Source organism: Anguilla anguilla, chromosome 17, assembly GCF_013347855.1.
Source record: "Anguilla anguilla isolate fAngAng1 chromosome 17, fAngAng1.pri, whole genome shotgun sequence".
In the NCBI taxonomy this organism is placed as follows: Eukaryota; Metazoa; Chordata; class Actinopteri; order Anguilliformes; family Anguillidae; genus Anguilla; species Anguilla anguilla.
The window spans coordinates 27632970-27702969 of record NC_049217.1 but is presented as its reverse complement, the minus strand read 5'-3'; the positions used below and the strand labels follow the sequence as shown (position 1 = coordinate 27702969).

General features: G+C 50.1%; 3 protein-coding genes and 1 long non-coding RNA gene across 9 annotated transcripts in view; 3 read left to right on the top strand and 1 right to left on the bottom strand.

The window, feature by feature from the left end:
• LOC118216071 (phospholipid phosphatase-related protein type 5-like) overlaps positions 1–10327 on the bottom strand; it is a 29523-nt gene extending 19196 nt beyond the window's left edge. For 3 of the 5 annotated variants that reach the window (XM_035397086.1, XM_035397087.1, XM_035397084.1), the window contains exons 1-2: positions 10010–10327; positions 6740–6842 (exon numbers count right to left, since the gene is read on the bottom strand). In XM_035397086.1, coding sequence (XP_035252977.1) covers positions 6740–6805 — 66 coding nt within the window. In that variant the 5' untranslated portion in view covers positions 6806–6842; positions 10010–10327. The other 2 variants (XM_035397085.1, XM_035397089.1) reach the window with 2 other exon arrangements.
• Positions 10328–14644: 4317 nt separating this feature from the next.
• LOC118216055 (paralemmin-1-like) lies at positions 14645–35595 on the top strand. Of its 2 annotated transcripts, none has more exons than XM_035397067.1 (8): positions 14645–14731; positions 26300–26351; positions 26614–26694; positions 31293–31414; positions 32020–32161; positions 32461–32488; positions 32570–32632; positions 33002–35595. In XM_035397067.1, the coding sequence occupies exons 2-8, from the start codon at positions 26307–26309 to the stop codon at positions 34468–34470; spliced, it is 1950 nt and encodes a 649-aa protein (XP_035252958.1). In that variant the 5' UTR covers positions 14645–14731; positions 26300–26306; the 3' UTR covers positions 34471–35595. The 2 variants fall into 2 exon arrangements, with proteins under 2 accessions (XP_035252958.1, XP_035252957.1); XM_035397066.1 differs by lacking the exon at positions 14645–14731 and adding an exon at positions 14738–15117.
• Positions 35596–44295: 8700 nt separating this feature from the next.
• LOC118217207 lies at positions 44296–52122 on the top strand. Its single transcript, XR_004763138.1, has 2 exons — positions 44296–44666; positions 51928–52122. It is a non-coding gene; the product is annotated as an uncharacterized LOC118217207 (long non-coding RNA).
• A 157-nt stretch (positions 52123–52279) lies between these two features.
• Positions 52280–56951, top strand: nfil3-2 (nuclear factor, interleukin 3 regulated, member 2). Its single transcript, XM_035399039.1, has one exon. The coding sequence runs from the start codon at positions 52694–52696 to the stop codon at positions 54500–54502; it is 1809 nt and encodes a 602-aa protein (XP_035254930.1). The 5' UTR covers positions 52280–52693; the 3' UTR covers positions 54503–56951.
• Positions 56952–70000: the final 13049 nt, after the last annotated feature.

The window sequence follows — 70000 nt, the reverse complement described above, 5'->3', positions numbered from 1 at the left end:
AAGGCAAGAGTTCCAAAACAATTCCAAAACGACAGTAAATAAAATGTGTTTGGGAACAAAAAGGCGCTTTGCGTGGTTAGGAAATTTAAAAGATAACGAAAAGTCACCGGGAGCACAAAATACAGGTGTACACATACTCTCCTTTTGAGCAGGAGCAGACGTCTCCCCAATCATGTCTAAAGTGCTAATTTGTCTTTTTGGAGCTCTGTCACATAAAGGAGGGCATTGCATGCATCACACTGTGGGTGTTTGTGTTATGGCTGCCAGGTGCCATTATGCCATTTTCAGGTGAATTTTTTCACCCCGAACCCTTAATTTGCCGACCCCGCTCATCTGCCACACGGGCACCTCATGCCCGCTCATGGGACCGAGAACGCTGGCACGCTGCCACCACTCAACAGCGCCCACAACAGAGGGCCTGGCACCTCCTCCGTGTTTTACTCACAGTGTGTGTATGTGTGTGTGTGTGTGTGTGCACGTGTGCATGTTTGTGTGTGCGTGTATGTGTGTGTTTGTATGCACGTGTATGTGTGCGTGCACGTGTGTGTGTGTGTGTGTGTGTGTGTGCCTGTGTTTTGGGGTGAAAGTAAGATGGTCAATATATTTTGCAGAAATAAAAATAAAACATAGACATTGCATCAATTAATTGCTGTCTTGCGTATCTGTACAAAATGAACGTGATGGCAAAATACGTGTTTCCAGATGCAGTCCAGTGTTCTGTCTGCTAGCCCTTCAACACTACGAGCAAGAGCAGAAGAGAGGAGCGTGGTCATCTGGGCTGCCATTCGTTTAGAATTCAGAGCACACAAACGAGCGTTGTCACGGCAACGGAACGGTGTTTCCCTGTGTTCTGGAAATGCAGGGATTGAGCAACACGACTGAACAGCTTAAATGCCACAGCTGACAGTTCACCGTATTACACACAACATTACACGGTTAGCCGTCAAGTTCCTTAGATTAACAAACAAAATGAATTGCCACAAGTATTGGTCACTAATGCACCCCTGAGCCATATATTTTTGTGTCATTTAGGGATAGAACTTGAGCTCTGTGTGTGTGTGTGTCTGTGTGTTGTATTCCAGTAAAGACCGGACTGAGCATCATTGCAGGCTGTGTTTAAAACAAAGGCAGATGGCCAAGTCTCCACAGTGTCCTCTGCTTCCACGCAAAGCTCGTGCTGTTTCCTTTTGCATAGCTAAATATCCCCATGAAGGAGAAAACACGACAGCAGCTCATTAGCACCTATCCAGCAATACAGCTGGCACTGCCACACCTGCAAAGAGGGACATGGACAAGCCTCCTGCCATCTTGCGCAGGGACAAGACCCCCACCATCTTACACAGGGACAAGCCTCCCGCCATCTTACGCAGGGGACACACATCCTGTCATCTTACGCAGGGACAAGCCTCCCGCCATCTTACGCAGGGGACACACATCCTGTCATCTTACGCAGGGACAAGCCTCCCGCCATCTTACGCAGGGGACACACATCCTGTCATCTTACACAGGGACAAGCCTCCCGCCATCTTACGCAGGGACACACATCCTGTCATCTTACACAGGGACAAGCCTCCCGCCATCTTACGCAGGGGACACACATCCTGTCATCTTACACAGGGACAAGCCTCCCGCCATCTTACGCAGGGACACACATCCTGTCATCTTACACATGGACAAGCCTCCTGTCATCTTATGCAGGGACACACATCCTGTCATCTTACACAGGGACAAGCCTCCCGCCATCTTACGCAGGGGACACACATCCTGTCATCTTACACAGGGACAAGCCTCCCGCCATCTTACGCAGGGACACACATCCTGTCATCTTACACATGGACAAGCCTCCTGTCATCTTATACAGGGGCAAGACCCAATAACTTAAAAAAATTACTCATAATTATGAGGTGTACTTTGTTAGGGCTGGAGTGAAAACCTACAGGATGGTAAATCTCCAGGAGCAGGGCTGGGCAGCCCTGCTCTAAACATTCTGAACTGTTTTGTGAGAGGCCAGCCGGTAGGTGGCAGCTCTTGACATTCCTGTTCCTCCTGTTCCGCTTCTGGGAAAGACGAGCCTCCGTGGGCACGAGGCGCTCCGGTGCGAAAGAAAGCACTTCCTGTTCCTGCAGCGCAGCAAAGCGGCTTCGTTCTGTCAGCGCAGCCTGGGGTGTGGGCTGCCTTTACCACCCGCGACAATGACAAACAGCGCCCCCTACAGCCTGAGTCACACCGCCACATTCTCGCCATCTACTGCGTCAGCGCCGGAGTTCATGGGAAATTGCAGGAAATTGCTCACCATGGCAACCCTCCTGGAGCCTCACTGAACAGGCACCAATACAGACGCGATGGAATTAGTATAACTCTGGTATCCATTTTTGGTTAAGGAAAATTTTATGGCAACAAACGTCTTAAGTTTGCTGTTCACCTTCAAAGAGAAAGGGCACGCTGTCAAATTCAAACACGCGGCTGCCTAGCAACACAAAGTCCGTTCAGCCGTTTAACATCAGTCCATGTACTGACCTATTTTCTGTTATTTCAGTTTTTTTTTGTCTCTTAGCAGGTTTCCGTTATTCCCATTTTTGACCTCTCTCCTCTTCCTCAGTATCATCCCATTGCTTCTTTTCCATCCATCTGTCTCCCTTTCTTCTCTCCACCTCTCCACCACTCTCACCCTCCTTCTCCCTCCAAACACCCTCCACCCGACCCCCAGATTTGCTGACTGCCTTTCCTCCAGTCATTTGACTGAATATTGCATGACGGTCCCTATAGCTGCATTCTGAGCCCACGCCAGGATAATGGGTTGGTAAATTCACATTTGTGTACATGCTATTTTTGCATGATTACCTTAATCTAGCTCTTACTCCACCCCCAGCACCCCTACTCCACCCCCAGGGCCACCCCTCCAGCATCCCAACACCACCCCCACCACCTGCAGTGCCCTCCCGCTACACCACAGGCAGGATCCCCCCCCCCCTTACACACCCCCTCCAGCATCCCAACACCACCTCCAGCGCCCCCCCACACTACACCACCTGCAGTGCCCTCCCTCTACACCACCCCCAGCGCCCCACCCCCACTACACCACCTGCAGTGCCCTCCCGCTACACCACTCCCAGCGCCCGCCCCCCCCCACTACACCACCTGCAGTGCCCTCCCGCTACACCACCCCCAGCGCCCCCCCTCTCCAAAAAGCAGTTTTGTGTTTTTCAGACGCTGGGGGCCCAGGAGTACTTCAGCCACATTCGTCCCATTAGTGTTCCTGCTGCTGCCCAGTCTGGGTCCATAAGCCATGCTCCACTGAGCACGGCCGACATGACAGGAGACCAGGGAGGAGAGGAGGAGAGGGAGGAGGGAGGCAGGACGGGAAGAGAGAGGGAGGAGAGGAGAGGAGGGGAGGGAGGAGGGAGGCAGGACGGGAAGAGAGAGGGAGGAGAGGAGAGGAGGGGAGGGAAGAGGGGAAGGGAGAGGGAGGAGAGGAGAGGAGGAGAGGGAGGAGGGAGGCAGGAGGGGAAGAGAGAGGGAGGAGAGGAGCGAAGAGGAGGGAAGGGAAGAGAGGAAGGGAGAGGGAGGAGGGCAGGGAGGAGGAGAGGGAGGAGCGAGGAAGGGAAAGGAGAGGGAGGAGGAGAGGCTGGAGATCAAAGGCCAGGGAACAGGTGCAGATGGTGAAGGTGGAGGAGGTAAAACTCCACATTAATACCAGCTCCTTCAGTGAGAAAAGTGAAAAAGCGGACAGCATGTGCTTTCACATAACGCCCTGACTGTGGGATTGTGTGTGTGTGTGTGTGTGTGCATGCATTTGAGAGTGTGAGTGTGTGTATTATTAATAATAATAATAATGTTGGAGTCCTCTCAAGTAACAGTGACAAAGGATTCTGGTTTCTTTCTCTTTTTTGACCCTTTTAACTCATATATCCACTGTACCTGAATACATCGTGAAATAATATGGTGTAGCGCATCACTCCGGAGCTGGTGACTGAATTGTGTAAGTGAACAGAACACTAAAATTTGCATTTAAATTTGCAAAGTGCAACAGCAACATCTGCTGGTAATTATGTCATATTATAATGCAAGGGTAACCAGCGCAAAAAACTTCAACGGCGCCCTCTTGTGGGGTACACATGATTCCCATCAAAAGACTAAAGGCTCAAACTGTAACAGTCTAGGATGGCACTTGTTTAAAATGAAGACTACCTTCAGGCACTTAAAAGAATTAGAATATCCCACATAATACTGTAACAGTCATCATTGTCAGTGCATCTCATATACATTGTGCTTAACAGACATAAATACAAACAAATGGCCACTTATTCAAAAACAAAGTATAAATAAAATAAACAGATTATTTATAATAATTGTACAAAATATATATTCGCTACCTCACTAGTGTGAGTGGTATAAAGAATATGGAGAATGCATGGTATTCTCCATACCCCAAGATAATATTCATCTCCTTAATATTCAATATGTACGGTACAGCAGTGTTTCCCAACCACTTTCCTTCCGCGGCACACTTTCCAAATTTACAGAATATCACGGCACACCACTCTCAAAAGCATAAAAAATAAACACCATTAAAATTTTTTTAAAGGATTTTTCACACGGCACACCTGACCTCGCCTGACGGCACACCGGTTGGGAAACGCTGTGGTACAGTATGCGCGGTATTCTCAAACGTTATTGTACGTTTCCTGTTGGCCCACACAGTTGGTGTTTGCGCGATGAAGGATACTTTAGACGTTCACAGAAGTGAAGGCCAGACAGCTTTATGATGGCTAGGGGGCATTCGTGGAGGTGTAATGCAACAAAAAAATACATAAATACACTTCAGGTAATTCCAAAGCAGCTTGAACACGACTATTTCCAGTTTTCAGCGGCTGCGCATATAAACACAGTCATTTTGTAGCATTTATTCACATACATATTCAAGTATAAATATCTGTTTTTTTATATCACGCAAGTATGTTCTTTCCTTGAGAACAGTGGTCTCAGGTTACATGCGCCATGGGAATGAATGCTAACCCAAAATAAAAATAAACATCATTTTTTGGAGAATAATTGGGTAAAATACACACGTACAGCCTCTGAAGGTTTACTGTTGCAGCAAGCAGGCAGGTTGTCAGAAACTGTCTGTAAAAAATCTAACATATCTGCCATTGCACAGGAAAACCGCCTCAGCCACTCAACACCGGAACTGTGATATTATCAAAAAACCCAGAAAGCTGTGTAAATGGTAAAATGTAAATGGACTGCATTTATATAGCGCTTTTATCCAAAGCGCTTTACAATTGATGCCTCTCATTCGCCAGAGCAGTTGGGGGTTAGGGGTTAGGTGTCTTGCTCAAGGACACTTCGACATGCCCAGGGCGGGGTTTGAACCAGCAACCCTCCGACTGCCAGACAATCGGTCTTACCTCCTGAGCTATGTCGCCCTTTAAGTGTGTGTCCCTTTAAGAGGAAATGCTTCACTGTTTCTCGAGGGCCGTACTGCACCTCCGTGTGGAGGAGAGCCATTACAAACAGCGACATAATTCCTCACATTCGAGGGGCGATCTGAGGATGGTGGCTGGCCATAATTGCACTGCTTTTAAAAAAAAGCAGAGTCAGCAAAAGACTGCCGTGTCTCTCCGTATCCATAGAAACCACGGAGATGATCCAGGGCGTGTGTTTTAGGAGGGGGGGTTTTAGGAGGGCGTGTGTTTTAGGAGGGTGTGTGTTTTAGGAGGGTGTGTGTTTTAGGAGGGGGGGTTTTAGGAGGGCGTGTGTTTTAGGAGGGTGTGTGTTTTAGGAGGGCGTGTGTTCTAGGAGGACGTGTGTTTTAGGAGGGGGGGTTTTAGGAGGACGTGTGTTTTAGGAGGGGGGGTTTTAGGAGGACGTGTGTTTTAGGAGGGTGTGTGTTTTAGGAGGGCGTGTGTTCTAGGAGGACGTGTGTTTTAGGAGGGCGAGTTTTAGGAGGACGTGTGTTTTAGGAGGGGGGGTTTTAGGAGGACGTGTGTTTTACGAGCGGGTGTGTGGAGGTAGCACAGTCTGTCTAAGGAATGGGAGCGAACACAGCACAGTCTGGGCAGTCTTATTGGGGGGATTAATGATCACCGGGGTGCTCTTTAATCATTGGCACCTCCTCTGGGATTTTTGGAGAGGCGTGGGAACGCAAGGGAGCACCGTGGAGAGGAGGGCCTGTGGCAGAAGACTTTGACCAAAAGACGGACTTCCCATGGCAAAATAATTATTTCACTGTCAACAGACTGCAGAAGGCGCTATGGAGCAGTCGGCACGGTAACAACCTAAACGATATGAAAGCAGAATACGGCAGCAATCATGCTGGGGGATCCCCAGGAATAGTTCTGAAGAACAAGGAGGGGCCATTCTACCTCGTACATGCTGTACAGTGAGAGACTAGGTCCAGTTCACATTTCCTGTTTAGGAGCTCTTTGCTTCCTTGCTTGCCACTATATATATACATATATATATATATATATATATATATATATATATATATACACTCACCGGCCACTACATTAGGTACAGCTCTTACGCAAAATCCGCCGCTGATTCGAGAGCGTAGAGAGCCGCCCCGCGGTTCCCCTCCGAAACAGGCGTCACCAGCCTGCTTCTTCACACACCAGAGCTAGACTAGAGCTAAGCTCTCTCAGAGCGGACTCTGAGAAAGACCTTTCATAGAGGGCTTTAACATGCAGCCCACAGGAACTCACCTCCACGAACAGGAAGCAGGACAGGAACTCACCTCCACAAACAGGAAGCAGGGAACGATGCTGCTGCTGCTCTTCACTCCGACCTTTTCGTCCGCCATTTTTCGCGTTCTGCGTTCCTTCGGCTCTTCTTCACTCCTAAAACGCACAGAACCCGGAGAGAACGACAGCTCAGACACAGGCTGATGCTGAAACACAGAGAACCCGATCTGTAAACACATAGAACCCCAGCTCATCACATGACTGTTCAGAAATCAGCCCAGATAATGACTGTTCTGAAATACACAGAGGAACAGCCCAGAGAAGGACTGTTCTGAAATTCACAGAACAGCCCAGAGAATGACTGTTCTGAAATTCACAGAACAGCCCAGGGAATGACTGTTCTGAAATACACAGAAGAACAGCCCAGAGAATGACTGTTTTGAAACACATAGAAGAACAGCCCAGAGGATGACTGTGTTGTGAACCACGGCTAAGAGGATCACCTGGTCCTTCAGCAAACACAGCTACACCCCCAAGTAAAATCGTGTTGCCAGGACTTCCCTGAACAGCATGTACTGTAGGACAGCTCAGAGAAAGACTGAGCTGCCTGGGGACCAAATGCAGCCCAGACTGGGGAAAACAACACAGCAGAGAAATAGTGAAAGTCGTCCTAATCCGGAAGTGCGCAGCTTTGTAAACAAAACTCCCGTTATGAGACTGGCGAGGTTCCTTCCCACGTGGGTCGGACAGGTCGGCAAAACAAACCGGATTCCAGAGCCCCTTGCGACACCGGAGCTACGGAGGAGGCGGAAATCTCACTGTCGCCACGGGAACCACCGCTCAATCCAGGAATCCTCCAATCAATTATAAATCCCGCCCCCACAGTCACGGGCCTCCGTCGAGGAGGAGGCGTCTGTTTTCCGATGCGTCGGTGGAACGGTGCCGCTTTCCGGATTGGTCCAGCTGGCCTTTTGGAAAGCTTTCACCCGTCTTCCCAACACGGTCAGAAAGAGGAGCACGGAGAGGGTGATGAATAAGCCATGGAACTCGCCATTCAGCATCCCAGAAAGACGGGGGTGAGGGAGTGGTGCTGGGGGGGGGGGGGGGTGATAGGGCCCTTTTTTATTTTTTGCTGAGGCCAGTCTGAGGGTGTGTGTGTGTGTGTACGCGCGCACGGACGCACGCACGCGCTCTCTCTCTCCTTCTCTCTCTCTCTGACTCGCGAGGCCTCACATCAGCTTGCGAGAGTCCAGCCAGAGAGAGTGCAAGAGGCGTCATTACAAAAATCAACTGTCCCACAAGGGCCGTCCCACTAAGACCGCTGAGGGAGAGGAGAGAAGGAACGAGCCAGGCAACTGCGTCAAGTAAGCTAAGAGAGAGGTGTGGGACTATCAGCCGGGGGGACTATCGGGCACAGGACTGTCAGGGGAGACTATCGAGTGGGGGACTATCGAGGAGGACTATCGGGGATGGGACTATCAGGGGGGACTATCGAGGAGGACTATCAGGGTGGGGACTATCGGGGATGAGACTATGGGGGGACTATCAGACGGGGGACTATCGGGCTGGACTATCACAAGGGGGACTATTGGGGGGGACTATCGGGCACAGGACTACCAGGGGAGACTATCGAGCGGGGGACTATCAAGGAGGACTATCGGGGATGGGACTATCGGGGGGACTATCGGGGATGGGACTATGGGGGGACTGTCAGACGGAGGACTATCGGGGTGGGGACTATCAGGGATGAGACTATGGGGGGACTATCGGGCTGGACTATCAGACGGGGGACTATTGGGGGGGGACTATCGGGGGGGGGACACTATCAGGGGGGACTATCAGGCTGACATAACCACATATTTTTCAGTTCAGTTTATTATTACCACTTACACACATAACTATGCAGAGGAAACTGCATCTGAAACCTTCTCACGGTCAGTGGTAATAATAACAATGTGTGTCATGTTTCTCCTGGAGACAAACTACTCTTCATTGCGTCTTTCAGTGAAAAGCGCAATAAAAATAAAATGCACTGTTGTTGTTTTTAAAGGCTGAAACAATCATTTGTCGATTTATGCCCTTGCTTTTATGGACGAAACGTGGGAAGAAGAGAGGGAGAGGGAGTCTGGCTGTGTTGAGACCTGGCTGAAGGTTCTCCAGGGCAAATCAGCAGGAAAGAGAAAGAGGGATAAGGCCAGGGAGAAAGTGAAGGATAAGGATGGATAGAGGAAGGGATAATGTAGAGATAATGCGAAAAAGGAAAACTGAAAAGACCTGAATCTTCACAACCCCCACTGTACTGCATCCCCACCCCCTGACCGCATCCCCACACCACATCCCAACCCCCACTCCCACACCACATCCCCACCCTAACTCGCACCCCACCCCACTCCCACATCCACATCCACACCCACTCCCACTCCCACCCCCACACCGCATCCCCATCCCGACCACACCCCACTCCCACTCCCACTCCCACTCCCACATCCACACCCCACTCCCACTCCCACCCCCACCCCCACACCGCATCCCCATCCCGATCATACCCCACTCCCACTCCACAGTAAAAAATGATGCACAAAGCTGGCATGTGTCCACAGCCTGGCCCCTGTAGAGCCCCAGGGCAGTGCACTAATTGGACAGAGAGATCTGGATCACTGGAGTCCACACAGGGCTATTTTTACAGCACGTGTACCGCCACACAGTGGAGCTCCGTCTGACACGGACATGCCCTTTACCCTCACCGCACACCCCAAGAAAACCACCCCCTCAGAGCACACTCACGCCCAGTCACCCCCCCCAGACACACCCCCCCCCCCCCAGAGCATACACACACCCCCACAGCACATACACACCATGCAGCACACACACCCCCCCACAGCACACACATCCCCAGAGCACACACACCCCCAGACACACACCCCAGAGCACAGTCACCCCTAGAGCACACACTCAGAGCGCACACACCCCCAGACACACCTCCTCAGAGCATACACACACACCCTCACACACCAAACTCCCTCACCCAGCACCCCCTCACACACCAAACCCCCTCACCCAGCACCCCTAAACCCACACACCCAAAACCCCCTCTACCAACCCGCCTCACCCTCACACACCAAACCCCCTCTACCAACCCCCCCACACACACCAAACCCCCTGTACCAGCCCCCCCCCCCCCCCCCACACACAGAGAAGCCCGCTCCACCAGCACCCCCGTCAGCCTCACACACAGAGAAGCCCCCCCCCCCCCCCCCCTCCGCACGTTAGCCAGGTTTCTGCTGAACCGAGCCGAACCGGACCGAGCGCTGCACGCCTCTTACCTCAGACCGCTGCGCTGCCGTGGGCTCGGACGCTCAGACCGCTACAGGAGAGCCATGCCGCGCGGCGGGAAGCGTCGACGGGGAGACGGCGGCCGTGCCTTCTGCTGGCGCCGCGAACGGATCTGTGGCGTTGAGTTAGCGCCGCGAACGGGTCTGTGGCGGGGTCCCTCCCTCAGCGGCCGCTGTTCACGCTCCGCTCCTCCGGCTCTGCTCCCTCTCTCTCTCTCTCTCTCTCTCTCTCTGTCTCTCTTCCTCTGTCTCACTGTCTCTCTCTCCCTCTGTCTCACTGTCTCTCTCTCTCTTCCTCTGTCTCACTGTCTCTCTCTCCCTCTGTCTCACTGTCTCTCTCTCCCTCTGTCTCACTGTCTCTCTCTCTCTCACTCTCTCTCTCCCTCTGTTTCAGTCACAGCGATCCTCCTTTTCCCTCCTTTATTTCTTTTTGCCTGCTCCACAGCTCCAGCCCACAGAGCCTGTGTGTGGACACACACACACTCGAATCGCCGCGCGACAAAATAAATAAACATAAATCTCCTTTCCGTCTTCCCTCCTCCTGCTCTCTTCGCCGTGGCAACGTACTGAGCGCGCTCTCTCTCTCTCTCTCCCTAATATCCCCCCCTTGGCGGTGCGCAAATCGCTAGATGCAGCTAATTAATTAAGTGGCGGAAATTTCTGTCTTCAGTGATGCTTTCCAGTACAGCTGTGGAGGAGACGGAACGAGAGGGAGGGAGGGAGCCAGAGAGAGAGAGAGAGAGAGAGAGAGAGAGGGAGTGCGTGGTTGTCAGAGAAGAAGAGAGCAGCGCATTTGTATTGGAAGCGTGCCTTTTTTTTTTTTTTTTTTTCCCTGCTCCCCTCGGCGAATGGGGTGAGCGCGTGAGGCCGAGCGGACGCTAACGCTAGCCCGTGAGCTCAGGTGGGTTTGAGCACGCGGGGCTCCTGCTGGGAATGTAATGACACACACACAAAAAAACAAACAAAAACAAAACAAAAAAAACTGACTGCGTGCCCGTCAGCTCGGGTCAACCCACGCGAAGCCAGCCCCTGTGATCGACGCGCCGAGGTGTGTGTGTGTACGGCAGGCGTTGCCGTAAACGGTGCCAAAACTGTGGATTTTAATACACGCCACCCAAACTACGGATATAAATATACTGTATGTACACCAAAATACTTGCACTTGTTTGCTTGCATGATTGCATGCATTGTCTTGCTTGCAATTTGAGCTAGTTGGCATTTCTTTTCAAAAGAAAGATGCACTGACTTATTTGGTGAGGACTTGATAATAACAATAAAAAAAAGGATCACGTTAATTATGTAGTGCTTTGCTTACATGGCACCCCAAGTGCTCACCAAAATGAAAATGTGGAAAAGAAGAGACTGTAGCAGAAATAACACCATAGAAATAACAACCTACTGCACAAGCGTGAACAACATTCCAGTGAAGACGTTTGTGGCACAGCATGTAAGTCAATTCATAATTTACTAACAATGTCACAACATTATATAACATATATAATTCATTTCTGTTATTTCCCTCGCAATCCAGAACATGATTTGCAGTACTGTGTCAACCCAAGTAGTGACGAACCCAGACAAGTGGTCCAATCCTAATACAGTAAAGGTGTGTTTTAGTTATTTACCTTAATGAGCCCAGGAATAAGCCACCGGAGATGTGTCATCTCTCTTTCTCAAGGGAGACCCGACCTTGTGACATCTGCATAAACGAGCGCACGTAACACAGAGAAATAAAAACAGAATTAACACTACAAGGCAAAAAATAATAATAATAATAATAATGAAACCATCATTCTCAAAGCCGTTAATATGTGTAGTCCATAAAATTGCCTGTACGAGCCATATGTAGGGTAGGGGTCTTTTTAAGAGCTGCTCGCCCGGGGCATCGGAGCGTGGGGTGGGGGGTTGGGGGGCTGGGGGGCTGGGGGGCTGGGGGGCCATATCTTTATTTTCTGCGTTTATCTCCTGACATCCCCTCCCCCTGTAATTCATTATTAACACTGGGACATTACGGAGAGCCAGCTGACAGCTCTGCGCCCCCACAGTGACCCACATAAGAGTCCGATATAAAACGAACGGCGTGCTTATCAGGACCCGAGGAAGCACAGTAAGAGCATTTCTGTACAGACCACGACTACTAATAACAATAATAACAATACTACAACTACTACTGATAATAATAACAACAATACTACAACTACTATTGATTATCATAATAACAACAATACTACAACTACTAATAAACAAATAATAACACCAATACTACTACCACTACTATTGGTAATAATAATAATAATAATAATACATTAGTTGTACTTTCTATATTTATATTTATTTATAACACATACTCGCCCTCGCATGTGCACACGCACGCACACACACGCAGGCACACACACACACACGCGCACGCACACACACACAGGCACACACACTCACACAGGCACACACTCGCTCAGTTTCCACACCTTAAAGAGAAATTGACCTGAGAATGTTCTCTCCTGTATCAGTAGAGCAAACGTTTCCCCAGCCCTGCGGTTGTGAAATGCAGCGGGGAGCTCAGGATTGGCTGATTACTGTGCTGCTACGCTACGGTTTAGAGGGTCACTGGGCTCCGCTCTCAGGGGTCCTGTGTCTTTAGTGCTTTGCCTTCATCTGATATCTACAGACATACAGATCGGGCTGGGTGCTACAGACATACAGACAGGGTCAGGTGCTACAGACATACAGACAGGGCCAGGTGCTACAGACATACAGGCAAGGTCAGGTGCTACAGACATATAGACAGGGTCGGGTGCTACAGACATATAGACAGGGTCGGGTGCTACAGACATACAGACAGGGTCAGGTGCTACAGACATACAGACAGGGCCGGGTGCTACAGACATACAGACAGGGTCGGGTGCTACAGACATACAGACAGGGCTGGGTACTACAGACATACAGACAAGGTAGGGTGCTACAGACATACAGAGAGGGTCAGGTGCTACAGACATACAGACAGGGTCAGGTGCTACAGACATACAGACAGGGTCAGGTGCTACAGACATACAGACAGGGCCGGGTGCTACATACATACAGACAGGGCCGGGTGCTACATACATACAGAGAGGGTCAGGTGCTACAGACATACAGACAGGGTCAGGTGCTACAGACATACAGACAGGGTCAGGTCCTACAGACATACAGACAGGGTCAGGTACTACAGACATATTGACAGGGTCGGGTGCTACAGACATACAGACAGGGTCGGGTGCTACAGACATACAGACAGGGTCAGGTCCTACAGACATACAGACAGGGTCAGGTGCTACAGACATACAAAGAGGGCTGGGTGCTACAGACATACAGACAGGGTCAGGTGCTACTGACATACAGACAGGGTTGGGTGCTACAGACATACAGACAGGGCTGGGAGCTACTGACATACAGACAGGGTCAGGTGCTACAGACAGACATACAGACAGGGCCAGGTGCTACAGACATACAGACAGGGTTGGGTGCTACAGACATACAGACAGGGTCAGGTGCTATAGACAGAGAGACAGAGAGGGCTGGGGGGTGGAGGGTGGCAGGGGGGGACGCTTTTGTACTGGCGACATGATTTTGTGGTTGCCATGGAAACCGGGCCTCCTTACTGCACACAGAGTCGGAGATAAGATGTTACTGATAAGCACGTTAATGTAAAGACACACACGTGCACTCACAAGGCCACACATGACAAGAGCAGTGCTATTGCAGGTCAACCGATGTAGAGAGAGAGAGAGAGAGAGAGACGCACCTGTCCCATTCTCTTATTTCCCCACGTACCATTTAGTACTATTGCTGAACGTGGTCCTTGTTCCAAATCTCCTGGGCCTACAGAGCATGACACGATTCATTTAGCTCACAGCATACGAGCTGGGTCACTGAGAGCACAGCGGAATGAAAAACAAACCCTGAAGTCTTAAGCTATGCTACTCAAATGCAAATTTATGCAATGCAATACTAATTACATTAATGAAAACATACTATTTCAGACAGTAACAGGCTAGCATTCTCAATGGTCATTTCTAAGCCTGCATGGATGCCTGCTACCCTGCCAAATCTGTTTGGGGGCAGAGTTAGTGAGGGTAGAGGGTAGTTTGAGGGTAGTGGGTAGAGGTTGGTTTAAATTAAAGTTTCACACTTTCCTTTGTGGTAGCCTATATTTAAACGATATAGTACTTTTTAATTGGCTTTAATATTTTCATATTGGGTATATTACACACCTTTTTTCCCCCAGAAAAACACAATCAACCAACCACAGAAAGCCAACAGGCTTAATTCCCACTTCACTCGATGAAATACAATCCGAAATGGTTAATATTTTATTATCCCACACTAGGATTCAAATGTCAACGTTCGGCGTTAGTTTTTATTCCCTTACTTTTTCATTCTTAGGCTGGAAAGTTGGTTTCACTGTATTTGTTGTATTTCAATAACTCGCTAAGGCAAACTTCATACTCTGATATAGCCTGTTCGTAGGATGCACGTTAGAGCAATTTAGAACAATTCTTTCAGAATGAGTTCCGGCGCAGTTAGTTTGTACATTTTATCTGCTTCTTTCGGTGATTGCTGACAGCCGTTTAACCCGAGAAAATCGGGTTGGTTGATTTGACAGGAAGCAAAACCGCTATTTCGGAAAATACAAACCATAAGGGGGTTTGGCCTCTTAACACAGGGAACTCGAGTCAGGTAGGGAGACTGCTCTCAGTTCAGACTGCTTTTTTGTTTGTTAACTGTTTACATACGCAGGCTTTTGACGGGAAATGGATTTTCATAGACTTTTCCCACAGTAACATAGGCTGTTTTCTGTTGAAAGAAGTAACTTTCTTTTTAAGCTATGTTCGTTTGTAAAATACAACGGGGTTTTCAGGATAGTTTGGCTTGGACTCTCCACTCTGACGAACAACAGAACTGAAATTTACGCTGGTTTTTTATTCTGCCCAATACATTTATGAGTTTGGGAAAATATTGAGCAGGTCATAATTCGTGGGAGTGTACCGTTGTCGAACGCGTGCAGGTAACCCTCGATTCGTTTACTTTCTTTTCGACCTCGAGTTGGACTTTCGTCACGCCAGGTAAGGGTTACTTCTTTTTAAAGAAAACACGTTGTTAAAGTCTGATTCCTGTTGCGATTTAGGTTTCCTCTAAGATATTTCCTTTCAATCGTGTGGACGACAATAGGCTACTTGGTCCATGAATTTGCCAATTCTCTTGAGCCACTGCCAACTCTTTATTCGTGGTCTCACTGTCTGGTACGCGCGCGCAACCTCTGGTCTCTCACCTCATATATGTACTTGTAACGGTATTACATAAAACCGTTGGCGCTGTTATGTCACGCAGTGGCCAAAAGCATATGAATTGGACTGAAGTTAATACAATAGGTTAAATTGTATAGGATTTTTTAGTTAGTGGCGGCCAACAATTTAATCTGCGCTCCAATAAATATGAACTGCAGCAGCCTAATGATTAGTAGTTTCAGGTAAACTTGACGAATGTGAAGACAAGCAGGAAGCCTCGATGACTCTTTTCAGAGATTAAGTTTATGACGTTTTTGAACAGTTGCTCGGTGGCTTGTGAAACAAAAGTTTATGCAAGGGTTGGTTTAAAGGCTGAATATTGGTGCGAACACTTATTATCATTTCACACTCCATGATCACTTTGTGTGAGAAAAAAAACAATGTGTGTGAACTGGAGTTGACTGATTACAGTGTGGGTGTACTTTAAAAGATTTAGGAGAAACTGGCATCAGAAAACACTATGCACGTCATTTCTCAGCAGCGAAACAAGTAGGCTAATCAAAGAAAGTATCAAGTTGAGTAAATTGGTCTTTTGCACGTAGGTTGCTGCCGGGCCAGCTTAAAAATGATTTAAATGTCTTATTCAGAAACAAAAATTAGGTTTAGGATTCTCTACATGGGTACAAGAAACCAAATGTCTCCCGTTGGTAACTACTGCAACATTCCCAACACACTGCCCCTCACACCCCTGCTGCGTTATGCTCTGGAGGGAAGAGACTGTAAACCCCTCTTGCACAATTATCTTTGCACGCGGTCAGTGGCAAACGCATATAAGCGAGGACGGGGTTTCAGGCGAGAAATATGCAGTTCGTTCGCCGTGTGACTGACAACGAGGTCATGCGACGCAACACAGTCTGTCACATTGCAGAACGGACATCATCCCCCTTGCTCTTGTACGTTCAAAAAATAGATCTCGAGCCAGCAAAAGAGGCGGCCGTGTCTGCATGAGTTCCCTGTCGGCGATATGCGAAGCGGCCTCAGCTGTCCGTGCGCAGAGCCGCAAAATGGCACGCTTTAACACGCTGGCCGGGTTACGAGCTGCCGACTTCAGCCTGGGGCACGCGATACACGCGATACTTCCTTAGAGACACCCACACACTATTAAGGGAAGACCTGGGATGTCTGTGTTTGTGTGTGTGTGTGTGTGCGCGCGCGCATGTTAGCATATGTTTGCGTGTGTGCATGCGTGTGCGTTTGTGTGTTTTGGGTGAGGGGGTGAGCATGGGAGGGGTGTTGCCAAGAGATATCTGGGCGGCTTTTAACAGCTCCCCTGCAGTTCTTTTCAAATATAAAAGACCCCACCTCTCCACCCACACGACGCACGCCATGCACACACGCACACACACACAGAAGCACGCACACACACACTTTCAAAGGATGATTTCTTGTACAGTTTGCGAATTACAATTTGGTATTAAGCGGACGCTCTTATCCAGTAATGCTGTAGCAAGAGTGAACATTAACACTGGCAGGGACACTTAGCATGCACACACACACACACACACAGGGACGCTGAGTGCACACACACACACACACACACAAGGACGCTAAGCAGTGTGATAGTAATTCCCCCTGGAGCTGCAGTCTCCTTTGTGTGCCCCTGGACAGAGAGAGGGAGTTTCCTGCAGGAGGCTGAACCACACAGATCTGAAGCAGGAGTGCAGATGAGCTGTAAATCAAGCTTATCTGGGCTCCTATTCATAAAGCATCTCAGCATAGAGCTGCTGATCTCAGATAAGGCTTCATGTGTTCATATGCTAACCTTACCCATGATGAGCTAAAATGCCAAACTGATCTTTGATCAGCACTTCTACTCTGATGTACTTTATGAATATGGGCCCAGGGCTGATTTTATTGAGGGTTCATCCAGGGTGTATAAACAGGTCTGCTTTGGGGCAGCAGGTGTGCCATGCCCATTTGTGAGCTGTCTATCGGTCTGTTTGTTTGAGGCCAGATGTTCGTGTGGAGGTGTAACCTCCTTTGCCGCCTCTTCATGCACCATTTACAGTTGGACTCATGCAGTTAGATTGTGGGCATCTAAGTGACCAGCGGGGTCACTGGTGTGAGAGAACAGGGCGTTACCCCAAGGGAGATCCCTTCCTGACCAGTTGAAGCAAATGCCAATCAGCTTCTGGTTTGCTGGTTGCAGTCGGCATGGAAACGGACAGGAATTAATACCAGACCGTGGGGCACATCCACACGCTAGAATGGCGCCTTAACGAGATGAGCCACCCAGGAGCCTCAGGTGCTGTTTTTTTTAACCCTTGATGCAGAGTCAGTTCCACGGAATGTTTCTTCAAAGCTCAGTGTTCTAGAACTCGAGAATTGTTTTCAGTTGCCAGCAGTGATTGTTACAGCATAAGCATTAGAATGTTCAGTCTGAATGTTCGGTTTCGATCATTCCCATCGCATGTGTGTTGATCTCACACCTTAAGGCTTAAGGGGTTGAGGAAACTCACTGCTTGCAAATGCACCCATTTGACCGTAAATGATGTTACTGACACTACAGCACGGCGCTTTGCGACAGAGGCCCTGGTTCTACTGCTCTCCAGTGACCTGTGCAGCGCAGTGAACTACCCGCTCATGTGCTAACGTATGCCCTCCAGGCCCTAAGGCCTCCCCCTGTCACCTCAGGGTTCTGCACCGCTGTCACAAGACATGACACGGTTCAAGCAGATTTAAAGTGGTGGTGCTAATGCTAATGAGGGAAGAGCCATCTGACACTGAACGCAGCACAGACACGGAGCCCAGCGCTACTGGACCCTGACTGATGCAGTTAGCGAGCGTGCCCGATGGACGGGTGGGGGGGCAGGGTGGAGTGGCTGGCAGCGCTGGCAGAGGGGGGGCGCATGGAGATGCAGGGCCTTTAGCCTGGCACAGTGGTTTGAAGGTGGTAGAGGGGCCCGGGTGGGGGTGAGGGGGGGGGGGGGGGGGGTGGCATCGTCACCAACAGGATGGCGCTTCAAGTGCAACCTCTTTTCATGTTGGCTGCACGCTTCCTGACATAGAGGTGAGGCAGCTCAGCTTTAGAACTTCACAGGTGGGGCAGCTCAGTCCCAGGGAGGATGCTGCCGTTGCCCCCTTCAGCAGAGATGCTTAATCTTACCTGCCTGAGTAAATATCAGGCTTTATGGATACTGATTTTTTTAAAAATACAACTTGTGTAGGTAGCTCTGGATTAACAGAGTCTGGAGGCGATTCCATTCCAGCTCAGTCGATTCAGGAAATTAATATTTAAATTTCAGTTAAAGCCTTCAGTTTGTGAATTGAATTTGAACTCATTTCCCTAACTGACTGAAATGGAATAAAAGGTATGCCAAACCTGCTTCGTTAGGGACTGTATTAGTAAAGCGCTGCAGTGCTGTCACGTTGCTAAACCTGCTGGAAATGGCAGTAGTTGCGTACAATGGCGGGTTGTAGATTAACATGGCTCTCTGTCATGCGTACTCTCTCTCTCTCTCTCTGTGTGAGAACAGCTGAGGTACGGGAACAAAGTTTGCAATTCCTCTGTTCTTCAAGGTTATCTATTGGGGGGGGGGGGGATGTCAGAAATTAACATAAGGGAGCACTCACTGCCACTGCGCACTGCCCTGCCCCCCCCTCCCCCCCCCCCGTCTGCTTTCGCTCAGGTCCTGCCCCAGCCCGTTTCCTATTGGTCGATAGCACAGGAAGGCAGTCAGCGAGTCTGTAGCGGGAGAGGTGGGTGGGGGGCGTGCTCAGTTGAGGTTGGAATGAAAACCAGCACACACAGTGGTCCCCCCCCAGGACTGAGTTTGAGAACCACTGGCCTAGAGAGGTGAGGGAAGGGCATCCAGATTCCAGAGGTTGTGGGTTCCAATCCCAGACAGGTCACTGGCCTGGAATTACCATTCCCCGCAGAGCTCTTAACCTGACTTGCTCAAGGGACAGGACCAGCAGCTGTAAGTGCTGTTTGCTGGCGTCTGCGTGTGACTGACTCTGTCGCACCCGCGCCTGGAATTCGCAGAGATGAAAAGCTGCCTTTTGGATTTCTGCGCTGTGTGTGTGCACTCATGATGCCAGACAGGGGTGAGACCAGAGTGTGTTAGAGCTCAGTGTTCTCATCACACACACACACACACACACACACACACACACACACACACACACCGCTCTCCTTGTACAGCTGTACAGAGGGTAAACGCTGGGCTTCAGCAGTTCCCAATTCCCTGTTTCACTCTTCGGGCTCACGGTGAGAACATTATTCAGACCACCTGCAGAAATGTGGAATGAGAGAAATACTGGGTGGGGGGGAGGGGCGGGGGGGGGCGTCCCGTGCAGTCATGGCGGTATTTAGTAAGCACCCGTGTGAAGGGGGCAGGGTTCGTGTCTGAGGGCCAGAGTAGCGTGTCCAGTGGATATCAGGAAGTGACCAAACGGACGGGGGGTTCTGCTGCGTACGTTCTGCCACGGGACGATGCCCTCGGGCTGCGCTACTCTCAGGGCAGCGCTGGGGCTCAGATAAGTACACTCACGGCTTTGGGTTGTGACTAAAGACAGCTCAGAGAGAGAGAGGGAGAGGGAGAGGGAGGGAGAGAGAGGGAAGAGGGAGAGAGAGAGGGAGAGAGAGAGAGCCATGACCATGAAATGCTCAGGACACTAAAGGAGGTGGAGTCAGTCTTGGCCTTGGCCTGCACTCTTCCTCTTCCTGTCTTTACAGCTCAGTCCTGTGTGTGTGTGTGTGTGTGTGTGTGAGAGAGAGAGAAAGTGTGTGTGGGTGTGTTAGAGAGAGACAAAGTGTGTGTTTGTGTGAGTCAGGATGTGTGTGTAGGGAAGCAAAGTGTATCTGTGCTGGAGATCATCAGATCATCACTATACTGCCACACACACATGTACACACACACACGTACACCCTCAGAAGCATGTGCACTCATATACACATGCTCAAAAACACACACTGTCTGACACACATACACACATATGTGCACATATTCGCACATGCTTGCATGCGCACAGACTCTGAAATGTAGAGCAAAAACACGAGTGCACCCATGCATGCTTAGACACATGCATCCAAGCATGTAGGCACACAGAGTACAGATGTGTGCCCTGAAAAACACACACACACACACACAGACACGCACACACGCACACGCACACACGCACGCACGCACACACACACACACACACACACACACACACATACACACACACACACACACATACACACACATACACACACACACACGCACGCACGCACACACACACACACGCACGCACACACACACACGCACACGCACACACGCACACACACACACGCACACACACACACACACACGCACACACAGATGTGTATTGTGTGTACGCAGAAACGCACGCAAGTTTGCCCAGACGTGCGCAAATCACATCACAACGGCAAACCTCTCGCTTTCGAAAAAAGGCCTTTTTGGAGGGCCGAAACCCTGCCCTGCAGGTCGGCGGTGACTGCTCCTGTCGCAGGGGAGCACGGCTTCCTGTGTTTGAGCCCTGCGAGGCGGCGCCGTGACTCATCAGGGCCAGGGACCAGCCTGCAGGACGGCAGACGTTACAGCCAAAACGCCAAACTTTTCAATTTCAAGGTCCCCTAAAATAACCCCCCCCCTGTCAGCGGACCCCCCCCAATCCCCATTGAATCTGATGCATCGTTGCTGAGGAAGGGCTGTGTATTTAGTGCTGGAGTACAGAGACAGATGAGATACTTTTTCACCGAACATGACAACGCTCCACCACACTTTGGAAGGCCTGTCTCTTTCTAGTAGTCATTTTAATATCCAGGCAAGCATTAGCCCATGCTTATGAAATTGCTGAGGATGTCGTGAAGCGTAAAGTTCACTCCACTGTTGCCACGGCTACCCTGGCCTCGCTCGCCAGGTGTGAGCCAATGGGAACGCTGGATTCCACCAGTTTGACGATACCGTGACCCAATGATGGAAGGGCGGCCGGCTGACCTGACAGAGCGCTGCTGTGGGAAGCTGCACAGACTGATCTCAGATCAGCTCTCAGAGACGCTGTGTAACCCCCCCGTGGGATGGGGCGGGGACGGATTTCGGAAGATAAAAGGGGCTGTGTGGCACTCAGTGGGCGGGGCAGAGAGGACCAGTTGGGGGGGGTGGGTAGCATACCTGGCTGTCCCTGAACAGGAGGACCATTGTTCGGGGGGCCGGGCCCTGGGGAACACTGTGACAGAGAGCGCATTGATGTTCCCCCAACCCAAGCTCCTGAACACTAGCCAGAGTGCACTGCAGACCGCGAACAGATCCTGAACACTAGCCGCCACCAGCATAGCGCACTGCACATCGCTAAAAGCTCCTGAACACTAGCCACAGTGCACTGTGCATCTGGTCTGTGTGGTTGTGGTTGTGGTTCTGTTTGAAATGGGTCATGTCCAGGGAAGTCCAGGCCATGGTTCTCTCCGCTCTAAAGCTCTGCTGGGTCATTCGTTTAAAATTCCCGAATCACTGGAACCTAAAAAAAAAGACCCTTCCTCAGCGGTAGATGTACCCCTGAAGATTTGAAGAGGTGATGGCGGGGATTTGGGATTTATTTCAAAGAGTACAGCCGTCCGCCGACCCGTGACTGCTTGGCGTGAGTAAGCAGACGTTGCGCAGCTCGTAAGCCCGTAGAGGTTAAACAGCTCTGCTCTGGAGGACAGCACTGGACATTGAGCCGGTTTCTCTTTTCCCCAGCCCAGGGTCACTGCCGTTTCAGCTGCACTGACACACGCTGTTATGGCCTTGGGGTGGGGTCCGTCCCCGGGAGGGTTGACTACACTTCAGTTGGCAAAGCGCCCGCAGGTCAGCTTGCAGAAAGGGCTGCTGGGAATCGGAGTCCAGAAACCCCGCCAGATGCACCTCAGAGCGCGTCACGCTCTCGGTCACGTGTTCTTTTTTTGTGTGATACCCCGCCTTTAAAATGCACCCCTAGCGATTGACAGCTTCGATGACGAATCACACGGCTGCTTTGATTCCCGTCGCTAGGCTCGTCTGCCTCGCCATGGCAACAGCCCGCGTGCGAAACCCGACCTCGCACCTCGAGCGTGAGGCTAACACGTTAGGCCTCGGCCTTCGCTCACACACCCAGGGCCCGTCATTTCACCAGTCTAAAGGGCGTTTTCTCTCTCTCCTGAATTACCATACAAGTGCACACAACCTACTGAATCATCTGTACATGGTACACACTGAATCACTCTGTACATGGTACACACTGAATCATCTGTACATGGTACACACTGAATCACTCTGTACATGGTACACACTGAATCACTCTGTACATGGTACACACTGAATCATCTGTACATGGTACACACTGAATCATCTGTACATGGTACACACTGAATCATCTGTACATGGTACACACTGAATCATCTGTACATGGTACACACTGAATCACTCTGTACATGGTACACACTGAATCACTCTGTACATGGTACACACTGAATCACTCTGTACATGGTACACACTGAATCATCTGTACATGGTACACACTGAATCATCTGTACATGGTACACACTGAATCATCTGTACATGGTACACACTGAATCACTCTGTACGTCTGCGTCTGCATAAAAATGCAACGTACTGCTCAGCCGAATGTGCTGTATGCATTCTACTGAGCAAACTAAATAATGCTCCATACTATTGACTCCCATAGTGCCCCTGGGCCATAGTCACACCTACAGCTTTATTCAGATGAGCTGCAAAACCGGTATTTTTTAAAGTTTACGTGGGCATGTTTATCCGCACTGGAGGTGACTGAGGCTGGTGCCCTGTTTTTTTGGTTCCAAAAATTCAAAGCCAGTGTTCTAGAACTCAGTTGCTTTGCCAGTAGTGATTGATTACATCAGTTAAGAACATTGTAATCATGTACCTGACAGCTCACACCTTAAAGGGTTAAGCAGCGTATGCCATAAATCGCATCACTGCTGGCGTGGCAGAACTTTCATGAGCTAATGGGCCAATAATGCAGCGAGGCTGTGCACTGTAAGCCCCTCCCCATCTCTGCAGCCCATCTGTGGGGCTAAATGACACCTACACCTCCCTTCTGCCATGCACCCCTCCAAACCGCCCCCCCCCCCGCCCCACCAGACGGCTCTGATATCCCCACGTCACTGCAGACAGATCAAAGGAGAGGAGGCAGGAGCCACGGCGACGGCTCCCGTAAGGCTGAGCGTGTGGCGGTTTGACGTTTCGACGGGGCAGACCTCCCTCTGTGCCCGGCTGTCGAAACCTACAGAGCCCATAAAAATGCCGTCTGTCCCGAACCTGTAGCGACCCGCTCCTGCCTGACGGACGAGCCCGAGTTCGCCCCTCCAAATTAGGAGCCCTCGTTAGCTGCTTGTTTCCACTTCACTCCACTGCATCTGAGGTTCCAGCATTACCTCTCAGCGCTTTACATTAAATGGCTTTAATTATGTCAGGGTGGCTGGGTTACTTTAATGATCATTAATCTATGAGAGAGAGATTGGATATCGTTTTTTTTTTTTTTTTTTTGCTATAATTGTGGTTGCCTAGGTGATTACAGGCGAGTTCCTGCTCATTTTCAGTAAGTAAGGCACACACCCCAGTGAGGTGGGACTGTTTGGGCTATTAAGTGTACACACACATTCTCCATATAGAATACTTATTTTTGGTTTGTTATCTGCACTTCCTGTGTGTTTGACCAAAGATAATGGTGATGGGAAACCATCACACACAATCATATCTGTGATGTCAAAAAAAACTCCACTACCTAGAGAGGACGTCTGTACGGTACAGTATATGGGTTCTTATGGTGGTTCCTTTTCAGCATGGTAAATGGTAAATGGACTGCATTTATATAGCGCTTTTATCCAAAGCGCTTTACAATTTATGCCTCTCATTCGCCAGAGCAGTTAGGGGTTAGGGGTTAGGTGTCTTGCTCAAGGACACTTCGACATGCCCAGGGCGGGGTTTGAACCGGCAACCCTCCGACTGCCAGACAATCGGTCTTACCTCCTGAGTTCTGTCGCATGGGAACCGTGTGTGGTTTTAGGGTTGGTCCAGCCCATCTGTGTACCAAGCACCAGCTAGCGGCGCTCCAGCGCGGCTAGCCGTGGAGCGGGGTGCGACTCACCTGTCTCACCTGCAGCCTTGCGCGGGCAGGAGCAAAAATGCTGACGGCCACTGGGTTCGGAGCGACGCCCCTTCATTTTGTTTTTCCTTTCAGCACCATTTCCTGGGTGCCTGCAGCTGTGAAAGCAGAGAAGACCAGAGAGTGAGACAGAGAATCTTTTGAGTTGAAATCCCTTCATTTGTAACTGCAGATAAAGAACATTTTCCGTCTTCAGACGCAGACTGTAGACCCGCCCCCTCAAGACTACACCAGGGGCCCCCTCTCATCCCCACTGCCTAACACATTTTGTTCTAGTTCATGTTAATGTATGTTTTATGGTTTTAGGTTTTGGAGCTTGCTATGAATGTAATTTGTATGTGTGTAGGATTTGTACTTGGGTTCTTGTTGGGCATCGTTTACCTGTTTTAGTAGTGTGTTACATATACACTTGCTGGTTTAGGGTAGTCACTAGCCAGGTCTGGCAGCATTGCTCATGTAAATCAAGTGAAAGCGCTTCTGTTCTTCTGCATTGTAAATCGGTACGATGACAGCATCTGCTAAATTCATGTAATGTATCTCCGTGGTACTTCTGGGCATGCCATGTAGCCTCCCCCCCCCCCAGCCAAATGAACTGTTACTGCAGTCTCTTCTACTGATACCCCCCCCCCCCCAGCCAAATGAACTGTTACTGCAGTCTCTTCTACTGATACCCCCCCCCCCCCCCACACCAGTGAATTCCTCACAACTCTCATAGTTGTCCTAAGGGGCAAATATGCAGCGTTTCACACTCCATGACGTTCACTCAAGCGTCTCCACCGACGCTCGACGTGTGACCGATATCCCCCCTCTCGCTCGCTCCGTGGCGCCGTGAGGAGGAGTGGGTTTGACGGGCGGTCCCTCTCCACCTCTCTCCGAGCGGGAACGGCGCATTTAAGCGGTCTCACCAGAGGCCTCAGACTCTCGCAGCGAGGGAAGCGGCAGCCCGAACGTGTCACGCTCCGCTCGAGTGGCATTCGTGGCTAGGTTGTCATAGCAACAGAGGAGCGAGATAACCATGGGCTGGTAGGAAGAGGCCTAAACAGGAAGGCCCCCCGCTCCCCCCCTCCCCCCGACTCTTAACCTTGACTTATTTTTCCCCACCCTCTCACACTTTCTCTTTCGGTTGACTTAAAATTCACTAAAATTGTGAACGAATTGTGAACCAAAAGTGCAGTAGCCTGTCGGCCTACTTGAAGAGTCAAGTGTAAGCCACTGACCGTACGGCCTGCGCTACACCAGCGAACTGCACAAAGCTAACGGCATGGCCCCATTTCAGTACAATCTGGAGGGCGTGGTTTTCATAGTTTAAAGTGCGAGCGGGCTGCCCATTGAAACACTGTAATGCGCTCTCTGCCCCTCGATTGGTCTGGCATGGCACCATAAGATGTGCGGCGTGTTGGCTGATTGCTCCGAGCTCCAGTGGTTCTCTAAGTGTTAAGATGTTCAGGGTGTTGGCTGATTGCTCCGAGCTCCAGTGGTTCTCTAAGTGTTAAGATGTTCAGGGTGTTGGCTGATTGTGCTGAGCTCCAGACTAAGGAGATGAATTTGGCAATGCAGCATGGGATTCCGCGTATGTCCCACAATAAACTCGTCAACATATGTGGAATATATAATATAATTATAAATTATTGGCCATTTCCTACAGTAGATGCATTAAGCCTGTAACTGCAAACATATTTCAAATCCAAGGCAGCTACATATATTCTAGAATATACACATCAGATAATGAGCATGCATATAAAATAATGTTACATTTTTCAGAGTCAACATAAAAATAACTGACACTAATGTGTACTCTGACCTACTCCTGACTTTCTCTCTCTCTCTCTCCCTCCCTCCCCCCCACCCCCTGCAGGAAAAGGATGGATGAGGTGGAGAGGTACCAGCAGCGGCTGCAGGCCATTTCAGTGAGTCACACGAGGGAGGTGGGGGGCAGGGGATGGGGGGCGGTAGGGACAGACAGAAAGGTGCTCCAGTGTCCCGACTGGGCCTGTGCACTGCCTATAGCCACAGCATATACGTATCCAACAGGAATCACATAAGTTGATTTAACACAGACCACGTTACAGTGTAATAATCCTGGTTATTACAGGGTAATGTGCAGTTTTAAATACAGGGCACTTTAATACGAAGTATTATTTACCCCCTTCATTCACCCCTCAAAAACAGGAGAAGAGGCGACTCCAGGAAGAACAGGAACAAATGAAGAGAGAGGTGGAGGAAGAGAGGCTAAAACTGCAACAGCTCAAGGTCTAGACCCCCCACCACATCCCACCTCACTCTGTGCTGATAGGCTGCTGTGTAAATCTTGTTTGTGCCCCACTCTGTGCTGATAGGCTGCCTGTGTACTCCTGTTTGTGCCTCACTCTGTGCTGATAGGCTGCCTGGGTAGTCCTGTTTGTGCCTCACTCTGTGCTGATAGGCTGCCTGTGTAATCCTGTTTGTGCCTCACTCTGTGCTGATAGGCTGCCTGGGTAGTCCTGTTTGTGCCTCACTCTGTGCTGATAGGCTGCCTGTGTAATCCTGTTTGTGCCGCACTCTGTGCTGATAAGCTGCCTGTGTAATCCTGTTTGTGCCCCACTCTGTGCTGATAGGCTGCCTGTGTAGTCCTGTTTGTGCCTCACTCTGTGCTGATAGGCTGCCTGTGTAATCCTGTTTGTGCCGCACTCTGTGCTGATAGGCTGCCTGTGTAATCCTGTTTGTGCCCCACTCTGTGCTGATAGGCTGCCTGTGTAGTCCTGTTTGTGCCTCACTCTGTGCTGATAGGCTGCCTGTGTAATCCTGTTTGTGCCTCACTCTGTGCTGATAGGCTGCCTGGGTAGTCCTGTTTGTGCCTCACTCTGTGCTGATAGGCTGCCTGGGTAGTCCTGTTTGTGCCTCACTCTGTGCTGATAGGCTGCTGTGTAATTCTGTTTTGGGCAGTTCTACACAAACCAGGTGTAACGGAGCGAACCCTTTGTTCCTGCTAGGACACTTTTTTTAAACTGTGTATCTGCTTACGGTAGCGGCTGTTTGGCGCGACTATACCACTTTCCTAAATGTGGTGCGCACCGTTTATGTTTGCCGGTTGCCACATTCGCATTTGCCACATTCGCTACTTTACATCTGTTCGCCACCACGATGTACTGCAAATAACTTTAACATACACATCTGGTTTCAAGCATTAAACAGATTTATTTTAGTAAACCATGGAGTTGCTACGAACCGTTGTTCCGTTTGTTCCATGTTCAAACTGGAACGATGTAATCCGAATGTCACGATTCTGCGCAATTTTATTGGACGCGCTGGACTAGAAGAATTAGTTATTTTAAACGGGGGGAGACTGTAGAATTTAGAACCGTGAACCATGTAGTTAATATTTCTCGTACCCAATCAGATATGTGATTATTAGATATAAAGTGGCAACTGATAATATATGTGTAATAATTTCTGTGTGTAAAAATATACTGTCATTTCTTCCGTGAGATAATTTAATATTGCATGCAAATGGTATAGTCTGCATAATGTAGAGTATATGAGCAGGTCATTCGCCGTCCATAGTGTGGCTGGCAGTAGGTGGGTGTAATTGAGTGAGCATAATTGATGTGCTGATTCTTTTGTTTTGTATATGTATATAAATGTTTGTATAATAGCTGGGGGCACTTTGGTAAATAAAACACCCCACTTGGGTTGCACAAATTTGAGTCTCAACTCCAAAGTTCACTGTAAAATCTGCCGACCGACTATCCTTGTAACACCAGGGAATGTAACTGTACACACATACACAGACACAGACACACGTACACACATTTAAATACACACAGTGCACAAGCTACACGCACGTATGCATACATGCACGCACACAGTGAGTAGAACCCACTGTACGTGACCTAAATGCATGTATGCGCACATGCACGCATACACACACGCACGCACGCACACACACAGCCAGGCCCATGTTTCACCCTGCCTCCCAGCTGCAGAGTACGTGGGGCTGTTTATCTTCCTCTCTGTAATGGCCTTTCCCATTGTTCACACCGGCGTGAGCTCACAGTTCCCACAACGAGCACGCCCAGACCTTCCTCCCTGTCTGCGGTCTCTGCTGCCCGACAGTCTTCTCCTCCTCTTTCTCTCCCCCACTCTCCCTCTCTTCCCCATTTCTCTCAGTCTCAATATTCCCCTTCTCTTCGATCCCCATTTCCTTCCCCCTCTATAACCCCACTCTCTGAATCCTGTCTTCCCTTCTCCTCTCTGTCACTCCCCCATTCTCTCTTCTTAAACTCCATTTCTCTTGTCCCTCTCTTTCTCCCCCCTTCTCTCCTTCTGTCCCTCCCTTCTCCGTCTCTTTTCTGTTACTTCTGTCGCCTTCAGCTTGATTCTCAGTTCTGTTTCCTTTCCGGTTTTCACCTCTCATTGCCTTTATTGGGCCGTGAATATGACCTTGTTATACTTCTGGTTTGGTAGCATGTGATGGCAGGAGCACAAGGTGCTACGGTCAAGCTATTTTACAGGCCCGACTGTTTTCTGCTGCGCTTTAGCAGTGACTGCATGTGCGGTCGTCTGATTGCGACGCTGATGCCTCTGTACGTGCGGCAGGCTGATCGCGTTATCGATCCCTCCCCAGTCAGGTCACAGCCTGCAGTGGCTGCCTCCTGGCCTGCTGAAGACGGCTCCTGGCCGGACGGCGTTTTTGCAAATGGGCTCCACAGCAGTGCACTAGCGAGGCAGGCAGGATGGGGGTCAGGAGGTGGTTGAACGGGCGCTAACGCTGACTGCGAAACAAGGCCAGCCTTAAAGCTGGCACCAGTGGGGTGCTCACTGGGGCCTGCTGTGCTAGTACTACTCACGGGCCGACTGTGGCTGCTGCAGTGAGTCATCTGCGCGATTGTGTTGTGGAAACACTGTGGTGGTGGCGGTGTCTCCTGCATGCGCGCTCGATTACGGCGTCGTCCTTCAATTCCTGCCAGGAATCCTGGGTGGTTAAACAGCCCAGCCCTACCTTTTGTGCTAATTACAAGGCTGAAAAAAGCGCCAGCTGCGTGTTTGCTGGCCAGGCAGCTCAGACTCATTCACTGTGCCTGTTCTGTACCCTGCGCAGGGGGCCTTAATTTGCAAGTAGTCCTCATGATACACACTTTCGCATCGCTCTTTTACGCTCTCAGAAGCCGCTTTTGGGTTAGAGCGTCTGCCGAGTAAACGGTCGTTTGCAGAATGCGCCCCGCCCTCCCAGGGCATTCAACGCGTTTTTTCTACGAGCCGCGATGGCGAGCGGCGGTCCAAGAGTCCGTGACCTCCGAGGCGCTGGGCCGGAGGAAGGAAAACCCTCCAAGGCCGATTTCCTCATCTGAGAGCAACAATGCTCCTGGTGCAGCTGGCTCTCTGCCGCCGCGCCGCCGTGTGCTCTGGAATGTACGCTAGCCCAGAGTGCTCTCACTACAGAGTAGCGCTTGCTAGCCCAGAGCAACGCTAGCCTAGAGTGCTCTCACAACAGACCAGTGCACGCTAGCCCAGAGCGCCTGCTAGCCCAGAGCGTACGCTAGCCCAGAGTGCTCTCACAACAGACCAGTGCTCGCTAGCCCAGAGCAACGCTAGCCTAGAGTGCTCTCACAACAGACCAGTGCTCGCTAGCCCAGAGCAACGCTAGCCCAGAGTGCTCTCACAACAGACCAGTGCTCGCTAGCCCAGAGCAACGCTAGCCCAGAGTGCTCTCACAACAGACCAGTGCTCGCTAGCCCAGAGCAACGCTAGCCCAGAGTGCTCTCACAACAGACCAGTGCTCGCTAGCTCAGAGCAACGCTAGCCCAGAGTGCTCTCACAACAGACTAGCGCATGCTAGCCCAGAGTGCTCTCACAACAGACTAGCGCATGCTAGCCCAGAGTGCTCTCACTACAGACTAGCATATGCTAGCCCAGAGTGCTCTCACTACAGAGTAGCGCTTGCTAGCCCAGAGTGCTCTCACTACAGAGTAGCGCTTGCTAGCCCAGAGTTTTTTCACCACAGACCAGGCTGGTCGTATGCTTTGGGAGGGCCGGCCAAAAGGGTAGTTGCATGCTGGGAAGTGGCTCAGGCAGCCGCAGGTTGACATTTGAACAGTCGTATATCCCAAGGTGCACCTGGGGAAAGGCACCTCATGCTCTCGCCTTCTGTCTCTCTCTATTCTCACTCACATTTTTTTTTTCCTGTTGTTTTGTCTGCTACCACTTCTGGCAGGGCTCTGCTGTTTTGAATTAATGAGACCTTAAAGGGCCAGTCCGTTGGAGTGTTCCCATATTATTTCAGTTTCAAGTGCGTTGTCAACAGGCTGAGACCGTTCTTGTGTGCAGTGAGGAATATTAAATACTGCCGTTTCTGATGACCTGCTGCGGTGGCTATCAGAGCATTCCTGGGTTTGTGTTTTAAACCAAGAAAATACACTCCAAAGCAGCTGACACCGTGATGGAGCGCCTCCAGAAAGTGAACTGTCCCTTAAAGAAGGGTCGCCCCTCCCCTAATTATTTCCCCAGTTCTTTGTTTCCCCCATTACTGGAAGATTCCAAGCACAAGTACGTGTGCTCTCCCATGTAATAAAATGTCTAGTGGTAATCAGGATGGGGTTTTTGATTTGACATCCTTTCTATATGTAAATATATAGTATTTATATATGTAAATATATAAATAAAGGTTATTAAGATGGGCAGGGTTAATGGTGAGCTTTTAGGTAAGAGGAGAACCTGAGCATTGCATTCTGGGAACTGGCTGGGGAAACCAAAAGGTCCCGATTTGAAGGTCACAAAATGCATCTGTGAAAGGCACCTCACCTTCTCGCCATCTGTCTCTTACTCCGTTTATTTACTCTCTCTCTCTCTCTCCCTCCCTCTCGCTCGCTCAGAGGAAGTCGCTGAGGGACCAGTGGTTGATGAACGCTCTTCCCTCGGCCCCAGATGGCCGCGGGGCAGACTCTCCTCTCCAGGAGCCACAGGCCCAGGAGCCTGAAGAGCAGCAGAGAGACGCGTGAGGACCCCACTGCCCACACCCACCAACTGCCCACTCCCACCCACCACCCACTGCCCACACCTACTCACCACCCACTCCCACTGCACACACCCACTCCCACCCACTGCCCACACCCACCCACCACCCACCACCCACTGCCCACTCCCACACACTCCCACTCACCACCCACTGCCCACTCCCACCCACCACCCACTGCCCACTCCCACCCACCACCCACTGCCCACTCCCACTCACTGCCCACTCCCACTCACCGCCCACACCCACTCACTGCCCACTCCTACCCACCACCCACTGTCCACTCCCACCCACAGCCCACACCCACTCACTGCCCACTCCCACTCTACAACCAACTGCCCACTCCCACCCACCACCCACTGCCCACACCCACACACTGCCCACTTCCACTCACCACACACCACCGACACCCATGCATGTGCCTGTGTATGTATGTGTGTCTGTGAGTGCATGCATGCGTGCATGCGTGCATGTATCTGTGTGTCCAGTACGTGTGTAGGTGTGTGTAACTGTGTAACTGTGTATGTGTGTGTATACGTGTGTAGGTGTGTGTGTGTAACTGTATGTGTGTGTGTGTGTGTGTGTAGGCTGCAGACAGAGGACTCACAGCTAGCTGAAGCAGAGCTGAAGGATCTGGAAGCTGGACACAGACAGACCCACACAGACAGGGACCCGCAGGACGCTGGCCAGTTAAGAGTGGAGACAGCAGGGGGCGACATCGAGCACCTGGTACTTTCTGCTGCTATGGCTGCTGTGCAGTTATCTGTTGTATGATGAACGCCCAGTGTTGTCTCGTGACCGTCACACCTGTGTTTGGAAACCCTTCAGTTTGGCCCTTGGATCAAAATAAGTCTTGCACAGATGCATAAAAAAGTAAAAGTAGGACTGTGTCCATGTTTAGGCACTATATCTGCATCAGAAGCAGGTCAGAACCTCTATTTCTGTAATAATATGTAATGGCTATTATTTAAGGGCATTCACAGGTGTGCACAGAATATCGTTTAACTTCCTGTCCTCTGCCCGAACAGGAGTGCTGGACACGGGAGGGTGCGGAAGGTAGGTGAGACCCCGCCCCTCTCCCCTCGCTGTTCCGAGACCCCGCCCCTCTCTCACCCCGTGTCTCTCCCCCCCCCATAGGTCCATGGCCAGACCCCCACACTCAGACGGCCCCCCTCAAAAACGGACAAGAGGGGAGATCAGGTACTGCAGCTCCTGCTGGTGAGGGGTGGGACCAGGAGAGGAGGGGCAGGGCTAGGTGGTGTTAGGGGTGCAGCCAGGTTGGATGAGGGGGCCAGGAGAGCTGACCAGTATCCCCAGTTCCATTAACCGGCATATTGCACGTCCAGCAGCCAGCGGTTAGCTGTGATGGTGAGGTACTATAAGGGCCCCCACTGCCCTTGGCCCCTGCTGGATCAAGATTTTAAAAAAACATTCCAAAATGTTCAAAAAAGAAAGGTAAAAAAGAGTAATGGTGGCCATGGGCCTTTGAAATGACTGAAATGGCCTCATTGTCCTGTTTAAATGGGATGGCGCTCTCTCTCTCTCTCTCTCTCTCTTCTTTGGCTCTAGTTCTGGGGGTCGTGGAGCTGCAGGTGCAGAGAGACCTGAAGACGGGGGCCACAGTTATCCTGTCTGTGGCCCCTGTGGCCCCGGGACAGACGGGGGCCCCAGGAGAGACTGTGTTTGATGACGGGTGCCGGAGCGTGCAGGCGGTGGGGGGAGTGGGGGCCACGCCCAGCCCGGAGGAGCTGGGGCAGATCCTGGACGTCCTGAAGGGGGCGGGGCTGCAGGCACTGCTGGGAGACACACAGCTCATCCCCAACGGGAGAGAGGAGCGGGAGGAGCGGGGGGAGGAGCAGGAGGTTCAAGACACCCGTGCAGAGGAGAATGGGCTTGAGGTGGACACCGATGCAGGAGGTAATATTACCCACAGTGCATTGCAGCAGGAAGTCATGTACCACACTAGTGGCCCCCCAGAGAAGTGGGAGGGACACCAGCTGGGAGGGGAAGGGCAGGACACGGAGGCTGAGGGGTCGGGAGACCCGGTTACCATGACCACAGAGGCTGAGGGGTCGGGAGACCCGGTTACCATGACCACGGAGGCTGAGGGGTGGGGAGGTCCCGTTACCATGACCACAGAGGCTGAGGGGTTGGGAGACCCGGTTACCATGACCACGGAGGCTGAGGGGTGGGGAGACCCGGTTACCATGACCACAGAGGCTGAGGGGTGGGGAGACCCGGTTACCATGACCACGGAGGCTGAGGGGTGGGGATGCCCGGTTACCATGACGTTCCTGGGCTTCGCAGAGGCAGAGCCCGGGGAGGAGGGTACGGGGGAGATCATACATGCCGAGCGCGTGATCATAACGGACGAGGGAGACGAGCCGCCACCGGGGGGCGCTGAAAACCCCTCGGTCCCGCCCAACAGCACCCCCACCCCAGAGGAGTCTGCTATAATCCCAGCCCGGGCCGAGCGAGCCCCTGAAGCCAGCGCCGTGCCCGATTCCGAGCCCCCGGCGGAGGACACGCCCGCATCTGAGAGAGGGGTGGAGACTGAAGAGGGAGGAGCGAGGACTGAAGAGGGAGGAGCGAGGACTGAAGAGGGCGGGGCGGAGAGCGAAGAAGGCGGGGCTCTGGAGCCAACAGCCCTGCAGCAGCAGGTTCAGGGTCCGGAGGGGCAGCTTCCGGAAGATTCCACGCTCCAGATCACGGCAGACTCCTCCCACGTGCCCCTGGCCGTGACGGCACAGGCTCCGCCCCCAGCCGACGCCCAGGGGGAGGGCAAGGCTGAGGCGGAGGCCCAGGCAGAGCTGCCCCAGGCTGCCTCAGTGGGCGTGGCAGGGGGAGGGGCCCGGCCCCAGGGGGAGGGGACGGCCGAGTCTGAGGCGCAGCCCCTGCCACGTGCGGCGGGACAGCAGATACCCGCCACGCCCGCCGAGCTCCAGCCCCTGGTGCCCCTCCCCAAAGACAGCCTCAGCCCGGGCGAGGGAGGGGAGCCCCCGAAACACAAGTCCTGCCAGTGCTGCTCGGTCATGTGATTCACTCCCCAGCACTGACCGACTGACCGACTGACTCACACTCTCTCTCTCTCTCTCGCTCACGCTCTCGTGCTTGCTCCTTTGAAAAGTCGAGAGGCACAATGCTTTATTCAGTTTGTTTCAAGAAAAAGGCCATTTTTACCCTCAGTCAAAATCTCAAGAGCTCTTTTTCTCCTTTTCTCTCACTCTTTCTGCATCCTTCCATCTCTCCTTCGCTTTCTTGGTCCAAGGAAGAGTGCAGCAGATCATCACCGCGCTCCTCTATAGTCCCGGAGAGGAATTTTTGCACTTTCATCAAGACAAAATTCTATCTTTATCATCCCTAAAAACCACACTGAAAAAAAAGTTATTCGAGTTTTTTCTTTTTACAATTAAAAGCACTTGAAAAAACTTGGAATCAGAACACAAATCAAGCCTGGGCTGCAGTGCACAGGAACTCCACTGCTCTTATCTGGGATGCGCTTTGGAGGAACGCATAAAACATCGGGCTTTTGGTTGTCACAGTAACAGCATTAAAACAAACATCTTTACTGCTTAGGACTATTTTAAGCGCAAGACTGTTACAAAGCCCGTGTGAAGCATGGACCAATCATCCCACTCCACCAGCTGGACACAACGAGGAACTGCAGCCAGCCTTTTCATTGCCAGGAAATCCCCTTTCTTTTTCAACCAATTATTCTATTGATGTTGAAGTTCAAGTAGAACCAAAAAGGACACCTGGAAGCCACGATGCTCTCAGGTGGCAACAACCTTTGTATTATTATATAATAATTATCCAGATCTGGAGAAACGTGCACTCATTTATAAGTTGTTTTTTTTTAAAGGTATGAATTTTTGTAACTTTCTAGTGTGTTAATCTAGCTCTCTTTCATTAATCCCTAAAATAACAGTATTTCATCTTGAATTTATAGCCTTTGAGTAAGGGAAAAAATACTTGCATATATTCTTACTGTAACACATACAATACTGTGTGCCCAAATGTATATATCAGTAATTGGGAAGGGGGGGGGGAGACGTTACTGTACAGAATGCATCTTGTTTTTGAAGGTTTATTTTAAAAATGCTTTTCTGGTTTTGTGATTAAACAGGTGCATGTTGAATATCGGCGTGCATATTCTTTGCGATTGCCTGGAGGGCTCTGAAAGTCATCAATGGCTTCTGTCTCAGGGGTGGCCATATTTTATTTAGCTATTTTAATTACATACGGAGGATGCCAATTTCCCACTTCACAGATAACGGTGATCAGTTGTTACAGATCAGTTGTAATGCGGTCCCACTTTTGCACATGCTCAGACCACCAAAAATGAAGCTGAAGCTCATGCTCTCTCTTCCGATCAGCAAATAGTTTCCTAAGGCAGTTTTAAGTGATGCATATTACATCAAACACACTGCATGTTGATGTCAAAACACTATGCTGGGTTGCTAAATGCTAAACCCCTCTTCGGTCCCTTCAGAGAAGGTCTGTGTGAACGAGCCACGTGTAGAGCTGCTCCTGACACTGAAAATTGCACAATTGCAATGACCTGTGCGAACCACTAGAGGGTAGTATTGTTTCTGGGGAGAATGAATTGGACAATTAGAGCTGATATAGAAATAAGCAAAGCAAAAGTTTCAAAACGCATTGTCCCTCCATCCATATTTATCTTAATATATACATATAAACGGACAAAATTCCACACGAGCACACACAAACACGCAAAAACCCAAACACATACATATACACACACACACACACACACACACACACACACAGCGAGCCCCATTTTGTTTGGGACAGACATATTTTTTCTTGATTTGGCTCTGTTCTGTACTCCACAAGATTAGATTAGTAATAAAACACTTCACATGTGGCTAAAGTGCGGATTCTCAGCTTTTATTTAAAAAAATTTAGTTGAATTACAAAGTATTTTGACTATGACCTCTGAACCATGACACTGCCTGCCTGCACCATTGTCTCTGCTGATCAGGGTGCGTTTTGCTGGAAGGGGTTTCTTTGGTTAAGGTTCTGGACACACCTATCTAATTAACATAATCCCATCTAATTAACATACTCTCACCATTCTAAGATCCATACTCCCGGAGAAGCATAGTCCCTCCCCCCTTTATAAAATTGCAGAGATAAACGAAACAAAAGTCAAAAGTATCTTTGGAAAGTGGTAAAAAGGCACACACAGACATAAGACACACGTGTGCACACACGTAACAGGGAGGAGGAGACAGTGCTGTTCATTCATCTTCTTTCTCTCTCTCTCCCTGTCAGTCTCTCGCTCTCTCTCTATGTGCTGGCTTGGGTACTGCAGTATCACCGCGACCGCGGTGATGTCATCCTGCTGTTGCCAGGACACAGTGCCACACGGCACTGAGCAACGAGGATGAGTCACCCGTGAGTCATCCCGCATCTGCATGCATGCTCACAGACATGCACACAGACAGACAGACAGACAGACAGAGGCACAGATGGATGGGTGGCACAGACAGAGGAAGGTGCTGGACAGAGCCTCTCTTGATATTTGAGATATGACCTTTGTGGGTGGATTTCGAGAGACCCCCCCCCCCCCCCCCATCCGTTATCTTACCCGCTTATTCCCGTTCAGGGTCGTGGGAAGTGCTGGAGCATATCCCAGCATGCATTGGGCAGGAGGCAGGAATATAGTTCGCCAGTCCATTGTAGGGCACACACATCACTCATATACTCATACCAAAGGGCAATTTAGACTCTCCAATTAACCGGAGTACCCGGAGGAAACCCACCCGGACACGAGGATTCGAACCAAGGACCTTCTTGCTGTGAGGCAACAGTGCTACCCCCACTGGACCCCTTGAGAGACCTCAGATCACCCTAACCCTAGCAACACTAATTGCAACTGGAAAAAATCATGAATATTGATCGGGATATAGACTTCAACACTCTCTCTGACCATCAACATCTCCCAGTGAAGTCTTGTGTTGTCCTTAAATAACCCCCCCACCCCACCCCACCCCACATCCTAGCAACCAGCCGCAGTATAGAGCAGCACGCAGAGGGGAGGTGGGCGGAGTCTCAGCCTCCCCATAACGACTCGGCCGCCAGACGTCAGCGCGACAGAGACCGCCCGCAGGGCTCCCGCCGGTGGTCCCCGGTCACGTCTGCCACGTCTGCGCCGGCTGAGCCAGTGCGTCACACAGCGAAGGGCAAACAGAGGCTCCTTACGCAACCCGTCCCAACGACAAGCTCACCGAGACAGTTCTGTAAAGAACTAGAGCGGTTACATATTTCACATGTTACAGTGATCAGATGTACCTGTGTGTGTGCAGGTAGAGACACACACACAAACACACACACACACACACACAGACACATATACACACAGACATACAGACACACACACACACACACACACACACACACACATATACACTCTCTCACACACACACACACGCACACATACACACAGACACATATACACTCACACACACACACAGACACACACGCACACACACACACAGACACATATACACTCACACACACACACAGACACACACAGACACACTCACACACACACACACACACACACACGCACACACACACACACACACACACACACACACACACACACACACACACCCACCCACACACACAGGACCAGTGCTTCAATACGCGGAATCCCACTTCACAGAAGTAATCAATTCTCAGCACGTCCTATGACTCACTAAGAGAACAAAACAGCCACAGATATTCACGACCTATCACACGCCATCATTTTGAAAATAATAAGATGGAACAGACTGACCAAACAATCACTGGCACATTAACTTACGCAAATAAATGCACGTTTAACTGCACTGTTGTACTGTATAACGTGACCAAACACAGAGACACTTTTTTAAAACCACAGGAAAAAATAGTATTTTTATTGTAATACAATGAGTCTCTCCCTCTCTGTTTCCCTCTCACGTCCATAACACTTGAATCAAATCACTGCTTCTGTCTTTCTTTTTTTTGTTGTTTCTTGAGATATTGCTCAGTCTGGGACTACACAGGGCCTTAACACATCACGGTGGGGAGGAAGAGAGAGGGAGCAAGAGGAAAAGAGGAAGAAGGGAGGGAGCCAGAGAGAGGACTGGCAAGGCTTAACAGCTTCCTCACTTGAACTGCTGAATGTTGTCAGTCAAACGGGGACACACTGCTTTTTACCCAGAGACCGGCCTCCTAAATCCTGTGTGGGGGTTGTCCAGTCAGGGTGCAGTCCAGGATGAAGTGAGAAAATGTTTAACCTAATCATGAGGAGCAGGGCAGCTCGGGTGATTGTGCAATTCCACCTGTTCGTCGCGTCGTACTTGGCGAGAAGAGGAGTTTAAGGTCACACAGTTGTCCTGACTTGAGTTACGGCAAGTAACATTTGCCCCACCCCCCCCTCCCCCCCACCCCCTCATGGGTGTGGTGGTTTCCTCATATGTTCCAAAAAAAATGATCTGGAGGAAAATTTTGTGCCATCCACCTTTTACATATTACTTACTAACGGCTGAAAAGTTGCGTATTTAATTTCATGCGTATTTAATGTGTTTATTTCGTACATCATTAATTCACGTTAACAGCTACCTTAGTTAATGGCAATTCACGTGACCTTATTGTAAAGTGTTCTTGACCCTTGTTCTGTGGGTCTGAGTCACAGTGGGACAGACTGTACAGGACCTGAAATATTTACCACGGCCGTTACAAACGCAGGGAAGAAGGCTATTATAGCCTCCAGCAAGCAGCACCACCCTGTTTCGCTAATAAGCTGAATAAACCAACACCGGTTGGTTTAGATCTTTTCCTCTCGAAAAAGATCTAAATTATACTGGGTGGTAGTCTAATAATAAATTTGTCCTCCAGTCTAATGGAACAACACTGTGCGATAAGCAGGCTAATTTGGAGGGTAAGAGCGACCTTTTGAATGCTAATTTAGACAGACCTGCATGTGCTTGTCAAATCAGGTGTCTTTATTTACAAGTCTATATTTCCAGCACCGGGATGGCATGGGTTTCATTTCGCGTTCCAAGTGAAGGAGAAAACATATGAGCTATATATAGCTACATATTTATATATACATCGCATAAACAGTTAGCCCGTCCACACACAAGCACGCGCGCGCACGCACGTCATCCAGCATCCAATCATAAATAACTTTACGCGGACCCTCTTCCTGCGAAATTACAGGCGTGACGTGTCACATTTTGCGCAGCTAGGCTACGTTGGAATACGGACTACGTGTGGCTCATTGAAATGTGCGCTATATTTCATGGTTCGTGTCTTGTACGATTCGTAGAATAATGATAGTCGAATCATTGCTAGAATAATATCCGGCACGACAAACATACTAGAGTGTGTGCCCCTGCCTCAACATAACCGACTCCCCCGTTTTTAATTAATCTGTATCCGCCACTAGGTGGGGCTATTTCTGCAAGACAACCTGCCGACGGAACAGGTCGTTGGGATCCTCTCAGCTCAGTGCACTCAAAAACCGGAGGCTTTTCTTCGCCAAATCCGCCGTTCGCTTGGGAAGAGCAGCATTGCACAATACATGACATGACTCACCCGTTCCAGGCAGAGGCCCCTGCCCTGTGCAAGCGGCACATTCTGTGCGAGGCGTTTGGGATGAAGGAGCAGACACTGGGGCGCAGCCCCGCCCCCCTGGTGATGCCCTATCCTGCCGTCCCGTGGCCTGCTGCCACTGTGCCCTCCAAGGCAAGGAGCCAGCACCCCCAAACCCCCCGCCACCACCATTATATGTAAGAAAGAAAGAGAATGAGTTGGGCAACTTGTAACAGATAACCGCACGTGTGCCTATCTAATGTTTGGGCAAAAGCAGCTTGCTGTGATGTGGGTTCTGCACTATGTTATGTGAAACCCCTGAGATGGTCAAAAGCATCATATATTAGGCAGCAACCCATCAACACAGCGAACACAGTGCCAGTGACATTAACCACCTCACATCACAAAAGACTGATCAAAATTATACTGGATGGTAGTTTAGAGCAAGTCAGACTAAAGGGACAGGAGAGGAACTGGGAAGAGAGATAAAGGGACAATTTCACACGTACTCCCTTCAAAGAGACACGCTGGCCGTCTATGAGTGAGACTCTAGCTGTGACATCACTGTTAGGACCAAGGGTTTGGGCAGGGGGGGGGGTGGCTACTGACTATAGCAGTCAATGGGCCATGGAGCTGCCCGCCCGCCCGCCTGCCCCCCGCCCCCCTGCCTGAGTGGATCACTTAGAGATGCAGCATCTGCAGGACACGGCTATTTTAAGCCAGAGAGAGGGAGAGAGAGAGAGGGAGAGAGAGAGAGCGTTATTGATTTTCCCCTGTCGGCTAACATTTAAGGCCTGCACTCTCCTTCGGCTACGTTCAAGATGATTAATCTTTATATGGCTCATGGGGGGTGGGGGGTTGGTGAGTGAGGGAGAGTGAAACAGACAGAAACAGAATGGAGGAGGAGAAGAAAAGTGATGGCAGACAGAGCGGGAGAAGAGAGAAAGAGACAGAAAGAGTGCTGGAAAATGGAGAGAGAAAGAGGAGAGAGAGCAAGAGCAGAGAACAAAATGGGCGTGAGAAAGAGAGACGGACGACGAACTTGCGCAAGAAACAGCATCTGGGAACAAACATTTGGGAAAAACCCATGATTCTCTTCTCCTTCGGCACATTGCATCATTTCGTTTGGATAGTTTAGCTGGACAGGGAGAGCAAGGGTTCCCCTTTATCCAACATACTGGCATCGACTCAGGACACGATAGAAATCACAGCCTACAGAAAGAAGGGAAAATAAGAGGGACATCTTTCAGGAAATCAAACCCAACGCTGATCTACCAGATAATGAGTCATTAAAAACAACGTACCAGTTGGGAAGACACACAGTATAAATGTTGATAGCTTAAAGGGAACATGTTTGTGATCTAGAGATCAGATTTTACTTCTGGCCCAGGGTTGAATTGCATAAACAAGTGCGCTGAAATTAATTTCACTTTGCACGTTGTTACACACTTTAACCACCAGAGGGAAGCCAAGCATAATAATTAGGCCATTAAGCTATGCAAACATTGTTTTGTCCAAAATATTGACACGGGCGAGTGTCTTTTTTGTGTTCAACGGGTTGCATTTCAACAAGAGGCTGCTTTAGTAGTTTCGAAGCAATCACATTCACGCTCAGTTGTATATATATATTAACAATGCAGGGTTTTCCATGTGAACTGCAAGCTTTGCATTGTCCCCACAGTGTGAACTAACTTAACAGGGTTAGCCCGCAACTGAATAGACGGCTGGTGGTCGGTTTTATAACATACCTCCCTGACTTACGTTCTGCCTTCAAGAATGATTAATTGGTGAAATGAAATATCTTCATCAAAGCAGCGGGTTTTTCTTTTTTTAAAACATTTTTTAATTCTTTTTTTTTTTAACGCAGGACAAGTCCAGAAACGCGGTTCCCTGCTGACGTGCGGTTAAGGACACGGCGTCTCGGCGCGTGCTTGCGTCCGGGCAGTTGCGCGCGACGTAGCGGCGTAGCTTCGCAGCGCAGGGAAGGCGGTCCTCGCTCTCTTTTTTTGGGGTGTGGGGATTGGGTAATCCGATTCACAGAACCATTTACAACCATTTGCCTCTCAACCCCCCACCCTCTTCTGTCCCCCCCCCCTCTTTTTCTTTTCCTTTTCCTTTTTTTTTGATGGAGCGCAAGCCTGTTGCCAGGCAGGCAGTGCGACAGTTGCCATGGGAACCCTCGCAGACCAAGCTTGGAGGGAAGAGGTTTGGAGGGTTCAGGGTATGGGAGTGGGGGGAGGGGGAAGTAGGGGACTAGGGGAGAGGGGAGAGGGGAGGGGGAAGGAGGGGTTCAAGTTCAAGGCCAACGTCTGCAGTCTGTTTTATTTTTTTTGCCTCACTGAACCAGGGAACAAAGGAGAATGGAGAGAAGGAGTGAAAGAGGGAAGGGAAGACGTGTGAGAGGCCAGGATCTTCCCTCTCTTTACAGTATCAGACGAAGGCTCTTTCCACACAAAGAGAGTCACTGTGGGGCACCACGTGCAAATTCGACACTCACCCCGACCCCTTTGGTGTCCCCCACCTTCAAATTTCATGTCAAAATAATTCTGTACATTTGGCTACACTTGCGGCTAGTAGTCTTTACTACATGGTAATGTTGAATTGATTAATAAAAATTAAAAAATAACATTTTCAAAAAAGCATTCAACATCTGCCCCCAGTCCTGCCTTTGTCACCGTGTATGAATCAGCAGTGCTCGGCAGCGGCAGGCTGACCCCACACCTGCAGAAACGACTGCAGGATTTGCAGAAAGTGCTGTAATTAAACACACAGGGACATGAAGGAGATTAGCGTGGAGGCGGGGCCTTTGAGAGAGAGAGAGTGTGTGTGTGTGTGTGTGTGTGTGTGTGTGACATGCAGACACATATACAGACACACACACACAGACACATATACATACACACATATACACATGCACGCACATATACACACACACGCACACACACAGGCTTATAAATTATTGGCTCCATTTACCCTGTTTTAACCGTCATGCAGATGAAAGGCTGAGAGCTCACACCCTCCCGCCATCCTGCTCCAAGCCCTCACCCTCCCGCCAACCTGCTCCAAGCCCTCACCCTCCCGCCAACCTGCTCCGTTATCTCCTGAGGGAGGAAACAGGCCAGACTAGGCGGAATTTGTTTATGATTTTTCAAATGCATTAACCTAAATTTCCTTCACTGCACACTCTCTTTCAGGGATGTAAAGCGCAGTTTGACTTCATTAGCAGTGTAGTAGTTCCCCAGTGGAAACGTACTGGGCACTGGACCGTACTGCAACGCCATGAAATCCCAAACAGAGTAAAAGGCTGTGGCGTACACCCCCAGATCACATGACACACGCTGCACCCTAATGGTGGCAGGGAGGAGCAAGGAGTCGGACGGGGGGTGGGGGGGGGGTCAGCCCAGGTTCTGGGGGTTTGGATCCAGCCATTTCTCTTGCATGTGTTCCTCTATTCTGCAATGGAATTCCATCCCTTTCATCCATTATCGACAAGCTGCATCCATGATCAAAATAGCCATTATCCTTTACAGAAATCATGGGTAACCATTGCTGATTGGCTGATTTTAAGGTTAAAATTGTCACTAGTAGCCTGCAGGTAGTTTACATGAGAGGGTACACTCACAACTTTAATGAAAAATTAAATATTCTGGTTAAAACAAAAATTAAAACGACTATTGAAAGTTAATTTTTACAATATTACCATATTCTTTTAAAGATGTATTGGTTTCTACACAACAACAAAAAACACATTTTGTACAGACTTACACCATGGCTTGGATGAATAGTTGATTCTGAATGGCTAATCATAATAAGAATGTGTATATCGCCTAAAATGTTCAATATAGGGTACATCCTTCTCACTCCAAATATATACTGAATTAAACAAATTGTTTGGAAATTAAACCTGATAAATTATGCCATTTTCATTCATAAGAACGAACATTGGTATTATATTTTTAGTTCTAAAATATGTAACATCTTTGCATCCGTTTCGTGAAAAAGATGCGCACGCACCGACCAAAGCATAAATTTTCCCGCAAGACGCAGCGTAGAACGGTTTTTTATATCGCCTGCTGGAGGCTTGTTTCTAAAAATGTCTCCTCAGTTTTATATTTTGTTTGGCCTCTAGATCTCTCGCTTGCGCTGGCTTCCCAGTCTCATTCCCTGTTTAGTAACCTCATTACGAGTATCTTTGCCCTACATCTGGCGATGTGCCGAGTCCCTCCCTAACCTCCTTCTCCCCACAGCTCTATTCGACTGGATACGGGCGAACCAAGAAAGGAGGAGGGGGGGTGATGGAGCGCGCGAGAGAGAACGAGAGAAACAAAACGTGACTAGGCAGCCAAAGCGTCCTGTTATGCAACTACTGACCTACTAACATACATTTTGAGACAGAGAGCGAGAGGGAGTGAGAGAGCGAAACTGGAGCAAGTTATCAACATAACATGAGGGATTCAAAGTAAAACAGGAGACAAGGAATCCATGGACACATTGAGACACTAACCCTAGAGTGAGTGCAGCACGACCGCGCGGTACGTTTCAACGCAAACTCGGGAGACAAATACATACGGTACAGAAAGAAAAGAACGAGCCGAGGAACAGAAGCGCTGGAACACTAGATCTCTAACGTCACAACGCCAAGGTGAGTTCCGCGGTGTACTCTGCAGCGGTACGCACGTCCTCTACAATGGATATTTCGCGTTGTTGTACGGGAAATATGTAAAACAATTTTTTTTTCTCATTGGATAATAGTGTTGTTCTGTATTCGCACAAGTCAACATTTGCTGGTAGTTGTCCTAAGTATACGGCATGCACCATTTGGCTACGTGTATTGTTGCATTTTATTTAAAAATAAAATACATGTGGAAAAAATAGCAACTTCGGTCAATCCAGTTTCTTGTTTTACGGTAGCTGATCGATGCAGTGCTTGATTGTCGTTGTGGTGCTGTTAGGGTGGTGCCAAAACCTGGCATTTCAGGACGTACACTGCACACATTTTCTCAATGTCAAGTCCAGGCATTTTTTTCCCCTTCATGTCTCAGTGGCGGGTTTCATATGGGGATGATACGTTAACGGAAACCAATGCTTGAACGAGGAGGATGGAATTCCTTTAGAAATAACTGTGGGGTAGATTCGCTGGACGGGAGGTGGACGTGGAGTCGTGAAATGTCTATTTTTAGATTCTTTAGATTTGGAGCAGTGACTAATAACACTGATTATCCTGGACGCATGAATAGTAATGTATTAAACTGTTAACGTTTTAACACGCGTTTCAATTGTGCTGGCTAGGGAGATTTATCATTTATATTTTGTTTGTGCGATATTGGCTACATAATGAAGGAAAGCATTATATGTTGAATATATATTGGACGTAGCGTACATTTTACTTGACATGTAAACAATTAGTACATCTACAAAACAATAGCCCCCAACGTTACAAATACATCTGACATCCTATCACAGTCATACGTGCCATCCTCTGTGGCAAACGGGCAGTTATATTTGTTCACACTGACGCGTTTTTAATCGGGTTATGAATCCACGCGGGCGACTGGAAAAATTCCATGCTAGGACTGGGAACACACTTCTCGATGTCACGTGTGGCAATTCTCTGCAGAGGTTAACGCGGGTGGTTATGTAGCAAACTCAACCCCGTTAACCCTTTCCTGGTCGTAATAAGGGCGTATTGCGGAGCGGAATGCGCTCTTGTTCTCCAAGAATAGCAGTTCTTCGTTTGCGCTGCCTTGTTGACAGACACGAACAGTGCTGTTATAAGAGACAAACGTTCTCGGCTCCAGAATGCGGCGTGTTCTGTGTTTAAACAAGGGAATGTTTCACGTTTACCATGAGGATACTCGATTGCGCTGATAAATAAACAGAATGATACATTATCTTTCTCGGAACAGCTCGTATCGAACCTAATCTGAGGCGTGAAGTAGGTGCCTTTTGCCTCAAGAAGCCGGAAATATTTTAGGATTTGAAGGCTATTTATCAACCATTCACTCTCTAGGTACAATTTACTGCCATACTTTCATTTGTTAGAGTGATGTTATTTCAAACGGTAAGAAATCCCTCAGTTTATTTCACAATGTAGCGAAAGAACACTATGTTCACTGTTAAATCGTCTGATAGTTCGTCACTACGCCACATATCAATGGTTCAATTACTCATACGCGAATTCCCCCCCCCCCCCCCCCCCCAAAAAAAAAAAAAATCACTTTAATATTTGTAAACATCTATTATAAAATATGTAAGGCGCCATGAATAAAAAATTGCTGCAGGGGACTGAGAAGAAAAAGGAAGAAAAAATAAATCTTTTATATATACACGTGTCGTAATACTTGTAATCTTGTCCAAGGCTAACATTAGTCTGTTTTAACTCCTCGCACTAACCGCCTTTGTTAGAGAACATACTGTATGCGCTTGTTAATGAATGTATCGGACGTCGTCGTGGAACAGTAATTTTTAAACGCGGCGCGAGTTTACGCATTAAAATTACATAATGTAACATTTGTTGTCGAGTGGTATTTTACACTGTTTTAGATTACGCCGAGAGCATAATTCTGAGACACCACAACCCACGTTTGTGAAGCAGCCTATTGATTTAAAACACACAGTCGTGCAGAAGGCGTTATGTTTAACCTGAAAAAATAAAAACAGATCTGCTAACATTGTCCCGTGGCAAAACCCACGCGCCCGAGCCTTTGTGCGCGCAGTGTTGGCGCCGTATGTGCACAGAATGTGAATGTGAAAATGTGGTCCGAGCAGCACGCAGACGCACGGACCTCGCTGTCCTCAGGCACCCGGGCACCATAACCCCGCAATGACAAGACAAGCGTATGTTCGCTTTCCACTTCAATTTCAAATAGTACGGCCACACAAGCCGTTCTAGAGCTTTTTTTATTACATTTTTTTTTTGACTGGGCAGACGGGGGAGGGCTTTCGGAACGTTTTGTAATTAACCATCTTGCACAAAGCCCAAAAAGAACACGAGGACAGCGCACACACAACCGCAAAATAATTACAAAATTCAATATGCTCCTATTTATCTAGCGAGTGCTCATATGTTGAGAGCAGGTCGGGGTTCATGAAGACATTTTGTGGGTTACATAATAAATAAAATAATTAAATGATGCGAGTTAAGGTGATATGATGCAACACGCAGAAACCCAAAGTCTGTAGTGCGCCTAGCGGCGGAGAACTGCCTGTTCGCTGGCACGCACCCAGTTCGCAGTGGCAGCTCTGTAATGTAGGTCATATTACCCGAGAAGGGTGTGGAGGGGGCGCGCGACGCGGCGCGCGGCTCAGCCGTTGACAGTGAGACAATTTTACCTCACCAATTAAAATCCGCGCGTGCTACACCAAATACAGTTTAACAAACACTTCATCTCGGTAGGTGGCTGTTATAGTTCCCTCTTTTCTTGCATTAAAAAAAAAAAAAAAACACACGCACCTGACATTCTCTCTCATATCACAGTTTGTTCCCATTTCTCAGCATCTGTCTTTCGGTCTTACTGATACTCCAACATTGTAATTCATATCGATTTTTAACCATTTAAATTTGTCAATAATTATCACTGACACATGCCCACACATACCAATCATCAAGGGAAAGCAAATAGTTGATGTGCTGAAAATCACATTTATATTCACGGCGACTAAACATCAGGGGAAGTATCCAGCTGACGCAGTAGGCTAGAGATTACAGGTGAAAGGGTTCCTTGCCCCAGGGGCGTAGACGAGTGAACCACAGTTTCTGAGGGTTGGCATGAAATTTGCTTTGACTTCAAAAAAATATTTTGTTTCCCGTCATCCGGTGTCCATTCATATTTTCCACTGGCTTTGTTGTCATATAAAAGGTTATATAAAATAAAAAACAGTAGTAGGTCATGCCTTATGTTGTGGCAGGGCTGGGGGGGGGGGGGGGGGGGGGGTCAGAGGCAGTGACTGAACTCCCTGCAGATTTGTAGACTGAGGGCACATGTGACCAGTTGGACACATGTTGGACTCGGTTGCATTTTTTTTCTATAGAGATACAACACTTTATAGGACAAGGAAGGGGGGGGGGGTGCAGGTTTGGAACATGGCCCAGCTGTCCGAGATCGGCTTTCCTCCCCTCTCTCGGAAAGATTAACTGCGGTGAGGAAATCTTTTTTTGGGGGGGGGGGGGGGGGGGGGGATCCCTCCGTGTTCGTGGGAGGAGCTCGTCCAGTCCACTAAAGGGCCAGACAAGCCAGTTTTACGTTGCTCCAGATCCAGGTTAACTGGTGCACAGCTGGGTTTTTTTATTACTTTCTTTTTTTATTGGTGCACAGCTGTTTTGCCTTTTTTCTTTTTGTACTTTTTTGGACCTGTTTTGCTCAGTTTTGACTTTAGCATCGGACACCAGAGCCAAGTCAGAACGACCCAGTAAGGGCACTTTGGCCGCGTCTCCGACTTTGTCAAGAGCCACAAAACCTGAAATGCAGTCAGTGTTGCCAGATGCTTATGATTTCTCTTTTGGTAAAATATTTTTCACAATCCCACACCCTCATCTAACCTCTGTATATACATTTTCAAGACTTTTTCCACTTCATAACATATAAAATCCCCAGCTACCACTGACACTCATCCTTCAAGGTTGGCGGTCACCCACCTATATGCCATTCTAATAAACAGTAGGTTAGTTTGGGGAGAGGGAAAACAGGCATGGGAATGCACAGTGATATTATTTAACAAAACACAATAGAAAAAGGCGTATAAGTATTTGTTCAGTATTCAGCGCCCGTTCCGTGGTCTAGAAGACTTGGATTATCGAGAGACTATTGAGACGGAAAAACGTGATGGTACGAGTCAGCAAACTGTGTGTTTAGAGCTGTGACAGTCATATCCCATCTGCTTCAGCAGAGCATATTTGAATGATCCATTCAGAAAACTTGCTCAATATCACCAAGGAAACATAGCTATAGGGAGACTTCGTTCACAGAATACCAAAGAGCATTGGCTTTGCGCAGAAAATGTTAGGATCTGACATTTAAAACAAAGCCACTTAAATTGAGAGCAAAAATTAAGGACCTATGACCGTTGATTTCCAGCCACTGTGGTTGTTGGACTATATAAAGCGCTACCGTCAGTGAGAGCCAAAGCTCTTGTGCCCAACTTGCGCGTGCGTGCGACAGAAAGGCAGAGAAAGCCGAATGATGCGCTGGAGCGCGAAAACCAGTTGCATCTCGCACAGCGCGCGACTGCTGGAACAGGTGCGCCTGTGACGCACTTAGTGACGTGCGCGGGGTTTTTTTTTTTTTTTCCCTCATCGTATTTCTCAGTGTCGCCATTGGATATTTGTCGTCAAGCTTCAGCAAGGGACGGGGGGGCGGCGGGGGCGCTGGAGTAGGATTAATGTCGGATATGCTTTACTGCATTGCGTAATGCTTTCTCTTATAGGGGGAAAAGGGGGCACATTTATGGCAGTAACGGTTTAAAATAAAATAAAAATATAACCTTAAAATATAAAATCTTTCCTTTTCAACCTTGATGGCCAAGATCTTGTACATGCACTAGTCCCTCTGTATCTCTATTTCTACACAGTGTTATAATTCTCTCTCCCTCTCTCTGCTGACCTATTTTTCATGGTGTGGCGTGGAAGCAGTGTTTATGGTGTTACCCCGGTTTCTAGGTCAGTGGGACATGCTGCTGGAGTCTCTCCCCTGGCCTCTCTCCGTCTGTCTCTGTCTCTCTCTCTCTCTCTGTCTGTCTCTGTCTCTCTCACTCTTTCTCTCTCAGTCCGTCTCTCTCCCATGCGGAACTGGAGTGGGTTTTGTTAGCGGAGCACATAGCGACCCCCTGACCCCCCATCTCTCTGGCTGTGATGTTCATGGTTATTTATGGAAAGTGTTCCATTCCCAGCCACTATCACCATCAACATTTTCATTATCTCCCTCTATAAACTGACAAATGCAGAAATAAACTATTTGGAAGGACATGGACAGTTTTGTACTTGAAGCACAAGCACAAAACTGTCCTTCTGGGATGAAGATAGTGTATGTGTCAGGAAAAGGCTTAGCAGATCACCCCATTTCCCTAGGAGAGTGTTTTACTCCAGAAATCCTGCAAGTCCTTTATTTAAGTATAGATATTGCACGATAAATTTATTACTGTTTTTAATAGCTATGCTAGATATTCTCATTTGAGGAATCAGTCACTGAAATGGCAAACCGCTCCTCGTAGAAGCAGCAGAATGTTCGGAGATGACAGGTGTTCTGCCTTCTGAAGACCCGAAGGAGGGCGGGGTTCCCGATTCTCCAGAAGGGTATTCGATTACAGACCCAGAAACGGCGTGTTGTTATATTACACTCTGACGTCACGCTGTCCACATGCCGCGACAGGAACTGCTTGTCCTAATGGATTGGGGGGTAAACTGAAACCGGTTCTGGGCATTCCGTCCAAAAATATTTTCCTGGAAAACAAGGCCCCCCACCGCCCCCCCTCACCGACCCAACCACCCACCCCCCCTTCTGGGCCGTGCTGCTTGCAGAGCAAGCATTTTCAACATGCACGCCATGAGCAGCACTCACTAAACAAGCTAACAGCTTCTGAGGTAATTGGACGGAGAAGCTGAAAGTCAATTCCACAGGTCTGGATCTTTTCCAGTATCTCTTTCTTTGTGGCACATCCCGTTATTTCTCTGAAACAATAAAGGATAAATAACCCACGTGCTGCTTTCGTTGGCGCGTCAGAATGATTTACGCATCACACGGAGTTTCTTTTGAGGACAGCTTAAAAAGGTCATTTTGCGAAAAAGTAGACAAGTAAGGAAATACGGGAGCTAACAGAGTTTGTATGTTTAGGAGCCTCTTTATGTTTTTCTCTTTTGCTGCTCGCAGTAGCAGGTTCGCTTCTACGTGACTCGACCATGTTGAGGTCGGCGGTTTGGCGCAGGTCTGAAATTTCGATCGCTGACCCACATTCCGAAAGCGCAGGGCGAGGTCCCAGATCTCCCCCCCCCACCCCCACCCCCACCCCCACCCCGCAGTGCACCTGTGTGACTCATCGCCCCCCTCCCCCTCAGCTCCTGACAGCCGGGCCTGTGCCTCGCAGCGCAGGGTGAAAAACACGAGCGCAGAGCCAGTGCTTCTGAGGCCCGGAGCGCGGCTGAGGCTTCCCGGGCTGAGGCTGCCCGGGCCTCCTGGCTGCGATTGCGCAACGCGCCCTTTCTTTCGCAACCCCCCCTTCAGTGCCTTCAAACGGGATTTACAGATGATTTGTGGGTGTTTGAGCCATAGCTGCGCTCACACAGAATAACTGTTTTTACTGCTCACACACACACACACACTCACATTCTCCAGACATGCTGTCAGGACTTTGGGTTGGGGGGGGGGGGGGGGGGGGGGTCCTGAGCACACCAGCGCCACGTTTGTCTGGAAGCAGAGCTGGCAATTCACAAAACAAAAGAGCGTCGAAAGAGGAAGGCCCAAATTTACAGCGTTTTATTTTATTTTTAAAAAGAAACAAAGAAACGTCAAAAAAGGCAAGGGGATATCTCCCACAGCTGGCTGAGAGCTCCAGACCGTTTCACGGTCATTACATCACTGCCAGACAGTAACAGTCAGAGGTCAGAGGTCGCAGACGGAACCGATCGATCAGAGGTCAAGAGGTCAGACGCTGGATGCTCGGGGTCACAGACCTTTTGGTGGTTGCTAGGGGTAACTGTCAAAGCCAGACAAAAAAAAAAAAAAACCTCCAGTCAATCATACAACTAAAAATATATTTGCTTGCATATATCTAAAAATACCTCAAAATGTTTGTTTTTTTATTTTTTATTATTTATTTTTGTGCAGATAGCCCCAGCAGTGAAGGCTGAGACTGAATTGACGGTGAACTGGAAGACTAACCGATCCTTTCCCTCCTTCTTTTCCTTTCCCCAGCCCTTTGTCCTGCGCCCAGCTGGGGAGGAGAGAGACCGCGCGCCGTCGGGGGAGAGCAGAGAGCCGAGGGTGACCGAGTGACCTACATCCCGCGCGCACACGCGCACGCACACAGCCTCGAGCGCCAGACCACCACCGCACGGCCAACGCCGTCTCGGAAAGATCAGAAAGAAAAGCAAACGCACGCAAAGACAAAAAAATAAAAATCCCCGGCCGGAGGTCCCCTTCCACCCACCCCCCCCAGCAGAGGCCTCCGCATTCTCTGGACTCCAGGAATTCCTCTGCCTGCCCCCCCCCTTTTTTTCGCCGTGGGGAAAGAGGAAAGCGGACCGTAGCGTCGACAGAAGGAACGGCTTCTTTTCTCTCTTTTTTAAATTCTTCCGCTGCTTGCGGGCGACAGGTTTCCGTGACCCGTTGGTTAAATGTGGGAGGTTCACGCGCAGTTTCACCTCCTCCTCATGCTTTTAGCCAACCTGGACACTTGAAAGACTCTCCTCAAAAGTGGAAAAGAAAAGAAAAAATCAATGAGTTTCATCTTTAGTGGAGCACAAACACCTCAAAAATTGTTTGCCGGACCCACCACGTGACTGCTTAAAAAACCCCAGAGTGCACTGCAGTTCTCCGCCTTGACCTTCGACCTTTCTTGCCCTTTAGCACACTTCCCTTTTTTTCCCCCCCGTTTTCTTTTTGAAAAATTTGTTCCAAGTATTCTCTTGTCAATGGTCGCCGAGGACCCCCATTCCAAACCGGCACAGTCTAGACGACAATGGAAAGTGTGAGCGCGCAGGCCCCAACAGCAACCAGTTCCACCGCCAGCGGCAAAAGTTCGGAAGTCTTCTCCGAGTCCAGCGAGGGTCCCCCTCCGACCGAAAGCGACAGCAACCCCAACCCCAACGCCAGCGCCCGCCCCGCCCGCCAGTCCAAGCCCAAGCCCAGCATGAGCTGCCGGCGCAAGCGCGAGTTCATCTCCGACGAGAAGAAGGACGCCTCCTACTGGGAGAAGCGGCGCAAGAACAACGAGGCGGCCAAGCGCTCGCGGGAGAAGCGCCGGCTCAACGACATGGTGCTGGAGAACCGCGTGATGGCGCTCAACGACGAGAACGTGCGGCTGAAGACCGAGCTGCTGCAGCTGAAGCTGCGCTTCGGCCTGATCAGCACCGCCGCCTACGTGGAGAAGAGCCAGCAGATCGCCGCCGCCGCCGCCGCCGCCGCCGGCAACGGGGGCGGGGCCAACGGCGGCTCCGCCTCCTCCGGCCACTACTTCTCCAGCGGCTACTCCAGCGGCTCGCAGGCGCTGATGAACTCGGACTCGTCGGAGGCCGAGCAGTCGGGCCTGGGGGAGGGCCACGCCCCGCTGGCCAAGTACTCCCCGCGCGGGTCCATCTCCGACATGTCGGACGGCTCGTCGCGCGACAGCCCAGAGCCGCTTGGCTACGAGATCAAGTGCGAGCGGGCGGAGGGCATGGACATCGGCGGGCTGGACGTGGAGGTGGGAGGCGCCCAGGTGATGTTCGGCGTCCACCGCGGGCTGGGCCCCGCCCCCCACCACCGCCACCACCACGGCGCGCCGGAGGTGAAGCCCGAGTACTGGCGGGGAGACGACGCCACCCTCGCCGCCAGCCCCGCCCCGCCCGCCGCCGCCACCGCCGCCCCTCAGCGGAGCGTGATCCTGTACCGGTCCAGCAGCAGCTCCTGCCCCGCCCCGCAGGACCCCGACCAGCGCCCGGCACAGCCCCGCCTCCCGGCGGGGCCCCTGGCCGGGGACGGGCCAGTCGGCCCCGAGACCCTGGCGGAGGTGACCAAGCAGCTGGAGAGGAAGACGCTGGACTCGCCGCCCTATCAGCCCGGCGGCCCCGCGGAAGAGCGAGGCTACGCCGCGGCGCGTTGCCACGACGACCGCAGGGCCGAGGTCGGCACCGGCGCGGCGCCGGACCTCCTCCACCACAGCTACGAGGAGGGCGGGGCCCGCCCGTACCGCGCCCACCTGTCCTACCTGGGCGCCCAGGACGAGGAGCCGCCGGTGCTGACCTACGAGGGCGGCCCCCAGGGGCCGGAGGGGGGCTACTACCAGGACCACTCCACCTCCGGCAAGGACACGTCCTCCAGCGACGGAGACCCCCGCAGCTCGGACAAGGACGCCTCCACGGACGACGAGTCCTCCCCGTCCTCCTCCTGCTCCGAGGTGGGCGGTTACCGCCAGCGGCGTCCCCAGTCCCCGCCTCCCGCCGCCCCGACGGGCCCCGCCCTCCCGGGCCAAACCAAGGAGGCCCCGGCGGAGGTCAAGGGTACGGCCCTGCCCCACAAACTGAGGCTCAAACACAGGGCGCTCAGCAGCGGGGGGGCCCAGTACGACGCGTCGCTGCCCCCGGCCGTCTCCCCCGTAGCCCCGCCCCTTCCCCAGCACCCCTACCTGGCGCTCACCCAGGTGGGACCGCAGCCGGGCGGCGGCTACAGGGACAGGGAGGACGGCCGCACCCCCGTGGGCTTCTGCAAGCTGGGGGAGGACGGCTGGAAAGACTGCGGGAAGAAGGAGGTGGCAGGAGGCCGGAACAGTCGGAACAAGAGGAGAGACTGAGAGAGAGGAGGAGGAGCCGCTGGACTGACTTCTTTGGGGTAGGAGGGGTACAAGTCTGTCCAGAAGGTCAAACTGACTAGTAAACCCCCCTTTCTTGCATCTCTCCAGATATCCGGAGACCCCAGTGTCAGTCCGCCACTGATTATACCTCTGTCCCCTCCCCAAAACCTCAGACCCCAGAAACAGGACTTGAATCCTCGGGATTCCTGGGTGCGCTGTCTTATACACATTGTACAGATCGTGATGTTTTGGTTGCCTCCACCAAGAGTTACTCAACGGACTGTGGTTGAGGCCCGTGAACAAGAGGGCGAAGGGAACCTCCCCTTTTCAGTCTCTTTTCTACCGTTTTACTTTTTATTTTTGTAAAATAAGACTTCAAAATGTAGACTTCAAGACTTACAAACGTAACGGTTGAACTCATTACAGCATTACAGCCGGTGGCTTTACATTTAAAAAAAAAAAAAAAAAAGTCTGTTACTGAACTTCACGCTTGTATTCCCTGTGAGGTATCAACTCATTTTAAGTACCACAGACATGGTGTGCGGCCCCTTCTGGCTGTGGCTCAGGGGGTGGCCTGCACACAAGGCATTCTGGGAACTTTTCACTTGACCAAAGAAACAACACTCTTACTCAAGAGTTCCACCTCTCTTCCTCGGACCTCTTTCCACCAATCTTCCTTTTCATTTTATCAGTTCCCACCCCTCTATTTTTCAAGCACTTGGTTTGTATATTACTGTGATATATAAATATACATATTATATATAAATATATATTTTATGATGAAAACAAAAAAATCACATGCAAAAAAATAAAAATAAAAATATAAAACAGGACAGGAAAAAACACTAAATTGTTAAGGAGGGGAGTGGATTAAGAATGCTTTTCAGACCTGTCAATGTCAAAATGACTGTATAGTCCTATCTTGTCTACTAATGGCACTTAATTTAAGTTCTTTTTATTTTGTGTATGTGCTTTTTTTTTACACCGATATGAACCATGGGTTGTAAAGCAATTCGCTTGGCTTTTCTTAGTTCCCCAAACGTTTATACGCCGACAGTCACAGGGTCAGAGAGCCATACGTTGTTTGTGAACGGCACGGTCTGGTAATAAGTCTTCTGACTTGGATCCACTCATAACAGCGTAGCGTTTTTGCGTTACCGATAGTCGTTTGATGTCGTTTGACACTTACCGTGACGGCCGTCTTGAATTTCTCGCCCGCTTAAATCCCACACCTATCGTTCCTTCTGTTACACGAACAACTGCAGACAAAGAAAAGAACAAAACATTAGAAAACCTGAAGCATTATGAATGACAGAACATAGCATTATATAATGACAACAAGACCAGGCCATTCAGCCCAACAGTGATCATTACCATTTTCCTGACTAAATTACTGCTCTGATTACCTACAGGCTAGAAGTATTTAACACCGTACCAACCCTAGTCAATCCCCAGAATTTCTGCCTCTACTACGTGACCCGGCAGTCTGTTCCACACATTGACTGCTCTCTGCGTGAAAAAAAATCTTCCTAATGTTATCAGAAATAATAACAATTTGGTAACGTCCACGGTTCACCTTGAAGCCAGCTCCTCGCTGTAGGACGGCCGTAGTTCGAGCTAGCTCGAGTTAGCTCATATAACCGTTTTTTTTTTCAGCGAGGAAAAAAAGCGGTTAAAACAGCCGATCGAACTGGCCTACTTCCCACTTCCACAGCCCTCATGCAGCGCGTGCCGCCACACCCGCAAACGAATAAAAAAAACGGTTAACGAAAAAAACAAATTTCATACTTTTCAAATGTGACTCCCTTCTAGGTCCTGCAGTACACATACCACCTTTAGTCTGTCCGTATCGAACATCAGGTGAAAATACTAAGCTATGAACAGTATGGTTTCTAAACACAATGTAAAATATTTTCTATTTCTGGTGTGCCTACCATTCTTAGCACTTGTGTATAAATGTAAAGTTTTTTTGATGTTTGTTTCTCTCTTGGACAATGTTGTAATGTTTTTTATTTTAATTTTATTTTGTACTAATTTTATTGCGGCCTCCCCCCTCCAACTTTTATTTTTATTTTTATTTTTAAAAGGGTAAACGTTGCCGTGTGTCCGTTTCCTTGATTGTGATAAACGCGTACGTGTCCCCCGCCCACCCCCCTTTCTCGCCTGTATCCATTGTGTACCCAGCAGTGATGTGCGTTTTCTGTTTTTGCTGATGAGTTTAAGAAAAATAATAAAATAAAAGAAGACTTACAGGGTTAAAGTCCACTTTGCCTCATGTGAAGGAGCTGGTGGCCTTGATGCTGCAGCCCTCCCTTCCCCCCTTTCCCCACTCGACCTCTTTCACAAATGCGTATGTAAGTAAAGCCACTAATGTTTGTCATGGAAGATGGGTGCATAAAAAATGGAAAGAAAAAAAAAATAAATAAAATGTTGAAGTTCTCAAAAATTATTCCAAATGTGTCTGCACTCTTTGTTCTTAGATTTGTTTCTCAAGCTGCTAGTCTTATTTCGTGCCACATTAAATGCAGTTTAGTTATAAATGTGGAGGTGGCTCCAATAAACCAGACTTATCCAAGACATTATATAGCCTACAAGAGATTAATAAATCTGAATATTGGGCTACCTCAAGTCTATTTACTATAATACATAAATATATTAATGTGGTATCGTAAAATAATGAAATAGCGTTGTTTACTATAAGACATTGACAGTTTTTTAAAGAAGAGGACGTGATGTCATGGTACTGTAATGTTGAAAGACGGGAATCTGTCGCCTGTTTACATCGCAGAGGGAAATATGTGAAAGTTGACACGCAGTGCTTTGGTGCGACTTTGTGAGAACGCTCTGGCAGGGTTATCCCTCCGAACCCACACACTACCTACAGGCCAGACTCCTTCCTGCATTTCCTGTGTGCCGTATTCACGCAGTCGGTCTGCGCATGCACTTCCTGCGTGCTGTATTCACGCAGTCGGTCTGCGCATGCACTTCCTGCGTGCTGTATTCACGCAGTCGGTCTGCGCATGCACTTCCTGCGTGCTGTATTCACGCAGTCGGTCTGCGAATGCACTTCCTGCGTGCTGTATTCACGCAGTCGGTCTGCGCATGCACTTCCTGCGTGCTGTATTCACGCAGTCGGTCTGCGCATGCACTTCCTGCGTGCTGTATTCACGCAGTCGGTCTGCGCATGCACTTCCTGCATGCTGTATTCATGCAGTCGGTCTGCGCATGCACTTCCTGCGTGCTGTATTCACGCAGTCGGTCTGCGCATGCACTTCCTGCGTGCTGTATTCACGCAGTCGGTCTGCGCATGCACTTCCTGCGTGCTGAATTCACGCAGTCGCACTGCGCATGTACTTCCTGCGTGTTGAGTTCATGGAGCCGGTCCGCATGTACCATGGCCAGCGCCTGCTTGGCCATGCAGCGCTCGCTGCTGACATAAACTGCTGATGTTTCCACTCGTTACGTTGCATTATTCATACCAAATTAAATTAGGCCGCATCTTTCGTGGGTAAACTAAAAAAATTAGTTTATGAAGCAAAGATTATGCTGCGGGCCCAGAGGTTATTTGTGAATCGGTGAGCAATTGTGCATAGTCAAATACACGTGAATAAATCTGCCTCATATCAGTGAGGGGGTGTGTGCTGGCCCGCAGGGGTGGGCAGTTCCAGTCCTGGGGGGCCAGAGTGTATATAGGTATTTGTATCCACCAATAACCCTGATTAAATAGGCTAGCTGGCTCTATACACCAACACTGGTTCACTGGTACATTATATCACAGTAAAACATCTCATGTAGGGACACAAGAACGATCTTCAGCTGTCATTCATGTGCTTAAAAGAAATGCATCTAAAATGTCAGGTGGCGTACGTGTTAGTTAGTGTCAATTGAGTAGTTAAGGCCAGCGGTTGGCATGGAGACCAGAAACAGATATGGTCCTCATTGCCCACCCCAGCCATGAAGGACACGGTAACCTTGGTTCTTGCTGAGGGAGAGAACTACATATCCCATATGAATGAGGCCAGCACCTCTCTGTCTGACACATGCACCGTTGGTGTCATCGCCTCACGTTTCGAGAGAACTACATATCCCACATGAATGAGGCCAGCACCTCTCTGTCTGACACATGCACCGTTGGTGTCATCGCCTCACGTTTCGAGAGAACTACATATCCCATATGAATGAGACCAACACCTCTGTCTGACACATGCACTGCTGGTGTCATCGCCTCACCCCTCTTGGCGTGATACAGAACAATCAGATTCCTACAGCCGGAAAATCCCTAATGGATTACCGTTACCCTCCCTGCATATCTCTCTCTCTCTCTCTCTCTCTCTCTCTCTCTCTCTCCACAGAGCAGCATCCCTCTCTCCACAGAGCAGCCTCCCTCTCTCCACAAGGAGCAGGTACGTGCAAATGTTTCAAGAGAGCGGGGTCACCCTTGCCCTCATGCGCACCCCCCCCTTAAAATAAAAAAATAAAAAATGAATAAATCATTAAGGATCTTGAGTGTTCTGTACTGTACTATAGCAGCAGAGACCCCAGCAGGAGTTCAGAAGCACAGAGGGTGGGGAAGAGCACAGGAGCAGAGCACCAGGCCAGTCTGTACAGTCTGTTTCAGCACTGCTAAAAAAAGGGCCTGTACCCTGTGCCCCAGCACACCTTCGGGACCTTTTTTTCAAGCCCTGCTTCCTCTTACGTAACCGGAGAGCCTCGCCCCTCTGCTAATGCAGGTCACCCGTCCCTGTGGGCGGAGAGGTGGGCGGGCCCCGCCCCGCCCCGCCCCGCCCCACCCTACCTCCAAAACAACGCTGCAGTGGAATGCCATTTCAGATCAGAGCTGAGGGAGATTTGCCTGTACGTGCTGCACAGGACCAATAGTACACCTATTTTAAAAAAACGAAGATGGGATTTTTTTTAAAAGGGCGGGGGTGGGGGGTGGGGGTGGGGGGTAGAGGGGCGGCAACCTTTTCCTCCCAGAAGGCTTTGCCTCCGAGTGGAACACTGGCAGGATTTTGTGTTTGCCGATTCATGCGCCTACAAACCTCCTTTGGTCTGACACACAATACTTTGTGTACACCATTATAAATGACGTAATGTGTAGTCATTAATTTATTTGAACTTTAACCAGGCAGGGCGGCTGGCAGCTCACACTCATTTGAAGTGTGACAAGATGGGGGGGATCAAAACAGTTTTGGAAATGTGAGGGATTTCAAAGCCAGTTCAGACAGAGGAGTAACACTGCAACACTGGTGCAGACACAGAGCTGCCAGGGACTCTCCGTTTCAGTCAGTTAAACTATTCAGCCTGGGCCCTGGAGTTTGAGCCAGTAGAACGGAACCCAAATGTCTGGTTTGTCCAAAAATGAGGAAGACTATAGGAAAGGTGGGGGGGGGGGGGATTCTGAAACAGACTGAGTCGTGGAAGGTCAGTACATTCGACTCCATTTTAATGTAAATAATAACATTTAAATAGTTCCTCATGACCGTTAGGAATGTGTGGAGATACAGGGTCTCCCCGGTGAATGAAGCAATACTAACAAAAGAAAAAAAAAACTAAAACAAAACAAATGATCTGCTCTCCATTTAATCAACTAATTAATTCATTTTTGTAGTTGTTGATGCAGTAAAATCTCAGTCACATTCTCTACACACCCCACCCCCACCCAACCCCCACCCGCAACTAAGCTTCCCCCCTTCAGGCCCGCCTCCACCGCACACGCGGAACGACGGCAAGGTGCCATTTTCTGACGGGCGCAGCAGCGCCCCCTCCCCCCACCCCCCCCCAGTCCCGCTACGTCTCCATTTTCCCTCCTCCCTGCCCTCGCGGTTCGCTGTCGCCCTTCTCTGATGTGAACAGAGTGACTGCAGTCCTGCGTAAACAGGTTAGGAGGAAAGTAGGTCAGGGACGGGGGGGTGGGGTGGGGTGGGGGGGGGCGGGGAGCAGGGGCAGGGAAGGGAGGGAGAGGGAGAGGGAGGGGAAGAGATGGAGGGAGAGGGGGTTCCAGAGAGAGGGAGGGAAGCATAAGGAAACGGTTTGAGCGGCGCGTTCGCTCCGGAAAGCCCCGGAAAAACACAGCGCTCGGGTTTCCTGGACCCCGGGCCCCACAGCGTCGCCGCGGCGAAGCGGGGAGACGGCCTGTCGGCCAATCAGGGGCCGGGAACTTCGGCCAGGAGAGGAGGCCTGAGAAAGGTCTATCAGCCAATCGCGCCGCTCGTTCGCTTTTTGGGAACGCAGCAGGGGGTCAAACCACAGAATGTACCGCACACCGAACAAGAAGTGCTGAAATACGAATGGCGTTTTATACCGCGTGACCTATGGGAATAGTTTAAGATGAGCTGCATGCAAGAACAAGTCATTTCTGAGCCTGGCGCTCCTGCTGGACTGCGGCGGCGTAGGTCAACACGACCGAGGGCTGGAAAAAAACAAGAAGAACGGCCAGGAAGTGAGCAGCCTTTGGAGAGTCCCCTCTCACCCCCCGACCCAGACCTCCCGGCAGCCCCCCCTCTCCGAGGCGTTCCCCAAACCCGCGGGTCACCTGCGCGTTCGTGTGACCTGCATTTACCCCTGCGCACGTACAGCGCCGCCTCCCCGCCTGGCTCACGCTCCCCAAATAAACACTGTCTGTTATTCCTCGAGTCGTGATTATGTAACCTCCCGGTGAGGGAGGGAAGGGGGGGGGGTGAGGTTTTATCCGAGATAAACAGCACGTCAGCGCAGAAGAGATTAGCATCTGCAGGGCGGTCGCTAGCTGAGCGCCAACATCCCGCCATGGTTTGCCAGGAGGTTTGGGCACAGCCAGAAAGGCCGGGTGATTTTAAATAAAAAACAAACGGACACAAACAAAATGAAGAAAGAGAGAGAGAGGAAGAACGTTCCTTTCACAGGGGACAGCAGCAGAGTGCCCCCCCCCACCCCAAAACAAACCCCCACCTCACTCCAAATAACACCCCCAGGAAGGGCGTCCTGGCAGTATTCGGAGGCCTGTATGCCTGGAATAACAGACCTCCCTCTCTCTCTCTCTCTCTCTCTCTCTCTCTCTCTCTCTCTCTCACTCACCCTCTCTCCCCCTCTACTCCCCTTCTCTCTTTCTTTCTCCCCCTTTCTCTCCCTCTCTCTGGTCCGAGCCGTCTCGGTCAGAGGCATGCTCCAGCACCCCTCAGTGAAGGGGTGGGGTGGGGTGGGGGGGGGGGGGTGGGGGGGGGGGGGGAGCGGGTGGTGAGAGATAGACGCGCAGCACGGCGCTGAGCAGTTCACAAACACAATCGCACAAACGTCTGTGGTCACTTCCTCTCCCCCTTATCCTCCTTTCACGCCCAGCCTCCCCGACCTCGCTTCCTGTCAGAGGTTACCGCAATCAAGCTTCCTCCTGCGGTCCTACTCCACACCATGGAGACAGAGAGCGCTTGTTTGCCTGTCTCTGCACCCCTCTGCGTGTTCCGCTCAGCCTGGCCCGTCCCACCAGTTCAGCTACGGGACTCACTGTCTCACCCCGAAATCGCCTGCCCGAGGAAGCCAGTGTACCTCAGCGACAGGACCGCCTTTGGGTGTCCCAGGTTGGAACGTAAGCACCGCATGCAGTTATGTAATCGTTATATAGTTGTATTGTTTTTTTTCCCCCCACAAAAGTAGGTCACAGCACTCCAGAGAGCAGAGGAATGAGAAACAGAGAGACATGGAGAGAGAGAGAGGGAAAGTAGCAAGAGGGGAGAGGGATGGGGGGGGGCAGTAGGAGGGGCGACCAGAGAAGCTGAGCCCTGACCCGAACCAAAACAAAGAGCTCACTGTAACACCCCTCACAATCCCCCCCCCGCACCCCCCCCATCCGCCCGGATAAAAGCTTCCTTCCTGTTTGGCCGGGGCTCGATTGATTGGAGACCTCGTGTTACAGCATGAGCACCCGGTGGAGTCACATTCTACATCACATTTACATTTACATTACATTTACATTTACATTCACATTACATTACAGGCACTTGGCAGACGCTCTTATCCAGAGTGACGTACAACAAAGTGTATAACCATAACCAGGAACAAGCGTGTTGAAAACCCCAGAAGGAAGTACAGTTCCAAGTGCAGGGAACGACCGCGTAGTTTGACTTGGACCCTGTAGGTTAATCTGATTAACACAACAAAAAACAGCAACAAAGCAGTCTGTGCAAGTAAAACAAGCAACAATTCTACTGCCCCCGTAGACGGGATGACACCCACCCCCCCCCCCCCCCCCCCAAAACCCTCCACAGTCCCAAACGTTAAAATCTCTCCTGCTGTCATCGCCAGCTTCACTACACATCACAAACTCATCGTTTCCAAGGCGACGGCCGGGGCAGTTCAAGCACCCTTCTGAGGAGGTGCAGGGAACTTTACGGTCGATGCGAAAGACCGAGCGGTTACGTAACCCCCAGCAGGAGAAATACGCGAAAATATCCAGCGTTTTCGGTCACTCTTATCAAGCGTAACCCGTCACTTTGCTTTCCTGCTGGGAAGGAGGGCTGCCTCAAACAGCTTCAGCACATTAGCCCTGACGTTTTCAGCGCTCGTCTTAGTGATTTTGTGAATGACTATAAGAGCACTAGCAGCGGCGGCGATGACGACGATGATGGTGGTGGTGGTGATGAATGATCATTCGGCTCATTGATCAGTAAGAGTAAGCGGTTGCTTTTTCCGTTATTAACGAGTAGCCTACTCGCCGCTGTGCGTGTGCGCGTCTTGTGCGGCGAGCGTGCACGTTCTTCTCCGGCGAGCGTGCACGTTTCACGATCAGTTAGTAAGTTAGTACGCCCGTCATGTAAAAACAAGGATAATTATAAAAATATCCCGGGTTAATTCTGTCTGAGGTGCTTCTGAAATTCCATCAAAGTCACAGAGGGGTTTAATGTTACCGCAGGCAGCAAAACAAGGGGCGTGGTGAAGGAGAGTAACAGACAACTGAAAAATCAGACTTCCGTTGAAGAGGAGGCGGCCAAAATTTAAATCCTCGTGACATGAAGAGTGATAAATGCTAAACCCAATTAAAGGACATTTAGGCCATGTACATAACTCAATTCATTTATCACACATTTCATCTCTAATTCATTTCTGATTAAATCTTATTGGTACTTGGTTAAGCAATTTAAAAAAAAATCTAACAAGCTGGAATTAATTCGGGAACCATAATTCTCTGAAATAAGACCATATATTTCATGACTGTTGTGCAATAGCCTTGCTGTGGAATGTAGTTATGAAACACTTCGTCTTTGGAAAAAAAAAAGATTTGACAGACTGCGCACCTACAGGAAGTAGTGTGCGCACTGGAGAGACTCCCCCCCCCCTCCCGCTTCTGTTTTCGTTTGACTTTGCGGCTGAGAAAATATGTCAGTCATCCCCGAGGCAGTGGATGAAGGGGCGCCAGTCAGGGATGAAGTAAGGAGGGGGGGCTGGGGGGGGGGTGAGGAATTAGGGACAAGAGAAATATGTCAGGCACTCGCCCGCTCCCGCGCCCGCGCCCGCGCCCGCTCCCCCTCCCCCTCCCGCTCCCAAGTTTACAACCGCCCTTTATCTACTTTGGTGTTCAAAGCCATGAATTCTCCCTGGGGGGAGAGGGGGATTCAAATACACTGTGTGTGTGTGTGTGTGTGTGTGTGTGCGCGAGTGAGCGTGTGTGTGTGTGTGTGTGTGAGAAAGGCTCCACAAGAGGGCCATAAACACTAGTGATTTTGCAAATCAAAACACTTTATTTCACACATCCGTAAAATAAAAACTTCTTGTAGTGAAACTCCCGAAAAGCGGACGGGACGGGACGGAACGCGACCGTTGCAGCTGCCGCAACGCCGGCGTCTAAAAACAGAAAACAGACCTGGCATCCCGGGCCGGCCCGCGCATAATGTAGGTCAGCCACGCCCACTTTTTCCTGTCCCCACCTCCAGGCCCCCTTCCCCCCCGCTGCCCCCCCCTTTCCCTCCGGCAAACATGTTTTCTCCTCAGGAAACCTTGGGTGAACCCCATCGCCATGGCAACAAATCCCCAGCCCGTCAGACTGGGGCAATGGGAGAGGGGGGGGGGGGGGGAGTGGGTGGGGGAAGGGCTTACTGAGGCCACACCTCGCACCCCACACCCCAGCGGTCATGTGATCACACACACACCCCAGTCGACACACACACACACAATACACACACACACACCCACACACACACACACACACACACACACACACACACACACCCCAGTCGACACACACACACACTACACACACACACACACACACACACACACACTACACACACATACACACACACACACCAGTCGACACACACACACTACACACACACACACACACACACACACACACACACACACACACACACACACCCCAGTCGTACTCCTTCAAAGCACTGCTTCAGTTCGCAAGGAATTCTGCCCATATATGGCCCGGATGACAAAGGAACAGCGTGGAGCAGGAGGAGTTCAGCGCAGCGCCGAACATGAAGGGGGTCTCTGTGTCCTGAGCGTTTCCCTTTGTGTCCTTTTGTGCACAGTTTTCAGTTTTGACGGTTTGATTTTTAAACAGAGGCGAAGGAGCAAGCCATTTAAGGATCCTGACACAGTGGGGCGTGTGTATACAGACCGGGGGAGGGGAGGGGAGGGTGCTGCAGAGGGGGGTGGGGTTTATAGCCAAGCGCTGTGTGGAATTTGAACAAAAACCGTTGGGACCGGCGAGCCGTTAAAGCAGACGCAGCAGACTTCGCCGTTGCCGTGGGCAATCAGAGCGACCAGAGAGCCCCTCGGACTGAATAAGGACAGGAAGTCACTGAACACTGACACTGAACATCCCAGACTGCGTCGTGCTGTAATCAATGCCAAAACGTCGACCCCGGGGTGGCACTGTGGCACGGGGGTTAGCACTGACCCCTCGCAAGGAGGACGTTCTGGGTCCCAGTCCTGGCTGGCCCGGACCCACTCTGCATGTTATTACTGTGCACTGACCTTGTCAAATACATTTTTTAAATATTCTCTGTACGGGTTTCTCTCTCGCTCCTCCCATACAGCCTCCCTCACCTTTCACCCACTTCTGGCCACACAACACACACGTACAACAACACACACCATCCTCACAACACACAACACACAAACACACACACATCAAGCCACCTGGGTCAAACAGACACTCCAAATCTTCAAATGTCAGAGTGAGTGAGAATTTGCAACCGAGCATGTAACCAAGCAAAAAGCAATCATATGACAGGAGGAGAATTTTGCTGATAATATATATACATATATTTATTATTATTATTATTATTGTTTTTTTTTAACTTTCAGTAATTTTCATTGGTGTGTAAGGGGTTAACAGGCTGGTGGGATGATGTAAGCGACCCGGGTTCTGGCCGCGGCGCGCAGAACCTGCCGGTGCCACTCGCTCCTGGCGGCCGCGGGTCACCTGAGGTGATCTGGCAGTCAGACAGTGTCTGGGCTGTTACGCCAACGGGGGGGGGGAACATCAGGGAACGCTGCGAGTGCTCCCCCTCCCCCTCCCCCCCTCCCTCTCTCTCTCCCCCTCCCCCCTCCCCCCTCCCTCTCTCTCTCTCTCTCCCCCTCCCCGACCCCCTCCCCCTCTCTCTCTCTCCCTCCCCGACCCCCTCCCCCCCTCTCTCTCTCCCCCTCCCCCTCCCCCCTCCCCCCTCCCTCTCTCTCTCTCTCCCCCTCCCCGACCCCCTCCCCCTCTCTCTCTCTCCCCCTCCCCCCTCCCCCCTCCCTCCCTCTCCCCCTCCCCCCTCCCCCCCCCCCCTCCCTCCCTCTCCCCCTCCCCCCCTCTCCCCCTCCCCCCCTCCCTCCCTCTCCCCCTCCCCCCCTCTCCCCCTCTCTCTCTCTCTCCCCCCTCCCCCTCCCCCCTCCCCCCTCCCCCTCCCCCTCCCTCTCTCTCTCCCCCTCCCCAACCCCCTCCCTCTCCCCCCTGCCCCCTTCCCCCACAGCGATGCTCTTGGAGGGGGAAAAAAACGTTCCCCTTGTTCTGCAGCACAGCTGCAAAAATCACCAAAAGCAAAATGGGGGGGCTGGGTGGCGGGGGGGGGGGACCCTCTGAAAGACAGCACTGGGCAGAGGAAGTGGAAGAGATGTTCCTCGGGAAAGCGAAGCTCGTCGAAGAACGCGGCTTGATTTTTACAGCATCTACGTACTACAAGACCGTTCCCTGAAAAAAACATCAGACATCAGCGACAGCTGACCTTGAGATTATCATTCAGCAATTTTAGCCCACCTCCTTTAAGTGGCTTTTGTTGCTTGTCAGGCCGCCATAGTAAATACAAATTTGTTCTCAATGACTTGCCTGGTGAAAAGGTGAAATAAATAAAATTAAAAAAATTTACGTCCCATTAAAAGCATGGAATTTGTCCGCAGATGGGCATTTGGGTGCTAACTGAACATTGTGTCCTGTTATTTAAACGTAATCACAGGTCTAATTTTTTTATTTTTTTAGGGCCGGTTTTATAAGGTTTGGCAGAGTAGAAGCACTGATGTGGGATCAGGTTATCCTTTCTGATTATAATTACGGGATTATGATATGAACAGGGCAAACGTGAACCTAGATAAGCGAGACGCTTTATTGGAAATCATAAAAACCCAAAACTGTTGGCACATTCTGGAAACACGTGCCGGTTTCGAAATCACCGCCACAGACCGCACAACTGTCAGTCTCAAGGTCCAAGCCGCATCTGTACGGCTTCCAGGATATGGAGTTTGGACCTTGGAAAAGAGAACAAAGGCGTTTCTTCACCAGGGACTTAGGGTAAAAGCATTCATTGCGTAATCATATAAAATACACTAAATGGTTCAATTGTGTTCTGGGGGCGAGAGAGAGAGATTGACAGAATAATTATCTGAAAGTATTCCTCAGCATCTATTACATTTTCTGAGTGGGTCTGACAAGTTATGCCTCTTTTGATTTAAGGGGACGTCAGGAATGCTTCAAATCAGTCTTTCAGTCTTTGATTTATTTTATTTTTTCCCCCCGCGAAGATGGCTTCACAGATTGTAAATGAAGGAGGCGGGGAGAACAGTAAAACGACATGGAATTCGAAATCGCACGGGGAAACGCGGTGCGGGACTACAGGAAAAACCCAGAGAAAACACAAAGGAAAAACACAGAGACGACTCGCAAATGCTACGGAGCGCTGCGCGGAGTCGCCACGTGCGTTTGTGCCCGTCTCTCTGCTGCGCCGCCACACACAAAGCCGCGCGCGCAGAATTCGTTTATTCACTACAGCCGTCATGTCTGACGCACGTCCCTCCGCCAGGCCACGTGAACCTTCGATTAGGGGAGACGGCAGAATCCATGAAAATAAATGGAAACGCTTGTTTACAAACATAACAATTCAGGGAAGTAATTCAACCAATCAAATTTAGCGAAAAATAGTTTCTGCGTCACATTCTTTTCTGGGGAGAGAGACATGTTGCCGTGACTCGAGGATTGGCTGATACAGGACATGATGAAACGTTGTTTTCTTATTATGGTATGGATAATATCCAGTGCAGTGTTTGGCTGTAGACCCAGTGCTTGTATGTGGTTTGTCCATACAGTATAAAATTTAACCTGGCACATGTACCGCTTTTAACATGAAATGTTTGCTTTTTAATCCGTTTTATGTTTTTTGATTTTAAGAATGAGTTCTCTCGTTTGTCTTGATGTTGAAATTTTGCTCACAACTTGTCCCCGGGGCAAAAAAACAGGCCTGAACCCCCCAAATAGCACATGGGGTACATTTCCCAGTGCGGGGGAGGAACCCTCAAACGGTGGCAAGAAAAAATTCTCAAAAAAAATTTGAATTCTCAAAAGGAACCCGGCTGTAGAGGGGGAGCCCATTCTCTGCTGGCCGGCCTGGTGGAAGGTAAAGGTAGAATAGATAATGAAAAGGCTAAATTTGATTGGCTCTTTGCCAAACCTCCCCCCCTCCCCCAAGGTTGGCATGGATATACATTTACCCAAGGAGATTTTGTGCGTAAACAGTTTCCCGAGGCACTTCCCGTACAGGAAAGTTAAACTGTGTGCTCATGCGGTCACGTGACTGGGTGAACGCCGCTGGGTGGGCTGACCATCGACTGGCAGGTAAAGTGGGCGGAGCCGCCAGACGCACGATTCCCTGCTGCTGACTTCATTCGCCCAGCGCCGCAGGTGTACACGTGAGGCAGGTAAGCAGCACCTGCACTCAGTCAATGATTCACCCCCCCCCCTCTCCCCCAATCCCCCCCCCCCCCCCGGAGCTTATCTGTGTTTGACCACTAATGTGCGCAAGCAGGAGGGAAGAACAACACCAGCGCGGTCTGCGTAAAAGAAGTCAAACAACATTCACAGGCTCACATTGCAAAAAAAAAAAAAAAAAAGATTTACTCTGGTTTTCTCAGGCATATTGCCTGTGTGTGTGTGTGTGTGGAAGTGGTAGTAGTAGTAGGGTTATACATGTGAACATACACGAGCGTTAAAAGTGCATTCAAACTGGAATGGGAGATATCAAATCATGGACTGTAGACTGATAACTACAAGTGGGGGAGAAAAAGACCTCCCCCTCCTCCCTACAGCCTATCCCTTACCTCCTCAAACCTCCTTACAGCCTCCCCCACACCTCTCCCCCCGCCAACCCCCCCCCCCCCCCCCCCCCCCCCCCCAAGCCGCTGTTATGAAACGGGGGCATCTGGATGATCTCTGTCTCACTGACCCAGCAAACTGGGGCAATACGCTGGAAGACATTCAGCCAGGAGAGCAAAAACAGCAGGACAGGCTGACAGCCCAGCCAGGGGAGGATCCTCTACAGGAGTCAGATTACTGCCCCCCAACCCCCCCCAACATAAAACCCGCCTTCTCAAATCCAGATACCTGGAGGGCAGGAGCAGTGTCAGTGTGACCCAGGGCTCACATGCATCCAGCGCTCAACGTGTTACTGTAACACCGTGACAGGGCAACAAGAGGAAGCCACCACTTAATCACTGTGTGTGTGTGTGTGTGTGTGTGTCTGTCTGTGTGTGTCTGTGTGTGTGTGTGTGTGTGTGTGTGCCCGCGTGTGTGTGTGTGCGTACATTCATGCATTAACCGGTGGTTTTCTGCTCTCAATGACACGATTAATTTTTTTTTCTGTTTATTGTAACCTTTTCTTTAAGATTTTCTTTAAAAAAAAACAAAGAAAAGTCAGTATAAAAACGAAAAAACGATTACAGCTTTTCCACATCAGGCCCATACGGGCAAATGAAGACTGCCTGAAGCACACAGAGAAAGAAGAGAGAGAGACAGGGCGGCACACGGAAAGAGTAAAGCAGGAAAGTTCTGAACAGATGTGGGATTTCTCTCCGAGGCATCGTTTTGGAGACGAGCGTGCTTTTCTTTCGCAGCATCGCGATGACAGTCTGCCAGCTGCCATACCTGCGCCCCCAGTACACACACACACCCCTGCGGCAGCAACAGGAATATTAACCCTGAGGTGTGAGGTCACAAATGTGTGCTTAGAATGCTCTGAACTGAACATTCTAATGCTGATGTCACAA

Coding starts and splice junctions, on each gene's coding strand:
- LOC118216055 (XM_035397067.1), top strand. CDS start 26,307: ATGGATGAGGTGGAGAGGTACCAGCAGCGGCTGCAGGCCATTTCA. Junction 32,162..32,460: donor GGGGCGACATCGAGCACCTG/GTACTTTCTGCT, acceptor CTGCCCGAACAG/GAGTGCTGGACACGGGAGGG. Junction 32,633..33,001: donor CGGACAAGAGGGGAGATCAG/GTACTGCAGCTC, acceptor CTTTGGCTCTAG/TTCTGGGGGTCGTGGAGCTG.
- nfil3-2 (XM_035399039.1), top strand. CDS start 52,694: ATGGAAAGTGTGAGCGCGCAGGCCCCAACAGCAACCAGTTCCACCGCC.